The sequence below is a fragment of the Trachemys scripta genome, chromosome 14, assembly GCF_013100865.1.
Source record: "Trachemys scripta elegans isolate TJP31775 chromosome 14, CAS_Tse_1.0, whole genome shotgun sequence".
NCBI lineage: Eukaryota > Metazoa > Chordata > Testudines > Emydidae > Trachemys > Trachemys scripta.
The window spans coordinates 20914221-20970251 of record NC_048311.1 but is presented as its reverse complement, the minus strand read 5'-3'; the positions used below and the strand labels follow the sequence as shown (position 1 = coordinate 20970251).

Below are 56031 nucleotides of genomic sequence, written 5' to 3'. Positions count from 1 at the left end.
GGGAGAGTATTCTACAAACACTAAACCTTGGCATCCTGCTTGGAAGACTCAATCCTGTCCTCCGTCAGGAACTATCCCCACCCTGTAAAGAGTGCAGAGCCTCCAAAACCAATTGCCTGCTTATTTCACGGCATTCATCGCCCACTTAAAACACCCAAAAACTCCTAGTGGATTTAATCTTTTATTTTTGAGATCAAGACCAGACACATTGCTGAAGCCCTCAATTACAATTACTTTATTTAAAAGATTCTAGAGAATTTGACAGTTACCAGAAACTGCTTTCAGACAGATTTACAGGTTTTCAATAGGTTTGTGTGGCCAGTATGGATACTTCTTGTCCAGTCTGGTTTCAGGGAAGATCTCATTCAAGTCCTCCCACATCATCTGATCAAATGGAATCATGGTTCTGAACTTCTCAAGCTTGAAGTTGGAGGAGAGACAAGAAAATGTTAAAGTCAGTTTTCAGAGTAGCAGCCGTGTTAGTCTGTATCCGCAAAAAGAACAGGAGTACTTGTGGCACCTTAGAGACTAACAAATTTATTTGAGCATAAGCTTTCGTGGACTACAGCCCACTTCTTCGGATGCATCCGAAGAAGTGGGTTGTAGTCCACAAAAGCTTATGCTCTAATAAATTTGTTAGTCTCTAAGGTGCCACAAGTACTCCTGTTCTTTTTAAAGTCAGTTGTAAGCAAGAATTCAACATAAACTAGATGTACAATTAGAAATTAAAACAAAGTTTCATACCAAGCTGCCTTAAAGCCTGAAATTCACAGGGTAGAACCCATCAAATCTACCTGTTTCTCACACTGGAGAATTGGGGATTTAGAGGCCTGCACATTTGCAGGCTAAGAGTGCTGCTGAATGAGATCAAAGGATTTGGGGAGCACATTAATCCTAGATTGTTTCCTGCACTGAAGCTGTGACTCTCATCCTATTTCACTTTAGCCATGGAAAGGGAGTCACCATTCTCATCTTACCTCTTCCTTAAAGAGACACTTACCTTTAAACAGCATCTGCTTTAAATAAAACAAGTACAAGCTCATGATGGCTTTAGCCAGAGAATTTGCCAGCCTCAATGACCTGAGTACAACCCCTGGAGTTTATGTTACACCCACCCTCCTGTTTCACATAGAGGAGAGCCCATAGAATAGAAGTCCCACGATGCAATTCTCCATCTTGACCCATGCAGGCTCCAAGAACTCCAACTCCACATTAAAAAGGAGTCAGACCTATTTTGTGCAACTTAGGTGCATCCTTTGGACTGCTGCCTTTGTCTTAAACTTGAAATTAGTGTATTACACCAGAAGAGCAAGCAGAACTGCAATCCAGTTCCAGACTCTAAATCCCCAAGTGTGGTCATGGATAGGTAGAGAGAACCTTTCTTGCTCAAAAGCTGCCTATACGCACAAACCCAGACTTGCAGCTCCTGCACCTCAGCACAAACCCACCAGCAGACTCCAAGTCAGAATTATTCTATACCTCTACAAAGATCAAAGAGAAACCATGTGGCAGGGAAGAGTTTTTAAATACTTACATGCCCAGGAACAGGAAGCTGTATCTTGTCTGTTTGTGTCCTCACAGGCTCAGAAACCTTTAGTGCATTTTACTGTAAATTCAAAAAATAAATTCTAAACATGTTGCCTCTCAATTCTGTTGAACCCCTGCATGCTCCCAGAGCTAGACTAGTGCTCTTTGGCAGTTGGGAATCAGCAGAGAATAGGAAAGCTCTGACCATATACTCTTTCCTCGGGCCACTTCTGCACCTACAGCTGGGAAAACCTATACAGGCTATAAGAGAAAAAACGTTAGCTTTATGCCACTGGAGGATCCCCCTCCTCTAAAATGACCCTTCCTATGGTTAGCTATGCCAGCTTTGGGGCGGTTTTGTGCTAGCAGTGTGATGTAAAGCAGCTGCACACCACAGCACAGGACCTGAGCCAATACCTCCTCATAATCTCTCCTAGCCGTCTGCTAGAGAAAAAGTTCACAGTTCTGTGTCTTGTGCATCAGATATGAGCAGCCTCCACTTGGATTTCAAAACAGGAGCAACATCTAATTGAGGACGAGAATCTCACCTTCTTTTCAAACTCATCCACCATGCCAGCCTTAGCAACTGCAGTCTTGTAATAAACCCAATCAATAGGCGGGGGCTTTTCTGGCAAGGAGGTCAACCTGTACAGGTGGAGCAGAACAGCTGATAGAACAACCCCCAGTAATTTCAGAGAGCTCCCAGGTCCAGTTGTCATGGGATAAGAGGGAAGGTCCTTTCATGGACTGAGAACTGGTTAAAAGACAGGGAACAAAGGGTAGGAATAAATGGTAAATTCTCAGAATGGAGAGGGGTAACTAGTGGTGTTCCAGAAGGGTGAGTCCTAGGACCAATCCTATTCAACTTATTTATAAATGATCTGGACAAAGGGGTAAAAAGTGAGGTGGCAAAATTTGCAGATGATACTAAGGTAGTTAAGACCAAAGCAGACTGTGAAGAACTTCAAAAAGATCTCACAAAACTAAGTGATTGGGCAACAAAATGGCAAATGAAATTTAATGTGGATAAATGTAAAGTAATGCACATTGGAAAAAATAACCCCAACTATACATACACCATGATGGGGGCTAATTTAGCTACAATTAATCAGAAAAAAGATCTTGGAGTCATCATGGATAGTTCTCTGAAGATGTCCACGCAGTGTGCAGCAGCAGTCAAAAAAGCAAACAGGATGTTAGGAATCATTAAAAAGGGGATAGAGAATAAGACGGAGAATATCTTATTGCCCTTATATAAATTCATGGTACGCCCAGGAGCGGCACGAGGCTTTTTGCCGCCATAGCCAGCAGCGCTCCTCCTCAGAGCATTCGGCAGCGGGGGTCCTTCCGCCCCACGTCCTCGGGGCGCTTCGGTGGCGGGTCCCGGAGTGAGTGAAGGGCCCGCCGCTGAAGCACCCCAAAGACGTGGAGCAGAAGGACCCACGCTGCCGAATTGCTGCCGAGGATGGCAAAATGCCACCCCCCAAATCTTACCATGGATTTATATAAGGGCGGTATGCCCACATCTTGAATACTGCATACAGGTGTGGTCTCCTCATCTCAAAAAAGATATACTGGCATTAGAAAAGGTTCAGAGAAGGGCAACTAAAATGATTAGGAGTTTGGAATGGGTCCCATTCTAGGAGAGATTAAAGAGACTAGGACTTTTCAGCTTGGAAAAGAGGAGACTAAGGGGGGATATGATAGAGGTATATAAAATCATGAGTGATGTGGAGAAAGTGAATAAGGAAAAGTTATTTACTTGTTCCAATAATATAAGAACTAGGGGCCACCAAATGAAATTAATGGGCAACAGGTTTAAAACAAATAAAAGGGAAGTTCTTCTTCACACAGCTCACAGTCAACTTATGAAACTCCTTGCCTGAGGAGGTTGTGAAGGCTAGGACTATAACAGGGTTTAAAAGAGAACTGGATAAATTCACGGAGGTTAAGTCCATTAATGGCTATTAGCCAGGATGGGTAAGGAACGGTGTCCCTAGCCCAGTGGTTCCCGATAGCGGCTCCCAGTGGCCGCGGTTTGCTGCTCCAGGCCAATGGGAGATGCTGGAAGCGGCCAAGCCTGTGGACGCAGCAAGTACACAAACGGGCCCACCAGGGGCTTTCCCTGCACAAGCGGCGGAACAAGTTTGGGAACCACTGCCCTAGCCTATGTTTGTCAGAGGATGGAGATGGATGGCAGGAGAGAGATCACTTGATCATTACCTGTTAGGTTCACTCCCTCTGGGGCACCTGGCATTGGCCAGTGTCGGTAGACAGAATACTGGGCTAGATGAATCTTTGATCTGACTCAGTACAACCATTCTTATGTTCTTATGTTCACACAGGGCAACTCTGCAGTACCCATTGCCCCTTCCCCCCCCCCACATCATTAGGCCCCAAGGTAGCAACTATGCTGCTTTTAGTTGACAATATTTTCAGTCTCCTCATTAATGCGGAAATGAGAATAAAGCAGCCACACAAAATTCTGCACGCCTAAATTTGCCTTTTGGAGGTTGGGGTGTGTGTGGATGAATAAGTACAATACTCTCAGTTTTTTCATCATGAATACTGGTAGGAGCAGGCAAGGAGAGTTTGTGAATGGGATGGTTTGTTTTCATTACAGTTTTGCAAGGCTGACAAAAGGTTTAAAAAAAAAAAAAAACACATGGAAACCACTTCAAGCCAGGGGGTGCAGCAGCACCCCTAGTTCCAGCACCTATGCACCAGGCAACCAGAGGCTCTGAAAGCCAATCTGCCCTTTTAGTCACATGGCTCAGGGTTTGTTGTCCACAAAGCTGTTGTGGGGGGGGGGGGGTCGCTATTCAACACATGCACCCCGGGAGGTTTGATTCTGCTGGGTGGGCTTTTGCCAGCATCTCTGCTGGGTGAGGTTGCATCATTCTAGCCCAGCGAATTCATGCCTTGGTTGTTACCACACTGACTCCCGGGTGGGGGATGGGGAATGCACTAGGGGTGGAATTTGGCCCATGGTGTTCTGGTTTATGGTGCTCCTGGGACTCACCCACCTTTCCAGCAGCGCTCAGTTTAACCTCAGCCATGCAGAGGCTGTTTGGCTTGTTTCATCTTTCCAAGGCATCCAGGCCATGGAGGAAGAGCAGAAAAGGCTGGTCCCAGTTCCCCCTGCTTTAGATCAGCCTCTACAGGGGAAGACGCCCGTGGCTGGACACCAAGACTCATCCCAACACTGGCCCACTAAGGGCTGGCCACACAGCGCGGAGAGGGGCTGAGCTGGGGAACCCCCCTCCCCCGGTGACCTGTACCCCTCCTCTGCTGCAGCTGGGTTGAGCGAGGACATTCAGCCTCCAAGATCCAGCTGGGACAGTGAGCTGGACATTCTGGGGGTGGAGTCTCCACCCTTGGGGAGCTCTGCCAGGCTCTAACAGGAGCAGGATCTGGCTCCATGGGTTACAAATGCCGAGGATTGTGGGGGTGGGAGGGGACAATGCTACAGAGGAGCCCTAGAGCCTAACTCCACTGTGGCACTTACACCCCACACACTGTATATTTACATATATACACACATACCCAATTGAACCTCAGACATACAAGCATATGAGCCAGCTGTGTTTGCTAGATAATAAACTAGTGAAGGAGCAGCCGTGTTCAGCATGGAAGGATCTTCCACATCAAACAACAAAGAGAATGCAGAGACAGTCATGGGGACCATGGCAGGCAAGGGAGAGCTTTGCAAAGTCTCACTAACTACCACTGTAGCCTCTACGATACCTAAGAAAGAGCTCCCCTCCACAGGCCTTTTTAGTTTTGGATGGGGTGTGTTTTATAAAAGGGATCTGAGGTCATGACCCTCTGGGGTTCCTAAGCTTTGCATAGCCTGCAAAGCACAGAAGTTAGGGATGCAGAGAATCTGAAGTCAGGAAGATTGAGCTTTAGGGCTGCACCAAGTGAATCAGGTCTGGGCAGTTGTGAAGGCGCCAAGCCTATGGAACCTAAACAATGCAGGGAGCGGACCAGGACCGGGGGTGAAGAATGGACGTCAGGACACAGCTGGCACTTTAAACACAGGGAACTAAGGTGGATAAACTGCCAGCACTAAGAGACCATGTAACTTTCTTACCAGGAAGGTAGTTTGTTAATTTCATACAACTTTAGAGCTAGGTGACAGTGTTACAGCAAGTGATTAGAGTGGGGAAAACACTTATCTTTGCAGCAGTGCCAGCCAACTGAGAAAAAAAAAAAAATCAAACAATCTAAAAGTCATGAAAAATTTCAGTGAAGCAAAAAAGTTTATTTAAGATCAAACAAAACATGTTTAACCCAGAACATTTTGTTCCCAAGCGTTTTCAAAGGGCTACATTCACAAGACAGTCATCCTTAGTTCTTAGGGCACTTACCTGGGATATGGAAGACCAGGGGTCAATTCCTCTGTGGCAGAGTGCAGCGGCAAGGCTGTCCGATAAGCAGCAAGACCCACTTTGGACAAATTTAAAAACAAAAAAGCCTGGATTTATTTTAAATAAATAAATCCAAACAGAAAGGAATACCTTCCATAACATACCTCCAACAGGCCTAGAATCCATCACCAGGTCTTCCCTCCTGTAATTCTCTCACTCTCAATTAGAAGCCAAGGCAATTTATAAAGGGCTTCTCTACCCAGGACCCTTTGCAGGGTAAGGAAGTCCCTCTCCTGTCTCTCTGGGTGATTGACACCCCATCCAGCCAACCAACTCTCTTTCCCCTGCTCCTGGTTTGACAAGAGCTTCACACCATTACATCCTCTGTACTTTCACACCCCATAAATTTTGGGGTGCCCCACTTTTCATAGGTTGTCACCTTTGATCCCCTTCATCTCATTAGTATCTATGTAAACATGTTTCCATGGTAACCTGCGGTAAGAGTAGAACTTTTCATAATGTTACAATCACGTCTTGTGGTCTAGATGGGTACAGGCAGCATATTTTCCTGACTATCACCTATTGGCACATTCTTTACATAATCTTGTAATTTGACTGGCACAGGGTTAGTCCTAGGTCACCTACGTATATCATGCCTCCTTAAGCCTGAGGCCTAGCATGATTAAGCTAAACTCTTACAAGCCTTAGCCTGTAGGCTTTGCATTACAGCCTTGCTTTTCTTTTTTACCCAATACGCACTCATCACTCCTAACTACTTGTCAATCTCACAAGTAGGATAGCATCATAGGAGTGTATCTCTACCTACTGTGACAAAGTTCCTCCTCTACCTTGGTGGGTCCTGCGCTTATTGGCCGATTTTCTTGCCTCAGAGATTCACCATGTGGGTCGGGGAACAGCCCAGAGACCTTCCCCTCTGGTGGAACCCACAGTCCAGGTCAACTCCTCCTGTGTCTGATCAGGAGTTGGGAGGTTTGGGGGAACCTGGACCTGCCCTCTATTCCGGGTTCCAGTCCAGGGCCCTGTGAACTGTAGCTGTCTAGAGTGCCTCCTGGAACAGCTGCGCGACAGCTACAATTCCCTGGGCTACTTCCCCATGACCTCCTCCCAACACCTTCTTTATCCTTACCACAGGACCTTTCTCCTGGTGTCTGATAATGCTTGTACTCCTCAGTCCTCCAGCAGTACGCCTTCTTACTCTCAGCTCCTAGTGCCTCTTGCTCCGAGCTCCGTGCATGTATGCCACAAACTGAAGTGCGGTCCTTTTTAATCTCAGGTGCCCTGATTAGCCAGCCTGTCCTAATTGATTCTAGCAGTTTCTTCTTAATTGGCTCCAGGTGTCCTAATTAGCCTGCCTGCCTTAATTGGTTCCAGCAAGTTCCTGCTTGTTCTGGAACTGCTCCTGTTACCTTACCCAGGGAAAAGGGATCTACTTAATCTGGGACTAATATATCTGCCTTCTAACACTCTCCTGTAGCCATCTGGCCTGACCCCGTCACACTATACATACAACCGAAATCTATTTCTCACACACTGATTACGTATGGACTAACAGAGGAGTTTGCCATGACAATAGATAACACAGTTAAATGATACAATGAACTAATTGGCTACATAATGCATAGGCCAAATCACCCCTAATGTTACTCCATGCACTTAAATGCTTTCGGAGATGAAACTGTATCCTGCTGTTGTCTCTCCAGCTCCTGCCAAAGTCTCCCAGGGGTCAAACACAGTAGACATGTAGAAGTTAGAGGGATTTTTTAATTGAAGAAAGTGACATAAAGGGAAGTGACAAACCCTCACTGGGAATTAGGGCTAGGAAGTTCTAGGGAATGATGTCTAGGTGCTGAAATTGTCTGCTCAACCCACAAAAGGTAAAAGAGCTAAGGGTGAGGTGAATGTGTGAAAGGACTGATGGTTTAGAAAATGGAGAATTTCTACCACAGGGTAACTCACTCCCCCTCTCCTGAGCAGCCTACTTATGGGGACAGGAATGCAGAGAGATAAAAGAGAATCTTAATTGGGCTGTGTAGCCTCAAATGATGCTCTCTCAGGCCAGTAAAAACTCAGAGGGACTCCATTTCCAGTGAAAACCCAGGCAGGTCAGTGGAGTTCGATCAGATTTAAACCAGACACATAAAAATGCACAAGATTTGGCCCTTAAAGGGCTACGGCTTTACAGCATTACACTTTGTGAGGTTGAATCCTTCCTTTTTTCTCTGCATAAGTTTTTTTTTGTTTGTTTGTTTGTTTTTGCATGGGGGCTATGGGATTAGTGGCAAAAGCTGAAAGGAAGCCACTGGCATGAAGACTGAAGTTCTCAACACCAAGGCCTGGTCCACACTAGCGGGGGGAAGGTTGATCTTCAACTTCAGCTACTAGAATAGCATAGATGAAGTCGATGTATCTTAGATCGAATTAAAATTACTTACTTCGCGTCCTCGCAGCGCTGAATCGACGGCCGCAGCTCCCCCGTCAACTTTGCTTCCGCCTCTTGCACTGCTGGAGTTCAGTAGTCAACGGGAGAGCGATCGGGGATCGATTTATCACGTCTACACTACACACAATAAATCGATCGCTACCCACCAATCCGGCAGGTAGTGTAGACGTACCCCAAGAGAAAATCCAAACTTGGGTTTTGGAACATATGGACATTGTATGAAACAGGGAAGCTAGTTCAGGTCACAGAGAGATGAGACTCTACAGCTTACTCATTCTGGGTGTCAGCATCAGCAGATTGACGGGATCAGGAAGATTAACAACAGCGTCAGGAGAAACTTTGCTGTATTCTGGATGGGATGATGTACAACACCACGAGGGCGTTGCCATCCTTTTGAAGAAGGGAGTGGAGCAGTCCCTGCTTGAGTGGAAGTCCATCAGCAGCAGACTTATGAAAGCCAAACTGAAAGGGAAACACAATAATATCGCCCTGAATAAGTGCTATGCTCTGACAAATGACAGTGATGAAGAAGCAAAGAACAAATTCTATATTACATTACAGGCGGAGTTCAAGAGAGTACCACGCCACAACCTATCGTCATGGGAGACTTGAATGCCAAGGTCGATAAGGACAACACAAAGAACATCAGAGCAAATGGGAAGACATGGGTGTGGCACCATGAGTGAAAACGAAGAGAGGCTTGTTGATTTCTGCAATATGAATGACCTAATCATAGGAAGAACCCTATTTCAACATCATGAAATTCACAAGCTGACATGGTGTTCCCTAAACGGCAGAGATAAGAATCAGATTGACCATATAATGATCAATGGCAAATGGGGACGCTCACTGACAGATGTGAAAGTGAAAAGAGGAGAAGATGTTGGCAACGACCACCACCTTGTGTCAGACTCCATCAAGCTAAAATTGAGACATGTGGGTCCACAAAAAAAAAAAAAAAGGATATAGACCAGAGATCGGCGACCTTTGGCACGCGGCCTGCCAAGGTAAGCACCCTGGCGGGCCGGGCCGGTTTGTTTACCTGCCGCGTCCGCAGATTCGGCCAATCGCAGCTCCCACTGGCCGCGGTTCGCCACTCCAGGCCAATGGGGGCTGCGGGAAGAGGCGCGGGCTGAGGGATGTGCTGGCTGCCACTTTTTCAATTATACCTTTCATGACCCATCTTGCATAAAACATATCTTAGTTATGCCATATTCATATCACAACAATATTTCTATGAAGAATACAGGGTGTAACATCACAGGGAGATCAACAAGAACTGGGACAAAGTAACAACAATCTATAAACAGAGCAGTGAAGCCTGGCTAGGCTACAGGCAGAAGAGAAGAAAGGAGTGGATTACACCCAGCACATGGAATGCCATAGAAACCAGATGAGCTCTGAAGAAAAAAGTTTTAGACACAATCCCAGAAGCTAAAGGACAAATACCACGAGCCGGGAGGTCAAAGGATTTGTGAAGGCAGACAAACGACATTATATTGATAATCTGGCAACACAAGCAGAAGATGCAGCTGTGATGCAGCTTATCAGTGGTAAATGACAGAGACCAACAAACACTTTCATCAGGGACAAACAAGGCCACCTACTGACAACAGAAAAAGAACAAGAAATGCGCTGGACAGAGCATTTCAGAGAATTGCTGAACAAGGAGCTACCTAAAGAGGAAACAAACATCCGGGAGGCAGAAGAAGTTCTTGATATCAACGGAGACACCCAGACTAAGGAAGAGATCATTCAAGCCATCAAATCCTTAAACAATGGGAAAGCTCCTGGCAAGGATAACTTGAATGCAGAATTATTCAAGGTAAATCCTGAGTTAGCAGAATCTATCCTGGCCCCTCTATTTACATCAGAAAGGGGGAAAAGTGCCAGATGAGTGGACCAATGGGGTTATAGTGAAGATACCAAAGAAAGGAACTCTCAGCGATTGTAATAACTGGCTTGGTATCACACTTTTATCTATGCCAAGCAAGGTATTGTGTAAGATCATAGTCCAGAGGCAATTGATAGCGCTCTCAGAAAAGAGCGAGCCGGTTTTCGGAAAGGGTGTGGATGCACAGACCAGATCTTCACTCTATGAAACATAAGAGAACAATGCTTAGAATGGCAATGGCATTTACATAAATGGCATTTACATAAACTTCATAGACTTTGAGAAGGCTTTTGATATCATTCACAGGACCAGCCCATGGTGGGCCTATGGAATCCCTCTCTGTATAATCAACCCAATCAAAAGCTTCTATTCCAACTTTACATGCAGTGTTGATCACAGTTTTGAAGTCAAAACAAGAATACGTCAGGGGTGTATCAGGTCTGCAATCCTCTCCAACATTGCCATCGACTGGGTAATGCAGCGTACAACAGAAGATATGCCAAGAGGCATTAAATGGACACCCTTTTCATCCCTTGAAGACCTGGACTTCGCAGATGATCTCATTCTCCTATCACATACCCAACACCATATACAAGAAAAAACAACTTGACTCAACATATTCAGCCAGCACACTGGACTGGAAGTCAACCGTAATAAGACAGATATCATGACCTCTAATATTACCTCACCATCACCAGTACGGATGGAGGATCGTGTTCTCACCAAGACAGAAACATTCACATACTTGGGCAGCACCATCAGCCAGGACAGTGGAACAAGCCAGGACATCCGGAACAAAATCAATAATGCCGGGAACACCTTCAGGAGCTTAAATACAGTTTGGAAATCATCAAAATACAACACCAAAACCAAACTCAAGATTTATCAGAGCTGTGTACTTTCAACACTACTTTATAGTGCAAAATGCTGGAGAATGAGAAAGCGTGACATGTCCAAACTGTCTTCATTCCATACAACCTGCCTCAGAAAAATCCTCCACATCTTTTGGCCCAGAACAATCTCAAACCAAGACCTATTCACACAGTGCAGCCAAGAGGATCTGAGCACCATCATTGCCTGGAGGCGTTGGAGATGGATCGGTCATGTGCTTCGGATGGAAACTGATTACAGCACCAGAATAGCATTAAGATGGACACCTGAAGGAAAGCGAAAACAAGGCTGCCCCCAAAACAACACGGCGAAGAGCTGTGGCTGAAAAACCTGGGACACAATTGGGGAACCATTGACAGACTTCCCAGAAACAGACAAGAGTGGAGGAGCTTTGTTGCTGCCCTAATGCCAGAGACATAATGGGAACATGATGGGATGATGATGGGGTTAAAGCAAATTATTCCTACCAGAGCATTGGCCCCATAACATCAATTTATTAACAATAATTTGACGAGCTGATCCCAAGAGCCAGCCAGCTGAGTGCATTGTGCCATTATCACTGAATTTTTCATAAAAAAAACACGGCTTCAATTACATAAGCTTCCTCCCTACACTGATTAATATCAAATCACCAGTTGCATATCAGCTGATCGCCACTGACAACTAGCTGTAGCATTAGCTGTACCATTTGCTTCATTAGGAAAAGGGGAATGATGTGGGAAGCATTCTTAGCTATTCTCACTTTGTCTATGGCAACAGGTAAGTTAAATTGTAGTAGAACTAGGGGAAAACCAACTGGAATACCCATGAATAATTGATAGTCTCATACATGGATGAGGAAGATTAAGATGGGCACCCTAGTCCTGCCACTGTGAAAGGGGACAAAGATCTGACAGTGGTTTCCTAGAAGCTACAACCTAATGTCTTTTATTCTCTGATGCATTCCCATCCTATAGGCTGGCTGTGTGCTAAGATCCTGCCCAGTATTGCTCTGATAAAAGGAATTTGGATGTAACCAGACTTTCATTTGATTTCCACAGGTGCTGCCCCAGAACAGCACTGTAAGTATGATGACGTTCTTCAGTACCTAAATATCTCCTCTGAAAAGGCACCCCCACTACATACGATACCCAAGGAAAATTGGAAAGAACCGTTGAAAGTGGAGACACAATTTATACTGATTTCCATCCTCTCGGTGGTAAGAAAACAAACCTCTTTATTATTCTGTATAGTAGGAAATATTGTGTAAATTGACAAGTTAAGGCAGCCGATGATCCTAAAGTGAATGAGTGATCCTTCTCTCACTCATACCAGCGCACATCGGGAGTAACCCCAATTACTGTCACTGATGTGAGAGAGTAGAACCCGAACCTTCGGTCTTCTTCTGACCTTCTCCAGACTTCTTGGCTGTGGTTTGAAAGTAGAATCCAGAGCAATGTTTGTTGGAGGTGCCGGGTGTAAAATAGTTTGTCGCACCCGCACAAATGAGAGAGTTGTTTAAAATCGTTTTAGTGATCACATATTGAACAGGTGTCACATTAAAATGAGCTCTAAAAGATCTAAGTCCAGGGCAAAATTCATTTCTATAGCAGCCTCCTATCCACTTTTTAATTAACCTGTTAAGCTGCCCTGTGCTGCCAAGACACTGCAAAGTTGTCCAAGAATACTCAGGAATTTGGCCCTTGATTTGGATTTCATCAGAACTTCTTTCTTTTTGTTTCCTGCACACACACATCACACACAAAAAAGCGCCTCTTACAAGGGAAACACCACCCTCTGCTTAGCCTGGGTGAAGGAAACCCACATTATTATCTGGTGTTACAGCAAAGTGGAGTTGGGGGGAGTGGGGAGAGTGAGTAGAGACTTGTGCAGTTCTTCTTTGTTTTTTCCCTCCTTGTATATCAGGGTCCTGTTTGCCAGAAGCTGGGAATGAGCGGCAGGGGATGGATCACTGGACGATTACCTGTTCTGTTCATTCCCTCTGGGGCACCTGGCACTGGCCCCTGTTGGAAGACAGGATACTGGGCTAGATGGACCTTTGGACTGACCCAGTAGGGCCATTCTTATGATCAGATTCTGTAGACTCTATTTCCCTGAGCCATGGTGCAAATTTTCTCCCATTCTCCTGCTCTGGATCCTCTCCCAGCACAGATTTACATAGGCAGGTGGATTCTATCAGGCAACTCTTTTTTCCAAACATTGAATCTTACAAACTGGAGAGTCGAATGGGAGGATAAGACCAAGAAAAGTACGTTATTGGTCTGCCCTGATTTTCTCATATCTCTGACCCCCATCACGCCATCATTGTAAGAAAAACGCTGAACAGCCTCTAAGTTCTGTACCTATGAAATCATGATAATCACTTTCCCATTTTGTTTCTCTAGACTGAAAAGCTTCAAACTGTCACAGTCTATTTCGTAGTGACCATGGTAAGAGCTTTTTTCTGTAAAATCAAAGCTATTTCCTGTGTGCGGAGAGTCCAGAAATTGTTTCCATTCTGCGATTTCTCTTTCCTCTAGGAGTGGAAAAATATCTTTGTGACTTGGAATCCTCAGGATTTCTGTAACATTTCCAAACTCGTTCTGCCAGTGGATACATTTTGGTCCCCATATATCGTCATTTATGAACAGTAAGACTCTCCTTGGCTGATTTCAACTTACTTCCGTAAGAGGGATAATTACAAGGGACATGATGGTTTCCACTGAGATCAATGGGACTGACTCATCTGAGTGAGGATTACTCACATGAGGAAAGATTTTGCAGGATGAACTGTGCAGGGGAAGAAGGGGTACGAAATAGCTAAGAATCAATTACCTGATCTCATGCTACTGTAGGAAAATATTCATTAAATAAAACTGTGTTTTTTTAGTCCCTGAGGGAGGAGGCACTAGTAGAGCATTGCAGGCTATGGGGAAATTATCGAGAGACAAGGAAGCCAACAAAAAGGAGACAGACTCTAACAGCGTAGCTTAGAGGCTCCTGTCACTGTTTATTCTGGAGGTCCAGGAGATGCCCGCTGTACTGTGATATTTGGTATTGTCCCTAAATGGTTAATTATTAATGATTATTTGTTAAGCAGCAAAAGCGTGCTCAGCTCTGCACAAGACACAAATAAAGACATAGGGCCGGATTCTGCTCTCACTTTACATGGTGGAAATCAGGAGTAATTCAGTTAGAGGGTGGAGGCAGTGAGAGATCAGAATTAGGCCAACAGTCCCTGGTCTAATGGGGCAAGTGGTTCATGTGTCCTTGAATGTCTTTCCTGTCTCATCTAGCACGCTAATGGGGTGCATTACAGGTCTTCGTGTAGATGGGGATTATCAGCCCTTCTCTGTGCTCCAGAGACTTTCTCTGCTTGCTTTCTCTCTTCCTGTCTCTCCTATCTCCTCCCACAGCCTTTTTGTCCTCTCTTGTTTGTTTTAACTCTCTCATCCCTGGTAACTTGCTGTCACTCACACTCTGTCTTCTGTTTCCTGTTGTATGTAGTAAGGTTCACTGACCATTCAAAGTCAGACTAACAGTGAGTTTGCAAAAAAATATTGTCTTCGATCTGCAACAAGCGTTTTGTCATTTTACTCTTCATTGTTGTTGAATCATTGGTTCCTTCAGAGTGGATGAAGAGAAATCTCTCAGCAGGCCCTTTCTGTCCATCACTCACAACGGCATCATTAGCACAACCCAACAGCACCAGGCCACCATAACGTGCAGCTTGGAGATGCACCAGTTTCCATTTGACAGCCAGACGTGCAACTTGAGCATATTCTCAGCTATGTATTCAGGTATGTCCGTTCTTATTCACTTTTACTACAACTAGACTGGATTGGCTGGTGCTGGCCACTGTCCCCAACTAGTCAATGGACTAGACGGATCATAGGTCTGATCTACTATTGACATTTTTATGTTCACTACTCAATACTGTCCACTGTGTTTAAAAAAAAATGGCATAAGGGAAAAACTGAGCTATGGCATGATCTCTCACTATGGAGTCTCCTATATGTTTATCTCTGGAAGAATCCAGGATCTGCCTCTGCAAAGCCTTTACTCCCAGGAGTGGACAGCTTGGTCAAATGACTAGTCCCACAGACTGCAATAGAGATTACTTGTATAAGAGTTTGCAAGATCTAGTCCTTAAAATGTGCATGAGGGTCTAGATACAAAATAGAACTCCAAGGGCTGAAGTTGAGAGGACTACTCACATGACTGACAAAGGGCTGCAGGATGGGACCCAGACTTAAGAGATCTGAGTTCCAGGCTAGAGATCTAGAGTCTGGACTGCTGCATGCTTTCTTATTTTATCTCCACGATGGTAATCGCAGAAACGGAGAGGCAAGCCTTACTTTCAAGCATGATCTTTTATTGTTTGCATAGAACAGGTGTCCATTTAGCTACAACTATTCTAATAATTCAGTTTCACTTGAAAAGTAATTGGCTTCGTTAAACTAAAGGTAGCAAATGTTTCATGACATTCCTAGAGTTTAAAGGCAGAAGGGATCATTAGATCATCTAGTCTGACCTTCTGTCTCTCACAACCCATTAAATGTCACCCAGTTACCCCTGAATTGAGTCCAATAACTTGTGTTTGGCTAAAGCAGCTCTTCAAATCGTAGCTGGCTGACTTTCCGGAAGAGGAAACGCTTTGCTAGGAATGCCAGTATTAAACAGGCCCAGTTCACATCTGGGAGTGAAACATTCCAGGGAAGGGGGGCTAGCCATCTCGGAATCAAGACCTAGATATTTTCCCTAAGAAAATGCTCCATTTGCACAATTGCCACCTTAAGGGTCATCCTTCTGTAGCTAAAGGAATGTGCTTGCAGTAGTGAGTCTGTGCAGAAGAGGCCCAGATAGTAGCTAATCCCAAGTATTTATGGAAGCACAGGAAAGAAACAGCCACTGCCAACTGCTCCTCTAAGTGCTTGATCTAAAGCTCACTGGAGTCAGTGGAAAGACTCCCACTGACTTCATTAGGATTTGGATCAAGGCCATAAGATGGGAGACAGAATTCAACCAAGTATCCAAGACCAATGGAGTTATGATACTACTGTCAGCAGACATCTGTTTCCATTTAAGCAGTGACCTTTGGGCCAGATTCTGATCTCATAGTGGTATAACTCCATTGATTTCAATGACATTATTCCCAGTTTACCCTGGAGTAAGACTCAAGCTCCAAGTACACGACTAGTTCTGTTTCGGGCAAGAGATGTAATTTTCCCACTGGGGAGGGGGGGGGGAATCTTAACCTTCTCTTCCCTCCTTCTGAATACACACCTGGACTATGGTGGCTGATCTAAACTCCCTGCACTGAGAAAGGAACCATCTTTAAACCACTTTCTCTTCACTTTCTTTCCTCAAACAGTAACAGACATTATACTCCTGTCCAAACAGACAACAGAAGAGGCGAATAAACAAAGCCAACTTTATCACCTGACTAATGGAGAATGGAAGTTTATGAACATAAACATCATAGAATACACAGATTCAGTGGACAAAGAAGAGTTTGCTGTGATCATCTATCAGGTATTGCATCATCAGTGTATTTCACACACTATATATTTCATTCATTGATTTATCATAAACACGCCCTTCAGAATATCAGGGCTCAGCTACAAAAACTAAAAACACAACCCAAGCAAAATCTAGTCATCTTTAAAGGACTAAGCCCCACAATTACAAATACACATTCCCTACCAGGCAAAGTGCTTTATAAAATTATAGATATTTTAACGAAAGGTCCAGCAAGATACAGATTATTCGCTTATGTCCAAGAGTTAGTATTGCTGCCTTAGCAATTTTGTGGGAGTTTAAAATCTCAAAACAGAATGATCTGATAAAAATGAAAGTTACAAACCTCTAAATGGAGGTCTCAGAATGTGGCACCTCTGCAGCCTCTGCCTGACCCCTACAATGTAGATCTGTAGAGCTGAATCAAGAAAGAGCACGATCTGCTGCTCATGCCAAGTGCTGTGTTCTGCAAAAAGTTCATGGGGGAAATAGGCAACTCCCATGTCTAAACGAGAGAACTACAGCAGTCTCACAAATCAAGCAGCACATATGTGCCCAAGACAACTCATGGTACCAGTTCCACTGCCACATTTCTAACATCTCTCACCTAACAATGCGGGAGGCAAGGCCAAAAAGAGGGTGGAACCAAAGCCAGATCATGCTTAAGCAAAATGAGCTTTGAGAGTACAGCTCTCATAGGAGCATATGGGGTCAGACACTAATGCTGGCAAGTCGCTGGATTCCTTCATAGCTGATAACAAAAATATATTTTCATGATATAGAACTACACAGTTATCAGTCCAGATCCTCAGTAGGTACAAATTGCTGTAGCTCCACTGACATCACTGGAGCTACACTGATTTATACCAGCTGAGGATGTAGTCTAAGGCGGTTTCATCTTCCTTTGAGGCATCTAGTACAGGCCACTCTGAGACAGCTTACTGCACTAGATGGACCTTTTTGTCCACTCCCATTTCAATGTGTGTGTTTAGGAGAGTAGAAGAAAAAGAAACCAGAGAGGTGAAGGCATATGTATTCAATGGGCACGTGTACATGAATATTGATACAAAGAATACCAGTATTAAAATAGTAAGAGTGCATAGAACATAGTGCTCAACCCAAAATGAGGGTAAAGAGGGTTAGGTGAAGTCACTGGAAGTAGGTGGTAGAAAGAGATGGGCAGGTAAGGAAGAGCTAACAGGACAGGTGGAAGAAGAGTCAGACTGTGAGAGGATGGGAAGTTGGGGTTAGCATACAGGAAATGAAGTAAGGAAAGAAAGTCAGGGACAGGATGAGGGTGAGTGTTTATGGCTGGCACTTGAAGCTTAGGCTGCACTAGAGGGTAGGAAGCCCACTGGGGCCTATTCCCACCTTTGAGTTGATAGTGGTAGCCTGGATTCCAACCACAGTTGGAGAGTTAAGCTGTTATGGGATAAGAGGAAAGGTCCTCTAATGGATTGGTAACTGGTTAAAAGATAGGAAACAAAGGTTAGGAATAAAGGGTCAGTTTTCAGAATGGAGAGAGGTAAATAGTGGTGTCCCCAGGGATCTGCTCTGGGACCAGTACTATTCACCATATTCATCAATGATCTGGAAAAAGGGGTAAACAGTGAGGTGGCAAAATTTGCAGATGATGCAAAACTACTCAAAATAGTTAAGTCGCAAGCAGACTGTGAAGAGCTACAAAAGGATCTCAGAAAACTGGGTGACTTGGCAACAAAACGGCAGATGAATTTCAAGGTTGATAAATGCAAAGTAATGCACATTGGGAAAACATAATCCCAATTATACATATATGGGTCTAATGGGGTCTAAATTAGCTGTTATAACTCAAGAAAGAGATCTTGGAGTCATTGTGGATAGTTCACTGAAAACATCCACTCAATGGGCATCAATAGTTCAAAAAGTGAACAGAATGTTGGGAATCATTAAGCTAGGGATAGATAATAAGACAGAACATATCATATTGCCTCTATATAAATCCATGGTACGCCCACATCTTGAATACTGCATGAAGATGTGGTCGCCCCATCTCAAAAAAAAAATATTGGAATGGGAAAAGGTTCAGAGGATGGGGTGGGGCGGGGGGGGGGAGAATGATTGGGGTATGGAATGGCTTCCATACGGGGAGAGATTAATAAGACTGGGACTTTTCAGCTTGGAAAAGAGACAGCTAAGGAAGGATATGATAGAGGTCTATAAAACCATGACTGGTGCAGAGAAAGTGTTCTTTATTCTCTCTCATAACACAAGAACTAGGGGTTACCTAATGAAATTAATAGACAGCAGGTTTAAAACAAGCAAGAGGAAGTATTTTTTCACACAACACATAGTCAACCTGTGGAACTCCTTGCCAGAGGATGTTGTGAAGGCCAAGACTATAACACAGTAAAAAAAAACCAACTAGATAAGTTAATGGAGGATAGATCCATCACTGGGTATTAGCCGGGATGGGCAGGGATGGTGTCCCTAGCCTCTATTTGCCAGAAGCTGGGAATGCACAATAGGGGATGGATCACTTGAGGATTACCTGTTCTGTTCATTCCCTCCGGGGAACCTGTCATTGGCCACTGTCAGAAGACAGGATACTGGGCTAGATGGACCTTTGGTCTGACCCACTATGGCCGTTCTTATCTTCACAGTTGGAGGCATCAGTCTTATCCCATCAAGACCAGCATTAATCCAGGCCATTCTGTTATTTCATGTTTGCCTTGTTCCCTCCAGATCTCCATGAAAAGACGACCCATTTTATACGTTTTGAACCTTATCTTCCCAACATGCGTGCTCTACTTATTGGATATGGCTATTTTGTTCAGTGCCAGCTCTTATGGGGACAAGATCAGCTTCCAGCTGTCACTCATCATTGGAGAGTCTGTGTTAGCTGTGATTCTTAAGGACATTCTTCCCACTTCTTCCGATGACCCACCCATAATAGGTACTTGTCTTTATTGAGTAAGTCACTTTACATTAGACATACACTGAATGTAAGGAAGAGAGCAGAGTACAAATGTGTCGCTGATTCAAAGATAGTAAGAAGAGGAACACTAGTCACTGCAGTAGAGTTGTAATACCAGAAGTCCCTATGCAGAGCAGTTTATGGACTTGGAGCACTATATTTCTTCTATTAAGCAGAAGCCCACAGTAGATAGAATTATGGATCTAGAAGTAGTAAGGCAGAGAGTTTATCAATCACATCCTCTTCATCTTCTTTTGCAGTGATGTTTTTCATAGGTGTCTTTGTCCTAATGATTATGGGTGTATTGGAGACCTGCCTATTAATGCAGCTGAAAAAGAAACCCCTACACCCTTTACTCAAGGCTATCAAACTGCTGAGATGCCGCAAGCAAGCTAGAACAGCATCCGGAAACCTCCTAAGCAAGCAGGGTTGGTGTTTGGTTACCTACATTTGAATACTCTGTATCCAGTAGCAGGATTCTGGCAGTAGGGAGCCCCTTATCTCTAGAAATCAATCACGTTAGCAGGCTTAGAATCCATGTCCATTGTGTTTCAGGCCACATTTGATCATAAATTCACACACAGTTAAGACACCTACCTCTCAACATCATTATGGTGCATATATTATACTAATGAAATATATGTAGGCAACATATATTATATACATACATATACATACACATACATACACACACACACACACACACACACAAGAGCTGCACCTTTATTATTTATGTAGGCTCAGCTGTAAAGCCAGCCCCACGTAGAGTCCACCAATTCTGGCCAACCCCACAAGTCCCTTGAGCCAGAAAAGTCCCTGAGATTTTCTGATAGAAAGATGTATGAAGTTTAATAAAAACTATCAAGCTAATAAAGTCAAGTTTAGCATCACGCAGGCCTCTGCTCTTGTCCACAATTTCCCCTAATGTATATTTACATTTGGCTGCTGTTCTGCCCATTGTAGGAGATTCGCTGACTGAGATGGCCAGGGGACAAGAGGAGAGGAGAGATTCAAGCCCACTTGGAAAGGGAAATACAGAACTACCCATGCTTATGGAAACAATCAATGCAGAAGGGAAGCAAATTGGGACCCAGGCAGAGGTACAGGAGTGCGAGTCAACTCTGCTAGTTCTGGAGAAGGTGCTTTTCTGCAGTCATTTGCTTTTATCACTACTGTTTAGCATCATCATTATTGTACAATGGAGCAGTTAGATGTGGGTGAATTGCCTTTTCTAATACTTGCTTGCCTCAACCTCCTCCCTAACAAGGTTTTCTTGTTTCTTATGCTTGAATTAAGCCGTGTACTGCATGTCTGAATAACACTGCAAGCTCTGCAGGGCAGGAGCCTTGCTCTTGCATGTGCTTTGTAAAGCAATGTGTACACCTAGGGCATCCCATCAGCAAATAAGTTACCTGAATAAAATACATTCATGGAGCTAGTGTTCCAGCTGACAGGGAATTACTGGAGTATGTATAAGTCATCTGAGCTGTACCTCTCAAAAGTGCTGAACTACACGTGGAGATCTGGGGGGAACAAAGCAAACATGAAATAGAACAATGGACTAGATTAGTGCTGGTCTTGATGGGATGAGACAGGCTCCTCCAACTGTGATTGGAGTCCAGGCTACCACTAACCAGGTCCAATGAGCGTATCATGGGCAGGCTACAGAGAGGTGCTTGAACTTGTAAAACAGGAAAGGGCTGAAAGCTAAACTGGGCTGCTCATTTGTGCAGCTGAACTGTTATCTCAGTCACCTGAACAACCTTGGGTTTAACCTGAACGGCAAGAACAGGGAGAGTATTCTACAAACACTAAACCTTGGCATCCTGCTTGGAAGACTCAATCCTGTCCTCCTTCAGGATTTATCCCCACCCTGTAAAGAGTGCAGAGCTTCCAAAACCAGTTGCCTGCTTATTTGACAGCATTCGTCTCCCACTTAAAAAAAAAAACTCCTAGTGGATTTAATTTAATCTTTTAGTTTTGAGATCAAGACAAGGACACTTTTCTGAAGCCCTGTACAATTACTTTATTTAAAAGATTCTAGAGAATTTGACAGTTACCAGAAACTGCTTTCAGACAGATTTACAGATCTTCAATAGGTTTGTGTGGCCAGTATGGATACTTCTCCTTGTCCAGTTTGGTTTCAGGGAAGACCTCATTCAAGTCCTCAAATGTCATCTGATCAAATGGAATCATGGTTCTGAATTTCTCAAGCTTGAAGTTGGAAGAGAGTCAAGAAAATGTTAACGTCAGATGTAAGCAAGAATTCAAATTAAACTAGATGTACAATTAGAAACTAAAACAAGGGTTCATACCAAGCTGCCTTAAACATGAAATTCACAGGGTAGACCCCATCGAACCTACCTGTTTCTCATACTGGACAATACGGGATTTAGAGGCCTGCACATATTCAGCAGCACTCTTAGCCTGCAAGAGAACAAAGGATTTGGTGAGCACATTAATCCTAGATTGTTTCCTGCAGTGAAGCTGTGACTCTCATCCTATTTCACTTTAGAGGGAATCACCATTCTCATCTTACCTCTTCATTAAAGAGGCACTGACCTTAAAATAGCAGCTGCTTTAAATAAAAACAGGTAAAAGTAATTTCAAGCCCTATACCTGCCCGATTCTCCTTGCAATTTTTGTGGGTTTACAATAACGGTTTGTTTTCTAATGCAAGTTCTCTCTCCCCTGTTGCTATGTGAGATACAAGAGGGAAATTGACTAAGTGCATACTCAGTTTAATCATTTCCCCAAAGTGCTTTCAAAAGCACAAAAGAAACTGAAGAAATAGATAGGTTTTTTTTACTATAATAGAAAGAAGTTAGTTATCTTAAGGGGTTACTTGTAACAACTACTAAGTGATTTTGCTCCCCAAACCTGGAAAGATGGAGAGAGGTTTGAAGTTACCATTCCCTGTTGCACTGATCAGTTAGGAAGTGGATTCCACTCCTCCTTTTTTGAAGAGATTGAAGGGAGAGTCTGAAGTCAGGTAAACTCCCTAAGCCATAGGCTTCAGCCTCTGTGGCTAAGTGTTACAAAAATGTCATGTAAGCCGCTTTGTTCAAACTTGTTTGGAACAGCGGATTTACAAGACTCTAGTGATCTAGAAGTTTTTAGGCAAACACATTCTGTAACAGGAGGCCACAAGGAGCTCGAGGCTGATAAATGCTCTGTCTAAAGACAACATCAATGACCTGAGCACAACCTGTGGAGTTTATGTTACACCCACCCTCCTCTTTCATACAGAGGAGGAACCCATAGAATAGAAGTCCCACTATGCAATGCTCCATCTTGACCCCTGCAGTCTCCAAGAACGCCAACTCCACATTAGAAAGGAGTCAGGCCTATTTGATGCAACTTAGGTGCATCCTCTGGGCTGCTGACGAGATGCCAATATGATCCTCGGTTGATCAGAGTTCGGTTGCCTTTGTCTGAAACTTGAAATTAGTGTATTACACCAGAAGAGCAAGCAGAACTGCAATCCAGTCCCAGACTCTAAATCCCCAAGTGTGGTCATGGATAGGTAGAGAGAACCTTTCTTGCTCAAAAGCTGCCTATACGCACAAACCCAGACTTGCAGCTCCTGCACCTCAGCACAAACCCACCAGCAGACTCCAAGTCAGAATTATTCTATACCTCTACAAAGAACAAGAAACCATGTGGCAGGGAAGTTTTTAAATACTTACAGCTTCCTGTTCCTGGGCATTTATCTGGTTTGTTTGTGTGTCCACAGGCTCAGGAACCTTTAGTGCATTGTACTGTAAATTCAAAAAATAAATTCTAAACATGTTGCCTCTCAATTCCATTAAAAGCCCTGCATGCTCCCAGAGCTAATATTTCCCCAGTAGCCAGACTAGTGCTCTTTGGTCTCCCCAAAAACACTCTCGGACCCTTCTAAGTGAACTGGCTTCTTGCAGTAGGTCACCAATCAACTCAACTTGATGCCAGCTTCACAAATAGCGTTTGTTGGCTCTCATATGTACACAACTTACTCAGCACTACACTGTCACCAGGATGCTGGTAGTCTTGTACAGAGCCAAAACATGGTGCTGTATAGAAGCATTAACTATCTTGTCCCACAAACTAAGTCAAGTTATACAGACGAAAAAGAAGCTCCTGAATTCCTCTAAAGGTCAGTGGGTCCTTGTGGACTGGGCAGAGGGCCAGGAGCCAAGAACTGCTACGTTCTAATTCCAGCTCGGACACCAACCCCCTATGGGATACTGGGCAAGTCACTGGTTATTTGCCCAATGCCGATTTATAAAAAAAAGAAGAAGTTAACATCCATTCATGGGATTAGTCCTATTACCACACCACTTCGGGGAGTTAACAGCGCTTTTTACTTCCTGCCCTTCAATGGCAAGGGTTGAACGGATGTTAACTCTGTGCTCTCTGGGGAAAGACTGTTCCATTTCTCAAGCCATCACACCTCATTCAATAGTTTATTTGCAAAATTTTACTCCAGTAGGCTTCTGAGCCAGGCCTTGGCCACAGCCAAGGAGAACACAGCACAGCTCAGAATGTGATAGAGGTGTACAAAGGTGGCCTTTTTGCTACTGGACCAGCTGCATGCAGGCAAGTATCAGAGCGTACATCACACTGCTCTAAATTACGCAGACTACTAAAAGTCTCAAGAGGCTAATACGGCAGTTGGGAATCAGCAGACAATAGGAAAGCTCTGATCATATACTCTTTCCTCAGGCCACTTCTACACATACAGCTGGGAAAACCTATGCAGGCTGTAAGAGAAAAAGCATTAGCTTAGGATCCCCCTCCTCTAAAATGCCCCCTCCTATGGTTAGCTATGCCAGCTTTTGTGCTAGCAGTATGATGCAAAGCAGCTGCACACCACAGCACAGGATCTGGGCCAATACCTCCTAATAACCTCTCCTAGCAGTCTGCTAAAGGAAAAGTTCACAGTTCTGGGTTTTGTGCATCAGATATGAGCAGACTCCACTTGGATTTCAAAACAGCAGCAACATCTAATTGAGGACGAGAATCTCACCTTTTTTTCAAACTCATCCACCATGCCAGCCTTAGCAACTGCAGTCTTGTAATAAACCCAATCAATAGCGGGGGGCTTCTCTGGCAACGAGGTCAACCTGTACAGGTGGAGCAAAACAGCTGATAGAACAACCCCCAGTAATTCAACAGAGCTCCCAGTTCCACACCGGGCAACTCTGCAGTATCCATTGCCCCACACCCATCATCAGGCCCCAGGGTAGCAACTACACTAATTTTAGTTGCCAATATTTTCACTTGTCATTAACACGGAAATGGCAATATTGCTTTTTTTTTTTTTGGTGGAGGGGCAAGTACGATACTCAGTTTTTTTCATCATGAACATGGTAGGAGCAGGCAAGGAGAGTTTGTGAATGGGGTGGTTAGTTTTAATTACAGTTTTGCAAGGCTGACAAAGGGTTTAAAAAAAAAAAGAAAGATAATAAGCAATGGCATTTTAGCTGTATCTACACTACAGAACCTGTGCTGGCACAGCCCCCAGTGTAGACACAATGTACACAAACCAAAGGTTTTTGTTCAGCGTAGGAACACCACCTCCCTCAGCCATGCTAGCAATGCTGACAAAAGGCCTCTTCTGTCAGCATATCTGTATCTACACTGAGGGTTTTGTCAGCCTAACTATGTCACTAGGGGGTGTATATTTTTCACACGCCCGACCGACATAGCAATGCAGGTATAAATTGTAAGTGAAGGCCAAATCTTAGCTGCATGTCAAACAACATGTGCACCTAGCAATAGCAAATCTAACGTCCAATAGGATTCACTATTGTTTATACCAAGATTTGGCAACAAGTCAAACACTTTTAAAAAGACTTTTTTGATCCGACCAAATGTAACCTCTCTCAGGACTCCCACTAACACTGTAGCCGCTGTAGCACTATGGATAAGATCAAGAGAAAGCAGAATTTGGCTGTTAAAAAAAAAAAAAAAAGCAGGCTTTATCGTGAAGAATTAAGACAATTATTTTAACTTCCTTATGGCAGGCACACAGTTATGAGAATAGCAATTAAAACTATTTTTACATTGGTTTACACATGGACTGCCAGTGCTGAATTGCTCATACCACCGTCTTCTCACCAGAGCAACCTTTTCACACTGAAATATACTCACTTGGCTGAAAGAGCATCGCTGCGTGTTTTCAGGGCATTAAACATAGCTTTCTGATTGGGAGGCACTCTCTCTGCAAATGCCATCCAGTCAATCGCTTTCAGAGTAGCTCTGCGACCTGCCATTTTTGTGTTCTAGAAAACGAAAACAGCAAAGAAACTTAAATTTGAAGAGGAATCTAGAAGAACAGGCAAGTTTATTTTCATCAGTGTAAAAGTCTGGGTATTTCATCAACTGAAACCACTTCAGCTATCTCTTTACTGCAACTGCACTCATTCTATTGACTCCCACCAAGAGTAATGCTCATAACAACACTTCACATTTCTTATGTTGCTGAGAAGAGAGAAGCACTTTTACAAGCAATAACTGAGCACCACAATACTTCGCTTTGCTAGATAAGATATATAGAGTTCATTTCAACAGGACTCAAATGCAGTCATTCCTGGGGTGGAACATGGCAGCACACAGCAACACTATGAAACTATTTAAGACAAAGTAAAGGCTACTTTGCCTAGTTCCTGGAATTACAATAACCAATGTATCTCTAAGGTGCCACAAGTACTCCTGTTTTTTTTGCGGATACAGACTAACACGGCTGCTACTCTGAAACCAATGTGTGGTTACTGAGCCACAGAGTCAGGCTCCAGATATCACCCTGCTCTCGCTACGGGAACGTTGATTGTTATTACTGATCACTACATTGATTTAACAGAATTATCAGACAGATTAAGGGCTGGCAGGGGCCACGACAGACCATCAAGTCCAGCCCCCTCTCACCTGAAAGGCAGCACCACAAAGCCACTTCTAACAGCAAGCGGGGACATCATCGGAGGTTTGACTCCGGGGAGAAAATGCTCCTCGACTCACCCCCCCCCCCCTCCAGGCACGAGTCCCCCATAGCCCGGCACAGCTCAGGGGAGGTGACGGGATCCGAGCACCTGCTGCCCCCGCCCCCGTCCCCAGGCAAGGCCAGTCGGACACACCGCCCTGCTATGCAGAGTGCCCCCACCCCAGACACGCAGCGCCGCCCGCGCCGGGGTCTTCACCCCAACCCCAACCCAAACCACCCGGGTTAGTCTCACCTTCACCGACCGCCACCACCCTGCTGCCAGGCCCCCTCCGGAAACCCGGTCCGACGCCAACCAATCATAGCCCGGTGCCCCCGGAAGGACTCACTCGCACTCTCCGCCCACCCCCTTAGACAACCCGGAAATGATTCTCAGTGGCTCTTTTAACACCAATATAATTTAAAAAAAATCTTCCCCTCTCTTTTACTCTTCATTTCAACCGGAGGCCTCCAAAATTCCGAGTTTTCCAGGGGCATGTCCCCTACTCACTTCCGGTTGCTCCGGAAGTAATATTCCGCTCTTCCTCCGGTGTTGCCTATTTTATTATATTGTATTCCTGTGTTTTTCTTTACCGCCTTGCGCCTGGGGCTCCCCCCTTAACACAGCCATTGGTTTGTGTGCGTCGCGTGAGGATTTTGGTGTGACTGGGAGGTCGCTGGTGACCCGGAAGTCAAGTCCGGCTCTTCCTGGGAGGAGGGGAACAGTTGTGAGGGAAGCGATGGCTGCCGGGCGCCGGACCCAGCTCTCCCCCCAGCGCTGAGCGAGGGTGGCCGCCCTCGCCTGGGACTCCCCACGAAGTCACGGTCCAGGATGGCGGAGCTGATGGCGGCGGGGGATGGGCCGCCCCGGGGCCGTACGCCCAGCCCGGTACTGGGGGGCATCCCGGTTCCTCCCGGGCCGCCGAGCCCCCGCCTGGCCGGGCCTGCCTGTTCCGGAGGGGGGCTGTCCCCGCGTAGCTCCGAGCCGCCCGTCGCGGACAGGCCTGGCTCCGGCTCCAAGTGGGTCCGGCTCAATGTGGGCGGCACATACTTCGTGAGCACCCGGCAGACCCTGTGTCGGGAGCCCAAGTCCTTCCTGTGCCGCCTCTGCTGCCAGGACGGGCCCGAGCTGGGCTCGGACAAGGTGAGGGGCTGCGCGGGGCGGGAAACGGGCGCCATATGAACCCCCGACGCCGTGCAAACTCCTATGGAGACTACAGTCCCGATCGCACCCTCACGGAAGCCTCATCCCTTCCCCCCGCACTGACTAACCTGCCCCCCGCTAGAGATACAGAGCGGTCAGTGTCCCCTCTTCCGCCAGGAAATAGCAGGACTGCAGCGTCCACATACACACTTAAACCGTGTTAGTCATAACTACCGCCCCAGAATAGCTGGGGCAGCGTGTCCCTACAGCCTCTAACGCCCCCCATTCACGGCATGCTCCTCTCCCGCACACACCAATCTAGGCTTTGGGCTACTTCTGCTGGGAGGAGGGGACCCAGTTCAGATCAGACAACTTGAGGGGGTTGAAGCTGTGGGCATTTATTCACCCAGCATAAACACCAACCCTACCCCCTCTCATCCAGATCATGTGCTGTGTGCATAAATCTTTCCTCTGTCTGTCTAGCTCCTTTTATGACAGCAATCTCTTACCCTCCCCTATACTCTTCCACTACAGCTATACCCACATCACAACACTAACTACCAGCTGTGTTTCCCACACCCATGTGTGCTCAACACCCATAAGTGTATCACATACCCCCAAATCCTTTAGGCTGCACCTAAACAATGACTTATTTATGAGGACTAATGAGTTTGGGGAAGTCCTCATCAATTATAAAACACTTGTCCGTTCTCTAGATCTAAGTATTTAGTAACTTTTCTCAGCCTAAGAATATATTTGTCATTTCTCCTTTTCTTTATATTCTTCTGTGGTGTATTAATATATGCTAAAAAGCAACAGAGGGTCCTGTGGCACCTTTAAGACTTGCATTTGAAGAAGTGAGGTTCTTACCCACGAAAGCTTATGCTCCCACTACTTCTGTTAGTCTTAAAGGTGCCACAGGACCCTCTGTTGCTTTTTACAGATTCAGACTAACACAGCTACCCCTCTGATACTTAATATATGCTATTTACTTTGGTCTGCGGCTTTGAGAACTCAGATTTCAACCTCCTACCCCTACTGGGAATTTCACAAATAAATCAATATGTTGGTAACTACAGTCTTTATTTTCTAGAATATTCTTTATATAATTATCACAAAACACTTTACAGAGAAATTAGATACAGAATTAAATAAACACTCCTTCCTCCCAACTACAAGATTAATCAGGAGTTAAAATTCCTACCTGTCAAATAATCTGTTTAAGGTGTTTATAATAGTTCCCATGACCTTAGTATGTCAGTACAGAGTAAGAAGGGGTTCAGAAAAAAAACATTTATTCTGCTGTAAAGCAGACTGCCCCAATCTCAGTAGCACCTAATTTGCTCAATGAGCAAAATAAGCTGAACCATTCTGTGATGTTTAAAAACAGCACTGTGACCTACTTGTAATGATCATGAATGCTTGCTGCGTCAAAGTATTTCTAAAAGGTCTGTGTTGTTCTGTGTCAACACATCAAACTTGGTTCATAGAATCATAGACTATCAGGGTTGGAAGGGACCTCAGGAGGTCATCTAGTCCAACCCCTGCTCAAAGCAGGACCAATCCCCAACTAAATCATGTGTGGGAAAGAAATGTGTTTTCTTTCACCTATTAATTGTTGATAATCTTACCATGTTGTGCACTGTGAAAGGCCCTACATTAGATCTAATTTGTTATTGCAATGTTGATTTTAAGAAGTGAAAAAATAAGGAGGTGCGCTAAGTGTCTGATGCATAGTTTAGAAATCAACATGTTGTCTAGAGGAGATGTAAACCATTAATAATTTGCAATGAGGCCTGGGTTATGTGTGTCTTATTTTTCTTTAATTTCCTCAGAAGCATTATTTTGTTTTCTGATGGAACAAGTCACAGAAACAAAAAGCAGACTGACATAAAGACTGCAGTTTTTGTAGGAGCAATAACATTTGTTCCTGTTGTCACAGTGCTGAGTGAGTGCTACTGTGACCTACATTTTTGTTTATTTTGATTTATAGGAAAAAGCACTTGTCCCTTAAGGTGCCTAGGTTTTGGGTCTGCCTGCATGGATCCAGTTATAGGATTTGGGGCTTAGTTCATAAACAGTCATATTTTTAAAATTTCAATATCAATAAATATTGGAATCACCAAGACAAACACTTTACCTTAACCCTTTAACTCTCCCTCCAACCCTAATTGTTTATTGCTGTCCATTATCACATTGTCTAAATATTGGGCCCACTGCAGCAAATACTCATAAGAGTAGGCCCCATTGACTCCTTTGAGATAGAGTTCACAAGATTATGTTCTAAAGTTTTAATATATTCAGGTCATGGACTATCTTATTTGTCTGTAAAATACTGTAGAAATATTTATTTCTAAACCCCATCAGTAGCATTTGGTGCTTTAGGAGCAGATATTTGTGCTAGTAGTCGCATCTAAGAGATGAATTGGTACATACAGACATGCTGAATCCAGCATGGTATATAAAGATAGAGATTTGAAATAAAGATTTACAAGGACTGTATCTATGGAAATATGATTTAGAGAGAGAAATGAGTAAAATGTAAAATCTGTATCTTAAGTGATAAGCTGAGATTTGGACTATATGCAAGGAAGTTTTGTTCTAAAGATGCATTTTATAGAACAAGAGCCATTTCAATGTAGTTAAATTTTAGAGCTGACGCTAATTTGCATTGGGGAGATTGCCTGATTCCCAAAAGGTCCTTTGGCCTTGGTGTAATTTTCAGATAAATAAAAAGGAGTTTAGGAGTTTGCCATTTATATAAACAGAAGGTTATTAAAAAAAAATTGGAGTTGCCTCTTCTTTTTACATGAAAGAAAACCCAATTCCCGTGATCAGGATGATCTGTTTCATGCTATTGCTCCCACACACCAACTTCTCTGGTTCACTTTAACAGGTACTCATGCTGGATCAGAAGTTGCAGAAAGAAAATTAGTGTAGACAGACTCACTTGCCACATTCCGATCTTCCTCACCCCAAACACTACTCAACATTGCAAACATGGGCCTGTCTACGCTACAGAAATTTTCCAAAGTTTTCTCATCATTGTTAACACCAATACAGCTTCAGGAGGGGTTAGTAATTTTAGGAGTCCCAGTGTAGAGAGGCATCTAGCTTGACTCCCATGTGTGTTTCACAGGATGAGACAGGGGCATATCTCATCGACAGGGATCCCACTTATTTTGGTCCGATCCTGAACTACCTCCGACATGGAAAACTCATAATAAACAAGGAGCTGGCAGAAGAAGGTAAGAAACATTTATTGCAGAGCAAACAACTGTAAACGCCCCATTGGCATGGTTTGACTTGCCAGTCATTATTTAGAGCTAGTCTGGGTGTGGAGGCTTCCTAATGCATTAACATGGTGCCTTGTGTCAGCTCCATTTCGCAATAATGCAGTTTTCTTTTAGATTCCCACAAAGACGTTCTTGAATAATATGAAGCAGATATATACTGGAAGCAGAGACCTCTAGATCATAATGCAGGCTATCCTTGCTATGCTCAACTCCTTGGCTTTGAACAGCAAATTGTACTTTTTGAGAGAGGAAACATTGTCTAAGAATGATCTCCTGTTCTCTTTTCAAAAACTGCAGTCCTGTATATCCAGAGACATAAATGGCTTTTTTGTAATATGCTGAGATGATGAAATAGATTGATCTGAGATGGCTAAACCTATTTTGCCAAAAGCCTCCAATAAAAGAGCAGAATTTCCCTATTACAGCCTGGTGGGTTTCTATAATCCTAGAGAAGGGGGAGTATGCCTCTGTTAGATGATATATGCTTTCACATAAGGAGGCTATGACCATCTGAGTAGAGCATTTTCTTAGACTCAGATCAATACCACTATCCATTCCGTATCCATTTATTGTACCACATACAGGCTTAGATTGCAAATATAAAGTTAACTACAAATTGATATGATGCACTGCATCCTTTTGATAAAATTGTCCTTATTCTGTTTTCTGTTGACTAACAGAATTTCTTCCTCTGCTTTTGGATTTTTGTAGGGGTACTGGAAGAAGCCGAGTTTTACAATATTGCATCCCTGGTGCGTCTTGTGAAGGAGCGGATACGGGACAATGAGAACAGAACCTCTCAAGTAATGCATCTTAAAACTTAAGTAGAAAAACTCAGTCATTTATAAAGGTGTGACAGAGGGACAGTGTGCTGCAGGGTGAGACACGTGACAGCAGACTTGGTGTCTAGTCTCTCAAGTAGTTGGATGTCCCTACTTTCTGGTGGATGCGAGCACGCATCCTTCATGGTTACTGGCACAGGCTCTCAAATCTACTCCCCGATATTTGCAGGTAGAGGTCAGGAGCAATTGAATTGAAGGGGGCTGGAAATGGGGTCAGTTGAAACAAGGCTTGAAAATGAGGACTCAGACAATAGCTGGGACTTTGAGATCCAAAAAGCAGATTAGCTAGCTGACCTACTAAAAGATCTTATGAGTACATGGGTCATGCATCCCATTTAGAGAATGGGAGTTGCTTTAATATGTTTTATTAAATTGGCAATGAATAAAAGTGCAGTGATACTATTTTGGCAGAAAACATTAGGTTGCATAAACAGTTTGTGTGAGTGCCCAGTGTAGTCTATTTCCCTTTCTTTGGTGTGGGACGTTACTAGAATTGTGGGTCGCGCTTTCCCTGAAGTCAACCCTAAGAAAGGGAACTTGGGTGATTTTCTCTCCCATTATATTTACAAAATGAGATCTACGGACATGCTTTTCTTGTCCTTCCCAGACAATTTTAATATTTCCATCAAATATACACCATCTCAGAACAGCATCTTCTCTCAGTATTTCTTTATTGCAATTCTTTTTGCTGCTGCTGAACTGTTTAATTTTTAGACTCAATACTAGACGAGTAAAATTTTCAAAACACCTGGAGGACTTAAGCTCCTATCATTTACGTGCTTTTGACAGTGTCACCCCAAAATCCTCACTACCCTCACCAGGAAAAAAAAAATTCAACTATATAATGTAGACTAGTTTGGGAAAGTCTATGCAACTCAGTCTTCCTCGTCTATTATAATCCTCAAGGCACAAAGTAGATCAGGTTTCCCTACAAGAAGACACTAAAGCCTCAGCTGTATTTCTTTGTCTGAAAGCAAACACTGCTAAGCCAACTCCCTCTCCTGATTTTAAAATTCCTGCTTTTTGTTTTTTTCTCCCCTTGGTGCTTTAGGGACCCGTGAAACATGTGTACAGAGTCCTGCAATGCCAAGAGGAAGAGCTCACACAGATGGTGTCCACTATGTCCGATGGATGGAAATTTGAACAGGTACTGTTGCCAATGATTGCCATTCCTATATCCAAAGAAACGGATCCCCCTGTGGGAACAGCATATGGAATGAGTTTAGATTTCTGTTTAACTACCCCTCTCACGACTCCTTCCTGCTGGCGGTGGGGAGTCTGTATCCAGAATCAGTCCACCTTATATGGAATAACTGGCAGGGGAACAACAGTAGCTTACTGAACCCATAACCAGAAATAAATAATGTTCCCTTGAGATTTTTTGTATCCTTGTTGGACTCTTAAGAAATTCTTCTCTCCTCCCACATTTTCCTGGTCCCACTGTGGAGCTTTTATCCAAGGAGAATGATGGGATCCAGGAGAAGTGAAAACTACTTTCTTCAGAGCCCAGCAGCACAACCCCTTCACAGAGAAGTGTTGAGTGACATGAGAAATACCTTGCCCTGCAAGTGTGAAAGATGCTACATTTACAACACAAGTTTGCTTGGCCATGTTTCAGGGGAGTTGCCGGGGGCATAAATCAGCCCCAACTTTGGTATCAGAAATCACAAACCGTTCTCTTGTGTGGATATACAAAGAACTTAAGCCACCAAGCTGGTCTATATATCATGACAGTTCCTGAACTGTAGCTGAGATATTTCATTGCAAACAGATATTGCAGATCTATGAGGACCCCAAATGGCTCATAGGACTAATAGGATAGAGCCTTCACTTCTAGATCTATTCAAATCCAGCCCAGCTTAGTAGTGACCAAAAGCTGTGACTGTCTGCTAGCTGTGCAGTCACCAATCTGATATCAGTGTGATGGTTCAGTGTCCATTTTCCAATGGACAAGTGTCCATATCCAGGGGCGGCTCCAGGCACCAACGCAGCAAGCGTGTGCCTGGGGCGCGGCCTATCGGTCCCTGTGAGGGTGGCAGTCAGACAGCCTTCGGCAGCATGCCTGCGGGAGGTCCACCGGTCCTGCGGCGGGGACACCAAAGGCGTAGCACCGGTGGACCTCCCGCAGGCATGCCGCCGAATCAGCATGACCAGCAGACCGCCCGTGGGCACGCTGCCGAAAGCCGCCTGACTGCCGTGCTTGGGGCGGCAAAACACAGAGCCGCCCCATCCATATCACATTTGACACTATTTACTCTTTGTTAGCAGTCTTAACACAGACACCAAGGATTGACCAGGGTGAGGAATTAAATTCCCCTGTCATCCCAACAGGTTCTCTTTATGGCTGTATCTATGCTATGAGCTAGGGCTGCGATTCCTTGGCTCAATGAGAGCTAGTGCAAGTATAAATAGCAGTGTAGCTGAGGTAGGGAAGATAGCTGCTAAATATCTTTCCTAGTTAACATGGATTCTGTGTATCCACAGTGACTTATGGTCTGAAGTGCAGCTGTTTATGTTCATTGTAGTTTAGACAGTCAAGTAGTAAAATACAAAAGGGAAAACAGTCCATTGACATCCTAAAACCAAGTCTTTTGTCCTCAGTAGTGAATCAATGCAACAATTAAAGCTCATTCATTGTACAAGCCATTTCCATTATTACAGCTTGGCTAATCCTCCTTCAGACCCACAAAACAATGGATATTATTATACTCAGGGGACAGGGAGCCGCATCTATCCCTTGTTATAGGTGTGAGGTTCTCTTTTCTAAAATCCTTTGTGCAGAACTAGTGTGTCCATTAAAATACACACAAGATTCATACTGTTTTTCTTCAGGATGTAAAATCCAAGGCTAGTCTGAAGAGCAGGGCTGAGAAATACAAATTACCGCTATGCTGTTTACTCCCGGCTCTCACTTTAATGTAATCATTATAAAAGAATTGGGCTAGTTTGCCAGATGTCCTTTAGTTGTTGGAATATGCTGTCCTACCTTTGTGACAAATAAATTGCCTGTCCAGTGTTTCTGCATCAAAAAGTCAGAAGCTGTATTCCTAGAATTTCGTTAAACAAGTGTATCGTCTGGACTGAGTGACTCCTTCTGTAGAGCCCACATTGCCTGGCATATCCATTCTCTGAAGTATTTGGCTAAGGTTTAACATTTTGTATTGCAAAATGTGATCAATATTTTCAGTGTTTTCATTAATTGGAAAATGCATCACAACTTTCCCTGTTACCCTTTCAGTTAATGTTCCCTGAGTTCAGCCACCACCAGGGGGCTCTGTAGCACGTCCAGTCATGGACCAAGAATATGCATACTATTTGACAGGAAAGCTTATAACACAAGTTAATACCCCAGAGATTTTTGTCCTGTTGAAACTTTAGGTCTGACTGGGTTCAACCAGCCACACACAAAGCGATAACAAGGACAGAGCAAAGTCCATTGGCTATTGCTGCATTAATCCTTACATCCTCTTGGTTATTTTCCTGTTCTTCAGCTAATCAGCATTGGATCTTCCTATAACTATGGAAATGAGGACCAGGCAGAATTCCTCTGTGTCGTCTCAAGGGAGCTCAATAACTCTACCAATGGCATTGTCATCGAACCTAGTGAGAAGGCAAAGGTGAGGAGCCTGGTTAAGAGAGTGGTCTTCAAATGTCCCCGTACACAGAAAAGAAATTCCTCTATGCTCGAATGATGCCATGAGGTTGATAGTAGTGATTCCTTGCACACGCTTATTCTCTTTCACTCTTCCCTCCGCCCCCACATCCTCCAATGAGATTTGCAGTTTTACTAGATGACATTACAGCAAATCTATCCAGTTCTAAAGCTCTTCGTACATTTCACATTGAGCCATAGATATACGGGAAAGAGATTAACTTTTTTTAAAATATGTAAAAAGGAGGGAAGAAGGGGTTAGCACAACTAGGAAGAGTGAAGCAGATCACATTTCCTAGCTGACAGCCATTGCAGGGAGTAAAGGAGGTTGGTTGTTTGTTTTCCTTTGATCAACCTTTGATCAGGATCTGAAAAATATGAAACTATCCTTCTGAACTTCCTATGTGCAACTGACCTGACTCTAGAAGAGGCTTTATCATCTCTTATCTCCAGTTTTTCTAAAGGTTCTGAGGGAGGCTCATAGGTTTAGTGGTCTTGAGTATAGACCTTGGAACTAGTCACTCCACTCCTAGCTCTGCCATACACGCTCTGTGGCCTTGGGCAGGTCATAGAACCCAGCTGTAAAATGGTTATAATGCTTACCTCACAAGAGGTGACTAGAATTAGTGTCTTAACATTTGTGAAGTACAATATTATACTTCTTTTAAATCCTTCTACAGTTCATGCTGTTGAATCTGAGTGGGTGAGGTATCTGGGTAGAAAAATGGAAAGAATTGCATTATGGACCAAGACTGTGCATCTTTAAACATGCACAGATCACACAGCCTCAAACAATAAATGTTATGACCAAAAGCCAAGTGTTTTTAGCACAGGCCTGTCTTTTCCAAGGAAATCAGTCATTCATAAAAGTTATATAAAAACCAACTCCTGAAGATTCTTTGTACATTCCCCTCCTCCATCAATTTTTCCTTCCCCTATTGACACAAATAGCATTTTTTGAAACATGAGAACTAATATCCAAATTTGTCCAAGTTCAACCTTTATTTTACCGGTCCTTCTCTTTTCAGATTCTTCAGGAGCGAGGATCCCGGATGTGATCCACGTGTCTGGTTCTGTTATACTCCGAGATGTCAAAAGGGCAATCTAGCTGGGCAGAGCGTTTCTTCGCAGTTCAGCCTTGCTCTTGTACAGTAACCGAGCTAACGCAAAGCAAAGCTGAGCCTGTCCTGCCAACAGAGAATAATTCTGGTCAAAACCAAAGGCTTCCCCCTAATCCCAGGAAACAAAGGAAAGAAGAGACTCTTCCAGTCGGATAGTCCCTTTTTCAAATGTTGTTTTTGTTTTCTTGGCCGGCGCTGTATTGAATTTTTTCCAACAATGGCTGGGCCGGATTCCCAGTCAGAGCCTTTGGGAGGGTTGCTCAGGTCCATGAGCCCGTGTAGTCAGCCCAACCTCCAGTGGGATGGAGTAGGTGAAAGAGGATTTGTATTAGAGCTGTGCCATTGTGTGTGCCCAGGTTTATCAAGTAGAAAACTTGGAGATACCCTGCAGCGTTCCTCCCCACCCGTTGGCCCCACACAAATCAGATGAAAAGGGTTTAGAAATGAGTGACAAAAACAAGAACTGTCTTTTTTTATACTGAAACTTTTTTCATTCTTGCTTTGTATTTGTTACTTGTCAGGTTCCTGAGAGCCGAGTTCGATACAAAATAATCCTAGTGGGGAGAGCAGTTGTGTTTCTGTCTAATGTGGGCCTTGGGAGGGGTCTACTGCTGGCACTATTATATATGGGCTCTTGGCATATACCAAAGCCCATTGCTCTTCGTGCATTTTTAAAAATCGACATTGGCCCATGCTAGTGACAGAGTAAATGGTTCTGTCCTTTATTCTCTCCAGGTTGGATGAGAGTGGTGACAGGGATCCTGTCCCACTTCCCCTCCAGGCCCTTGCCACAGCTCTATCTTAGCCTGGCATGATGTTATTTGATTTACCCAGGTTAGGGACTTGTTGCTGCCACGTTCAGCTTTGCCTTGTTTGTCTCCAGCAGCATGGACTCCCTTGATCTCCTGCTGTCTTCTCCCAGCAGGAGGAGTTAGGGGAGGCTTTATTTTGTACTGTAGCAAGCAGGTAGGTTTGTTTTAAATCCATCAGATAGTTTGGGGAGGAGAGCCCCTATTTACATATGGCAATTCCACATCTGCAGCCTGCTCATTACCCCACCTTCAGTAGGTCAGCCCGAAGTACCAAGGGGCATTGCAGAGACTTTGGGGGGCTTGGTGAAAGTTGCCAAAGTGTTGTAATGTTTCTTGTCCAAAGTGACGTGTCGACTTTTGTGACTTTTTTTGGAATGCCTTGAATGGACGTGCAAATGTTCGTTTGTGCCTCTTTCTTTAATTCTAATCTTAGCCAAACTGGACTCACTGGTCCCTTCAATGAATTGGTGCCATCCCTAAGCAGTGACATGTCCCTACTATCTGGTAAATGGAATTTCGTAGGAGTTTGCTGCATGTTTTTCCCTTCGTCCTGGCTTTGTCCTTTGTAGCCCAGTGCCCTGGCACCTGGGCTTTTGAGTCGAGTCCCAAACTGCCATTGAACCAAAGTTCCAGGTACACTGGAATTCACTGGCATTGGCAAGGCCCTAGTGGACGGTCCTGGAGTAGGCCATGAGAACAGAATTCCTTGTTTGGAATGATATGTGGGATTCCCCCTGAAGGAATTGGGCTCACTGTGGTCTTGTCCGTGTTTTGTGCATAGGGAAGTTCCCCATCCTGTCTCCTTGTTGACGTGGGGCAGAGGGCAGCGACCAGTGGTTTCTGAGGGTATGGATGACCTTTTCAATGAACAAGGTGCAGTAAAGAAATTCAGAGGGATACCCCCCACACACACACACACTCTCCAGTCCAGCTTTTCCCCACACTGCTGTCAGCATACCTCCTCCAGTTGGGTCTTCACCTCTTTCTCAGGAAGGAGGGTTGATTATCTTGTAGTAGCTAGTCTTGATAACAGACTGTGCCAAATGTCTGAACTCACATTGTGTCAGTTTTGGGCTGCTGAAATTCAGTTGGTGTGGCACCACACTCAATAATCCAGCTTTCGTACTCCCCCAATCTTCCCTGTCTGTCATGTGATGAAATGGTGTGGGTGTGATTGGACTGGATGCCTTGGCTGGGCCCAAACAACACTGTGATGTGTACATATAGCTCTTATCTATGGGTATCTTGTAGCCCCAGCCATTGTCAGTTTGTGGTCACAACTGAGAAATAAAAAAAAATGCATATATGCAGTTTAGCATCATAAAAGCCACATATCACACTAGCCTTCACATCACCATCTATCTTTTCCCCCCCGGGGAGAAAGGGAAGTTGGGAATTAGTCAAGAAAGATCAGAGTAACGATAACAGGAGTAACTTAGCTGCCCTGTCAGACACAGTCAATACAAGCCCAACTGACTTGCTGTTCAGGCTGGTGGGCACGAAGCAGTGCTAGGTTTGCTTGGAGGGCGATGTTTTAATCTAGTACAATTTGAGTTGACAGAAGGATACCTCATTGCCTTTTTTGGGTCATCAAAAACACCATGCCTCATGAAGCCCATTTGAGGAGTGCCTGCTGTCAGAATAGCAGTTTGAAAAATACTACCGCCCTACCTTCTCCCCACCAGAGGGAACGGGCTCCAGTAAAACAAACCAGAAGAAGAACCTGGTAGTTACAACAGGCTGAGACCAGTTCAGTGTGTCCTGTATAAATTGCAATGGATTGAACATTTCTGCCAGATACCAGACTATAAAAGTTAAATCCTGTTCTCTCCCCAACTTCCCCCTCCAATGAGAATTGTTGGAGCTGGTCAGTGGATTTAATGCCCCACTGGAACCCAATTGCCATTTCTTCTTCTTAAAATCCAATAGAATGAGTTATCTTGTAGAAAATTATTCCTGTCATTTGCATCCTCACTGGATCTCAAGTTCTTTGGTGATAAGAAGGGTCTGTTCTAGTCTTCCAGAAGGCTATGGACTCCTGTAGGTATAAAGACTTGCAGTCCATCAATAGCAGGATACTTTCCCAGATCACCTAGCTGGGAGTTTCTCCTCTTTGCTCTCTGTGATAGGTCACCTTTAGCCCTGTGAAAGTCTGAAGAAGAACTGGTCTCGCTTGGTCTCCACATTCCATACTAGCTGCATCACTGCACTGCTGGAGATGGGCCTTTTCGTTCCATTTCCTTTAGCTCAGTCGCAACTATCTTCTCAAACTAAAACATGGGGTGTGTGGGGGGGGGGGGGGGAAGTCACATCAAATCAGTCCTGTTGACCCTAGAGGGCAGTATATTTTGGTGAGTGGGAGGGGGGAAGCAGTGGTAGGAGGTCTGATAGATAGCTGTGGGGTTTTGTATCTCTTGGGAAGGTTCACTTTAAAGCATTAGCACTGGGAACTGAGAGCAAGTTTTATCTAAGTTTCCCAGCGGCCTAAATTGTTCCATTATGGGGAGACTGGAATTAACCTTCTCTGAAAGTGTCTTTGTTTCTGCACATTTTTAAATCAATCTTCTCAGGGGTGACTGAGTGGTCTGAGGGGAAGTGTGGGGGGGTGAGCCACAGGGGTGGGGGCACAGCTCCTCAGACCTCTGCAGCTTGGCCATGGGCTCCTCACCCTCAGGTTTTGCCTGCAAACCCAGAGGTTTTGTACAGTTTGTCACATGTCAGTGCCCTTTGCTACTGTTTTTCTTTGTTTATTAAATGTGTTTGAATAATGATTCAGATGCTGTGATTAATTTTTTTTTCAATAAAGATTCTGAACTGGGTTGGAAGTTTGAACTAATGTCCTGTGTCGTGCTGCTTTGTTTGTATTGACTTTTCAACTGGGCTGTCGTCTTTTCATATAACTTTTTGAACACCTGTTTTACTCCACTGCCTACCACACACTTGGAAGGAAGGATGCTTTGGTGTAAACTCACAGTACACAGCTGTAAAGATTACAAGGTAAAAAGCAAAGGGGAAGAATGATAAAGCCCTCAAACACCACCACCTCTGTACATCACGATAGCACAAAAGACAGAAAACACTTTCTTCCCCCCATGAAGTGATGATCTGCAAGTGTCCATTTGGAAAGAGATTTTACTGTTAAACACTGCCGTACAAATGGTTTTCATTATTTCTAGAAGCTATTTTAAACAGTTATTACATTACCCCAATCATAATGCACCCAGCATTTTCCTTATTTGTCTCTTAAGCAAGATTGATGGATTAGCAGAGATTCAATTTGTTTCCTGTTTACAGGGATTAATTTTCAGAAAGGCTTGAAACACAGCGGCACCAACAGATGGACAATTGGAGGGGGGAAAGAACAGGGAAAGAACTAAATAAGTTTAAAAAAATTCAGTCTGCCTGTAATAACCCTGAAAGCCAGTGTGCGTTTGTGTCTCAGGTTTCCAAGCAGAAACTGCCTCTCAGAAAAGAAATGTCTAAATTTTGGAGCCAAGTCGTTGCTGCCTCCTACATCTGTTCCTGGTGCTGCTCGGCCTCCCTGCTTAGCACGAATACCTCTGCTCTGGAGACAGCCTACCTCCAAGAGCAAGGTCACTACCCCCTTTTTTCCTTTTATGGCTTTTGCTTCAGGAGATCAGCATGTGGGAGTTTGGGGCCATCTTAAAACTTCTGTCTATTGTCGTCCTTGTGCTGGGATCTCAAAGTACTAAATGTAAAATAAGCCTCCCATCAGTACCAGAATGGAGAAGTGATTTGCTCAAGATCACACAGAGAATCCGCAAAGCTGGGAAAAGAAACTACCCTGTTTCCCCGAAAATAAGACATCCTCCGAAAATAAGGCCTACTTACAGTTTTGCCTCTCGTTGTAATATAAGGCATCCCCCCGATAATAAGACCTCCCCGATAATAAGGCATCCACCGATAATAAGGCATTTTTCATTTCTGAAAAATAAGACATCCCCTGAAAATAAGACCTAGCGCATCTTTGGGAGCAAAAATTAATATAAGACACTGTCTTATTTTCGGGGAAACAGGGTAGGAACAAGGAACTGCTAGGCTTCTGCTCTAACCACAAAACTATATTCCTTCTTAGGGTCCATTTCTGAGCATTTGTGTAATCTGCCACCAACTCTGTTCCTGCAGCTGGCAAAGCCTTGACCACAGTAGGGACTCTCCCAGAGTTTGCCTCCACTGGTGCATGTTTGGAGCCTTAGTGGGAGGACGACTGCTGGAGTTTTGAACACTTACCTAACTGTCTAATCATTATAACATTAGCTGCATCTATCAGGTCATCTGTGTTGGGGTTCTGATTAAGAAGATCTCTTTAATCTAGATATCTTAAATTATTTAGATTATGGTCCAGGAGCTGTTGGTGAACTGAACTCAAAAGCTTTTCCCAAGCCCCTGACCTGTCTCAGAAGGTGATAGAGCACAGCTAGCAATAGTTTCAGGTTCAAAATGCCAACTGCTTTGGCAGAATAGGAAGTCAGGTTGTGTTAGGGTGACCAGACAGCAAATGTGAAAAATCAGGATGGGGGGGTAATAGGAGCCTATATAAGAGAAAGACCCCAAAATCAGGACATCTGGTCACCCTAGGTTGTGTCTGCATTGTGACAAAGTTCCTCCTCTATCTTGGTGGGTCCTGCACTTATTGGCAGATTTTCTTGCCTCGGAGATTCACCATGTGGGTTGGGGAACAGCCCAGAGACCTTCCCCTCTGAAAGAACCCACAGTCCAGGTCAATTGGGAGGTTTTGGGGTGGGGGAACCTGGGATCACCCTCTACTCCAGGTTCCAGACCAGGGCCCTGTGGACGGCAGCTGTCTATAGTGCCTCCTGTAACAGCTGCATGACCACTACAACTCCCTGGGCTACTTCCCCATGGCCTCCTCCAAACACCTTCCTTATTCTCACCACAGGACCTTCCTCCTGGTGTCTGATAACACTTGTGCTCCTCAGTCCTCCAGCAGCACACCCTCTCACTCTCAGCTCCTTGCGCCTCTTGCTCCCAGCTCCTCACACTCACACCACAAACTGAAGTGAACTCCTTTTAAAACCCAGATGCCCTGATTAGCCTGCCTTAATTGATTCTAGCAACTTCTTAATTGGCTCCAGGTGCCCTATTAGCCTGCCTGTCTTAATTGGTTCTAGCAGGTTCCTGATTACTCTAGTACAGCCCCTGCTCTGGTCACTCAGGGAACAGAAAACTACTCATCCAGTGACCAGTATATTTGCCCTCTACCAGACTCCTGTACCCCACTGGTCTGGGTCTGTCACAGCATGTACATTCATTGTATGCAGTGTTGCTGTGTCGGTCCCAGGATGAGAGAGACAAGGTGAGGGAAGTAATATCTTTCGTTGGACCAACTTCTGTTGGTGAGAGAGACAAGCTTTCCAGCTCCCTGCAGAAGAGCTCTGTGTAGCTGAAAAGCTGGTCTCTCTCACCAACAGAAGTTGCCCCAATAAAAGATGTCACCTCACCCACCTTGTCTCTGTACGTTCATTCACATTCACAACAAAGCAAGTCCTGTAAGCAGTAATTCAAAATAGGAAGTCCATTTATAACTGAACCTCAGTTGCTCAGCTTTTATTCTCTTAACTTGCACCTATAAAACTGTCCAAGCTTTTACAGATTCTGACTTGTGAGAGTACAGTATCAAAAAACTAGTTCAGAATCTTTGTCAACCAGGTAGATGGTTTTCCACAACTAACAGTTTAATACTGCTGCATCTGACTGAAAATACATGGTCACTAGGCGGGTTGCTGTGGAGACCACAACTCGGTGGAATCTGGGGATGCAATCTGTCCCTTGTAATATTAACTATTCTCAAACCGAGCTATTCCAAATATTTATCTCTGTGTTTTCAAGTCATTTCTTTGCTTCCCCCCAGAAGCCATATTACAAGATCTATTGTGAGCTACTTTTTACCATGAGATCAAAGTGAACCCATGTGTAAAAAAATACTGCTCTTACTACTACATACATACAGCTCTTACTATTTCTGCATGGGTATAGGCTACAAAGTTCAGTTCTGAAGTTTCCTAACATTCAGGAGTGTTCAGATCCAGTGCAGTAGGGGAGGTAGAACATAAGAGCGGCCATACTGAGTCAGACCAAAGGTCCATCTAGCCCAGTATCCTGTCTTCAGACAGTGGCCAATGCCAGGGGCCCCAGAGGGAATGAACAGAACAGATAATCATCAAGTGATCCATCTTGTTGCCCATTCCCAGCTTCTGGCAAACAGGCTAGGGACACCATCCCTGCCCATCCTGGCTAATAGCCATTTATGGACCTATCCTCCAAGAACATATCTAGTTCTTTTTTGAACCCTGGAGGAGGGAGTATAGTTGGGTTGCAGGTTTGCAACATAGCTGGCCTCCAGTTAAAAGCGCTTGAGCAAAGCTCCAGACCGTAACAAGCAGAACTCGTCAGAAAGGAACACTGCCACTTTTCTGTGCCTGCTGCCAGTCTAGCGTGTCCACTCCCTGTGCAGCTCCTCTGAGGTTCATTCTAGCTCCCTTCTTCTAAGGAAACAGCAAAGTACAATTCAGCCTCTCCAGTGGATCACACTGTCTGATGGCATCATAATTGGAATGTTCAGTGAAACTCAAGTTTGGTTTATGATGTCATGCAGAAGACTTAGCTGTCCCATGAAGGGCTGCCTACTGGAAGGGAGTCCCCAGGGGGAGCTGCTAAAGGGCCAGGGAGAACAAAAACCAACCAGTGACTTGGCATTGGAAGCGGTGCCAGGCTCTGAGTGGCAACTGTCACGGAATATCCTTTGGTACTGCCATGTAACCACTTCCTCATTGGCATAGGGAGGCATGAGTGACCTCAGATCCAAATAGATCAGGTGAGTATGGGGCATTTGCCAGAGTCTGGCTCATATGCCCACACTGCGATAAAAAAATCCACGACACTAAGTCTCAGAGCCCAGGACAGCTGATGCAGGCTCAGGGGGTTCAGCAATGTTGACTTTCAGGTTTGGGTTGGAGCCTGGGCTCCGAGACCCTCCCCCCTCACATGGTCTCAAAGCCCGGGCGCCAGCCCGAACGTCTACATTGCTATTTTACAGCCCCCCAGCCTGAGCCCTGCGAGCCTGCATTAGCTGTCCCAGGCCAGCTGCAGTGTAGATCTACTCTCAGTGACTGAGAAAGTCACTCGACTGTTCTGTGCCTGAGACCTTTAAATGAAAGGGACTAGAGAAGGGCCACATGGTTTTAAAAACACACACACACACACACACACACACGTGTACGTGTGGGGGTGCAAAATAACTGAAATGAAAGGGGGAAGGATAGCTCAGTGGTTTGAGCATTGGCCTGCTAAACCCAGGGTTGTGAGCTCAATCCTTGAGGGGGCCACTTAGGGATCTGGGGCAAAACCAATACTTGGTCCTGCTAGTAAAGGCAGGGGGCTGGACTCAATGACCTTTCAAGGTCCCTTCCAGTTCTAGGAGATAGGATATCTCCAATTTAACCTAGCAGATAAAGGAATAACGAGATCCAGAGGCTGGAAGCTGCAGCTACACACATTCGCACTGGAAATAAGGTGCACATTTTTAACAATAAGAGAAATGAACTATTGGAACAACTTACCTACAGGGGTGCTGAGAGCCATTGAACCAAACTGTAAACCCCAGTATATGATGGAAACTACTTCCAGCCAGGGGGTGTGGCAGAACCCCCAGCACCTATTACCTAGGGATGTTATGAATTCTCCATCAATTGAGGTCTACCAGTCTAGACTGGATGGCTTCTAACTGATATGCCCGAGTTCCACCAGAAGTTCTGACCTCCTGCAACATCCAGGCCACACTAGAGAATCAGAATGGTCCCTTCTTGCCTTAAAAAAAATCTATTAATGATTTCTCACATGAGAATATCTAGCTTAATAAAAATGTTACAAATCTATTAATCGCTTTCCACAGAGGGTCTTGAAAGGTGAGTACAATGGAGTAAACCTGTGTCTGTTTCATGTTTCCCAGAGCTCAAAATACCAGGATCTGTGAGGCAGCATCCCAGCTGAGGCTTCTGTCACCATGAGCAACACAAATTTTTTTTTCCTTGAGGACAACATCGTGTGCCCGATCTGCCTGGAGGTGTTCACAGACCCAGTCACCACTGCCTGTGGACACAACTTTTGCATGGACTGCTTGCAGGATTACTGGGACCATCAAGCTGTGATTGGGGAGTGTCCCTACTGTCCACAGTGCCGAGAACCCTTCAGCTCACGGCCTCGACTCCGCAAAAATATAAGCCTTGGCGAAATAGCAGAAAAGTTCACCCGGGAGGAGGCTCAGGCGACAGCCAAGCGTCCCCTGGCAGATCCCAATGATATCCCTTGCGATCTCTGCTCCTCTAAGAAAGTGAAGTCCATCAAGTCCTGCCTGCAGTGCATGGCCTCCTTGTGCGAAAACCATACCCAGTTGCACTACGAAGACAAAACCTTCAGGAACCACCAGCTGCTGGAACCCATGGGTGACCTGAAAGCCAGACTATGCCAGAAGCACCACAAGCTGCAGGAGCTGTACTGTAGGACGGAGGGTGGGTTAGTTTGCTACACCTGCATCCGAGAGGAGCACAAGAACCATGATGCAATCCCACTACAGGAGGAGAGAGCCAGGAAAGTGGTAAGTATGGAAGTCTCTCTTCCTCTGAGCCCAGACTAAGGGCGGGGCGGTTAATAAGGAAGAGGAGTGGGGCCCTCTAGAAAAGCAGATATCTAGGTCTAAAATAAAGATCTGCCTACGCTGCATAAAAAGCATGGCAAGGAACCATTCTTTGGAACCCCTTGTGCTTGCAACACCTGTGCAAAGATTTGCACTCACACAAACCAGTCATCCCAGGCCTCTGGTCATAATAATTAGTTACAACACCTGTGTCTGCTAAAGATCTGATGTCTGGCTGAACCAGTACGAATGGGAAACTGTCCTGGTTCAGAGAGTTCTAACACCAGGCTACAGTGTAGTACTTCACTTTTGAAAATTACCCAGAAGCCCTTGTTTTCAGTCACAGTGCTGAGCATTATGGGATAGGTGTTTCAGGAATCCCCCAGAATGCACTGGTACAACCTCTGTTGTAAAGTGCCCCGTGTGCGCAATGCGCCAAAATAATCAAACACATCACCATGCAGATGTGTAACCATCGCAAGGACAACCAATCCTGCAATAGTTTCTTCACTCACAGCCTGATACAACACCCACTGGAATCAATGGGATGACTATGGGTGCAATCATCAGCTATCAACGGTGCTATGCTGATTTTCCACATCGGAGCGTCTGGTCCATTGATTTCAATGAGAATTAGATCAAGTCTTTAGTGGAGAAACACCCTCTGTATAGTCAATTCCCAGTATCCTTCCAGGGCAAGCAATTCGAGGGATATTAAAGTAGATGGCTCTCTTGAGAGAGCAAGTAAATTTGTACCTGACTCCAGAGCAGCTTGTCTAAAATACCTGCAACAGGTTGCTAACTGAGTGGATCTGTCCCGTGATTTAAAATAATCTGGGATGCAGAACAGGAGACCTAAAATATTCCCTAGGAAAAAACTGATCTAATCAGTCCATGCCTCTGTCTACCAGGGAGCATGTATGCCCGGCAACGCAAAGATTTTCAAAGGCACTGAAAGTCAATGGGAATTGGGCATCTACATGCCCTTGAACAACTCCCCATAAGCTCCAGTCTCCAGCAGTGGCCACACCTGATGCGTCAGAAGAAGGCAAAACCTCTCTTTAGTGGACCTGGCCAACCGGGCAAAGACACACAGGGATGGAGGCTGCAGAATGCCTTCCTGGCTTCAGCAAGGAGTTCAGCTGACATGCTGAAGCATGAGATTTGAACACACACATCTTGTCATGAAACAAAAGCAACCACTCATATCAGACTCCTGACAGCCATTGCCTTCTCTGCGGAGATCTGATAGTGCTGGAGGGAAGGGGTCTTAGAACGGATGCCCACGTAGCCCTGTTATGGGCACCAGGAAGAGCCCATAGAATAGATAAGAGAGCTTTTGCTCAAACATGTGGCAGAAACAGATTGTAACTCAGGATAGTCTGCCTTTGCTCTTTTATATCTGTATTGTGGGCCAAGATCCTCAGCTGGTGTAAATTAGCACAGCTCCACTGACATCAGGGAAGCTCTGCTGACTTGCAGCAGATGAGGAGCTGGTCCTGAGCGCGTAGCAATAAATAGCCCAGTATCCCCCGAGGTGCAGGAATTCCTCTGTCAGGTCTGTTTCTGGTTGTTTAGAAGTCAATCCGTGCGGAAACAGACAGAATGAAACTACTGAAGCCAAAGCAGGGCCATTTGTTGATCTGCTCCTTTGGAATAACGTTAATTTGCAGTGGATCTGTCATTTATACTAGCGTCCAAGGAGAGGCTTGGCTAATGCGCCAGTTGGAACATTGGGTTTTTGAGAATCTGCATTTCATCAGGTTTGTAATCAGCAGGGAGTTGAGCCGAGAAATTGCCAGGTGCTTTTCTGCAGTCATGCTCCCCAGGGCTGTGAGCTTGTTAGAGCTCAGACTAAGAAGGGTGAAGCCTGGGCAATATGTTCAGTAAGAGATGTTCCCTGCCTTCAAGAAGAGCACCTTTTGAATTCAAGGCCCTAGAGGGGGGTGTAGTGGTCTGCGCAGAAGGAGCTTTTTGCAGGACGAGGCCATGTTCTGAATTTATGGAACATTTATTATACAATTACCTGTTAATCACACTTGGATGGGAGACCACCCAGGAAACCCAGGCTGCTACCAGAGGCTGTGAAGCTGGCATTCCTTCAAGGTTACTACTGAACCACCTCAGGAAGGTGTGTGGGTGTAGGACTATGTTGTTGAAAGTGCCGCCTCTCTGATGAGATGTAAATTCAGGGATCCCTTGTGGTCATGAAAGGCCTCATTTCATAAGAGTTAGGGACATTACCCCTGTGTCCTGACTAGGTTTTTTCTTTGACCAGTTACATTCACCCAATCTAAATACCCTCTCCAGTTTCAAGTGGACATGGTCATTTTCACTTTCCTACCTGACCTGTTGTGCAGTGTTAGCTGTGCACTGTTAAACGCTGTCCCATTCCACTCCAAAAGGCACTTAAGCGATTCTTCAAGCTGGCCAGAAAATGGGCTTCCCCAGGAAATTTCAACTTTTCAGTGGAAAAAAATATCAACATCTAAAATATTTCAATTTGGAAATGCTGCTGCAATGCTTCATGGGAGTTGTAGTCTGGTTGCTTCATGTCCGTATTCTCTTCTATGGGCCAGGCTCCCCAACCAGACTAAATTTCCCTTAATGCATCACAGCCTCCCCAATGTTGAGGAGGAGGCAGTACATCATGGAAGTCCCGGGACCACAAGTGCATAATGGCAGCATGAGGCACCTACACAACCTCTCCCTTAAGGCACTGCTGGGGCATATCTGAATCAAAATATTTAAGTTTTCAAGCATTGATTTTTTTTTTTCCATTGAAAAACCCTTTTTTTCCCCATGGAAAGCTGGCAATTTTTTTAGTCAAAAACCGAGTTTGATGGAAGATTTTTGACCAGCCCTACTGATTCCTGCTTCTAAAATGCTTTGAAATGGAAGCACTATGCAAATGGAAAATAGGTATTAATAGATTTATGCTGCTTTCCATTAGTTGAGGGTCTGGCCCATTAGCTGGATATTTTTGTTAATGATTAGCAGATAACTCACTGACAATACGGATATGTAAATTATCTTCTTTAGGTTTCAGATTGAACACTCCCTTGATGAATGGGGGTAGCTGACAACTCAGAACTATTGTTATAGGCAGTCTCAGGTTCAGGACAACACTGCATCAGGTTACCAAGTCTTCCCAACCATCGGAACTTGATTTTTTCAAGTCAAAGCTGAGATTCGGGAGCACAATTCTTCAGTGAGCAGTGGCTTCTGCAGAGAATTTTGCATTTGTGTAGTCATGAAATGCTACACGTAGGGTGATACTATATTTACAGTGAATGTAAATATGTTCATTCTTCCTTTCCCAGGTGGAGGCCAAGAGAGTACAAGCCAATGTGGAAAACCAGATCCTGATGATGGCATCAGACAGTCACAAACACAAAGGGAGGGTGATCTATCTCACGGTAAAACTGCTGTTTCCACTCTGAATACATTAGATTCAACATGAACCAAATTATTTCCCAAACATCAAACGGTCAAAGGGTCTTTAATATGGTGGATCTTGAAACAAGCGCCACTGTATCACATGAGACCCAAAGATGGGGGAAGGGGGTCTTTACCCTCAGATGTACCTAGTATTAGAGTCTCTCCCTGTAACTGATCAAGCAAAGAGACCCTCAACTCAATGGCATTTGTGTACATTACCGAAAATATTGAACGATTTTCCAAGGAAGGAACAAAGTTACTCCTTTTTATTATTGTTCATTTGTATCACCGTAGCCCCAACGGTGACCCACAATCCGCTGTGCTAGGGGCTCTACAAACACAACCAAAAGACAGTCCCTGTCCCAAGGAGCTTACAAGGTAGGATCCTAAAGGGGGTCAGATTCTCATCCCTTAACATGCTGAGGAGGCAGTGGGAGCGATCCCCTTGCAGAGTGAGCTATCCTTGTAGGGCAGACACATTTTCCTCTTGTTATCCTATTTACTGAGCCAATGGCCCAGAACCTGCTTGGAGAGAGTGAGGGAGGCACTTTTGGGGAGTGCGTCAGCATGTCAGGTCTTGAATCCATGTGAGTAACAAAGATCAGTGACTGCAGTGTGTGTGTGTGTGTCCTCCCCACCCAGAAAGTGGTCAAGAACTCAAGAGACGAGGTGAACCAAAGCTTTGCGGAGATTATAAAGGAGATCAAACTAATGCAGGTGAAGGTGCTGGAGTTTTTGGACAAGGAGGAGAGAGCAGCCCTTGTCCAGCTGGGGAATTCCATTCAGCAAAAGCAAGGGAAGCTTGCTGACCTCAACAAGCAGAACCTCTGGCTGACAGACCTCCTTGACAATGCAAGTGACCAACAGTTCCTGCAGGTAGAGTTCACCCCTCCACCCTGTGACCACAGTAAACTGCCCCCACCAGCATGGCCCGGTTGTCCTTGCGTAAGAGATCTGCCCCATGCTTAGCATCCACATCAACCACTGCTCCCTGCAGTTTACTTCTTGCCTGTAGCTGAAGTAGAGTAGTGGTGAATTTCCTATACCCACTTTTGGTGAGTAGAGGCTATGACTGGAGTAGCTGAGAAGGGCCTCACGGGCCGCTTTTCTGGATCATTCCTTACAGCACCTTCTGCTGGGAGAGGCTGGGGTGTGAGTCCCAGTTTGAGGATCCCGCACATGGTAGCTTGACGAGAACTGACATGCTAATAAAGTCCCACCACCCTGAGCATAAGCCTGGTACTCAGAAAGCCCATCCCTGCCACTCACGTTGCCCCAGCAATGAGAGCTAGCGCAAGTATGTCTGAGCTGAGAATCACACCCCCACCTCCAGGTGCAGACCTACCCTCAGATTAGAGTAGCTGTGAACACCCTGTAGTTTACTATTGCACCGATTTTTATTGATCATTTTCACTTTATCAGCCAAGGAAACAGAACCATGTGGAGGAGTATCATAAGGGGAAATATTATGGTATGCAACCGTTATTCATCACAAACTAACATTAGTTACAGTATCCTCTCTGCCCTCAGATGGATGTGAAGGGGTAAAATTAACTTCAAATGCAGAAGATCGTCTATTTGCATTTGCTTTATTTTAGCTAAAGGCTGGCAGATTATTATACTTAGAGTCTTTAAATCAAGACTGGATAGCTTTCTAGAAGAGATGCTGCTGCTCAAACAGAAGGTGGGGCATTAGGCGGAAATTACTGGGAGAGGTTCTATGGCCTGTGTTATGCAAGAGGTCAGACTAGATACCAGAGAGTCCTCTTCTGACCTTAATCTGTGAATCTATTATTAGTTGTATTAGACGAGCACCTAGATGGGAGTCACCGTACACCACCTAGCACCCCAGACACATAGAACGTGACAGCCCCTGCCACAGAAAACTTACAGGCCAAATAGTCAAGGAGTTATCCCCATTTTACAGATGGGAAACCAAGGCATGGAGAGTGTAAATGACTTGCCCAAATTCACACAGAGTCTGCAGCACAGCAGAGATTGAACCCAAAACTCTGGAGTCCAACGATGCAAAATACTGAATTCATTACTAAACATGTTTAAGATTGGCAGGTTCTGGTCTGGCCAAGAGAAAGACAGGTAACCAATACAAAACATCAAGTCAGACACCACCAGGTTTTTGCAGAGCTACTGGGATGAAGGTAGGAACAAGAGAAACACACTAAACATATTTTACTGCAGGCTTTATATGGAAATCAACAGATGGGAATCTTCTAATAGGAACATCGTGCACCAAAAAACTAAGCCATATCATGCTGGGTAAACCAACATCTGCCTGGTTCTTAATTTAATAGGGTACAAAGTAGGGGCAGTGTTTTCCCCACAATTCCATGTGGAGGTTTGGAACCCTCCTACAATCAAAGCAACACGACCGTAACCACCTTGCAAATGAATGAATTCCAAAGAGCCAGCCCCGTGGCTAGGGTAAACAACAACAACCCCCACTGAAGCTAACAGAGCCAGGCCAAATTTCCCAAATCAAGAGAGGCTTAAAACGCATTTTGTTTTTAAGAAAACCTCTTTAGCTTTAGAAATAAATCGGACAGTGAGATAGTAACAAATTGGACCATCACAGTAGCCACATCGAGCTGTTAATGTTCTTTCTTACATGTGCTACTAATCCTTGCTTTAAGCGCAACTGTTTGTTTTTTCCAGACTGCATGCTTATGTTCTGAGGCAGCAGGGAACTTTTCTTAACACCAAAAACAAGTCAATGTTTCAGTGAAATCCAAGAGGATTTACTTGAATAACAAAGACTCCAGCAAAATGGAGGAAAGGATCTTGTCTGGCAGTTCGAGTGGCTGTAATTCTGTGATTTCATCCAAACAAGTCCTTCAGAAAGGGGCAATTCCACCCTGTTCCATGGCCTGTGCACTACTTAAACCCTATTTTGAGGGCATAAGGGGAACGTAAGTGGTGCATTGGCTGCAGAATAGGGTATCTGCACTGAGGCAAATGTCACCCAGTCCCGGGGGTGCTGAGAGCTATTGAACCAAACTGTACACCCTGTATCTGATGGAAACCACTTAAAGCCAGGGGGTCCTCTTGACATGTACCCCTTCATACATACATCCTGGATCCTTCCTCAGAGCTGATTGGTGGGAGCGCTGAGTTAGAAAAATTCATTATGGGCCAGATTCCAGTACGCTTACCCCAGTTTCCTTACTCTCCAAGAAGTCCCTTTCACTCTGTGGAGTCCATGGAAGGAAGGGGATCAGGATCTCGCCCTGGGGCCTGGTTTCAATGAATGCTGAGGAGGTTTTAAACAAAACAAAACAAAAAAGTTTCTGCCCTGCTAGGAATTCCCAAAGCTCAAGAAGTTGGGAGCCTGCACCGAACCCATCGTCAGTCTGAAGTGCGAGGAGAGCTCAAGTTTTGTCAGCCTTAAACAGACTCTGGGTGACCTGAAGGCTCAGCTATCGATGGTTGGCCTCTGCTTCATCAATAAAATCCTCACGAAAGGTGAGTGAGCTTCTTCCATTGAGATCTGAATGTTTTCCCCCTAAAGGGGGGATTTTCTGTGCAATGCATCCCCACGTTCCAGTTCCTTTGGATGGCTAGGAAAGCATCCTGCTTACTGATCTCCCAGCACACAGTCCTGGCTGTGGGATAAACATTTTTAGTGGCTGAAATGGGGAATACCCTGCCCCCACCAGGTTTTTCAATGGGGAATTCTGTTTTGCCATTGACTATAGATCAGGATGGACATGGTCAGGACTCCAAAATATCCCCTGCCTCTCCAATCTAGGGTGGTCACCATTTCCTCCCTTGAACTCCTCCTTCTCCTCCTCTCAAGAATGGCTGTGAACTTATATCTGGCTGGTCTAGACAATAGGTCAGTTGGCTCCCTCGATGCTGCTTTGCAGAGCATTCAGAGATAGCACCTATGCATCTAGCACCACCAGCCTTCTGTTGGGAGCCCAAATAGAGGCTCTTTATGGAACAAGAGACTGGAAGATACATCTGATCAATAGTCTTTTGAATTGCTTAGCTACCTAGTCACCTACTGGCTTTGAGCAACTTTGTTCCCCATAATTTCATGTATCCAGTTTCAGGGGTACTAACCTCCAACTTCCATCACAGGGTTTTATTGAGGAGACTCCAAGCCTGTGAAGTCTCATCTCTGAGCTCTTGTTCCTACACTAAGTCCTATGGTCTCCCCTAGCTCACTTTCCCATTCAGTGCTCATGCTTTTGCCTGCAGAATGTGCTATCAGCCACCAGCATCTTCCCATTAACTTCTACATTGGGGCACTAGAAAGGGGGCTGGAGTCCAGGATGGGGGCTCCCTCCTTTAGCTCCAGTCAGAATGCACTGTCCCTCCAGTTCAGTCACAAGGACCAAATCCTCGACTGCTGTAAGTCAGAAGAACTCCATTCACTTCAATAGGTCTCTGACAATTTCCACCACTACCTCTACATACCATCCTCTAGTGGCTAGCAGCTAACCTGGGGGTAGTTGGTGTTTTCTCCAGCCTGGCCAGCCCTAGCTTTATCGATGCTTTGCTGGTATTCACTCCTATTTATGCTTTACTGTTTCTAGTTCCCGTACCTGAAATGCGCAAACAGAAACTAACCTTTGACTGTTCCCAGCCACCACACTTGAGACTCATTTAAAAAAGGAACCCCAGTGCTTAAAGTGTGAATCTCATTTCAGATAGCCAGCTGTGTATAAATCCTGCTGACTATGCCACAATGGCATTTTGGGGTGCAACCAGACTGGCAAGGGATTGGGTCACCCCTGCCCTGCAACTTTAGAGGCTCTTAATGCTTTACTTCTGTAGCTCCCACCTGGGCTGCAGGTAACACCCTGAGCGTCTGTGTGTGGCTGCAGCTAGCCAGCCTCTCTTTAGTCACATGTTGGCTTCCACCAGGCTTATTTACCACTTGCAGGGGGACTCCACCACACTCCCAATCTCAGCCCTTCCCCAGAAATGTGTATTTTGTTCTGCACTGTCCAAGTCCTCTCCTGGGCAGTTCAGATAAAGGTTGGTTGTCCCTGTAAGGGACTAATATACAACTTGCTCCTTTCAAATGGAGTTACCCACACTGGATTAAAGAACAAAAACGTTTCTTTAACTACAGCGAGGAAGATTTTGAGTACAAGTAATAAGGCATTAAAGGCAAAAATGGTTACAAGAAACAGATAAAACGCTTCCTAGTACTAAACAGACTAGACGTGGTTCAAGGTGAAGTTCTTACCACAGGTTCCCAGCATCATTGCTTACCAAATATTGGTCAGGATTTGCCCCCAAAGTCTGTTTCTTTTGTATTCTTAGGTTGAAAAGAGATGGATAGGGAAAGAACTCGCGGTATTTTTGCCCCTCACTTTTAGAGTTCAGTCACCCTTTGAAATGCATTTCCCTGAGTGTGACCCCTAGAGAAAGTTCTTTCCAGCTGAGCAAGGAGACATGGAGTCGGGGGGAGGAATGGGTGGGGGAAGTTCATGCAGTTCCTTCTGTCCCCTCTGTTTGCTGAGATTAAGATTTTCTTTGTGATCTTCCTTTTTCCTCACTGTCTGAGGACTGTATACAGCATACATGCAAACTGAGGTAAATACACACCCCTGTGGTTAAGACCCACTTGACCAGTTTTATCTAATCAGGGCTAAGTGAGTTTGAACATATGCTTTAACATTATACAGGGTGGATTTCATACCTTTACACACAACGTTGCTACATACATTTCACCATGAGGTTATCAAGCATTGAGTTATTAGTTTTCAAATGATACCTCAAGGCATATTTTGTGCAAAGATTATTACAGTAGTGTGTAGGATATGAATACAGGGGTGCAGTCAGTCAGGGTCAGACACAATAGGGATGGATTAATTTCACAAGGTTTCAGTTTGAATACACATCCAAAATCAGGTACTTTGTCCAAGCTCCTACTGCTAGAAATCTCAGGAGAACAAACTTAAACGGTTTCTGACCAGGCTTGGAAATACTGTAAGAACAGATTCTCTTGTGGTATTTCAGGGTTTCTAGGTCCAGCTCTGGTCAGGAACACACACATGCAGAGACGTGTGAAAATGGGCCAGTTATCTTAACTGAACATTTTCCAACCTGTAGAACACTTCACTTTGGGAGAGGAATAAATGTCCCAAGTGAAAGGTGGTGGCGGCTTTTTACACCCACCCCACCCATCTGATCCAAAGCTCACACATCCCCCTGCGCTTCCCAAGCAGCATAAACCTCTGCTGTGTCTCTTTCATCTTACAGGAATAACAATGCAACTCTATGAGGTGATACCAGCAGATATGGACAGGAAGAGCCTCCTGAAATGTAGGTATTGGTACCACGTTTGACCTTTTTTCCCCCCAGTCTTCTTTTTCTGGCTTCTGGGCAGGGCCGGCTCTAGGCACCAGGCACCCAAGCACATGCTTGGGGCGGCACCTGGTAAGGGGCGGCGGGGGGAGCGCGGCGCGGCATTCCATGGGGGGGGCACTCTGGCGGCGCGGCGCTGGGGGGGGGG

At 44.8% G+C, this 56031-nt stretch overlaps 5 protein-coding genes across 6 annotated transcripts in view; 3 read left to right on the top strand and 2 right to left on the bottom strand.

Annotated features, from left to right (window-relative positions):
• Positions 1 to 225: 225 nt before the first annotated feature.
• Positions 226 to 2307, bottom strand: LOC117887624 (ATP synthase subunit d, mitochondrial-like). The gene is made up of 2 exons (XM_034790269.1): positions 2010 to 2307; positions 226 to 420 (listed from the first exon to the last, which is right to left on the bottom strand). The coding sequence occupies exons 1-2, from the start codon at positions 2244 to 2246 to the stop codon at positions 292 to 294; spliced, it is 366 nt and encodes a 121-aa protein (XP_034646160.1). The 5' UTR covers positions 2247 to 2307; the 3' UTR covers positions 226 to 291.
• Positions 2308 to 11895: 9588 nt separating this feature from the next.
• On the top strand, positions 11896 to 20994 carry LOC117887623 (5-hydroxytryptamine receptor 3A-like). Its single transcript, XM_034790268.1, has 9 exons — positions 11896 to 11905; positions 12166 to 12344; positions 13531 to 13575; positions 13666 to 13775; positions 14756 to 14925; positions 16500 to 16660; positions 19370 to 19580; positions 19862 to 20029; positions 20565 to 20994. The coding sequence occupies exons 1-9, from the start codon at positions 11896 to 11898 to the stop codon at positions 20810 to 20812; spliced, it is 1302 nt and encodes a 433-aa protein (XP_034646159.1). The 3' UTR covers positions 20813 to 20994.
• A 613-nt stretch (positions 20995 to 21607) lies between these two features.
• Positions 21608 to 26965, bottom strand: ATP5PD (ATP synthase peripheral stalk subunit d). 2 transcript variants are annotated; one of them, XM_034789644.1, is made up of 6 exons: positions 26816 to 26965; positions 25737 to 25867; positions 24610 to 24706; positions 23291 to 23362; positions 21966 to 22028; positions 21608 to 21815 (listed from the first exon to the last, which is right to left on the bottom strand). In XM_034789644.1, exons 2-6 carry the CDS (start codon positions 25856 to 25858, stop codon positions 21684 to 21686), a joined length of 486 nt encoding a protein of 161 aa, XP_034645535.1. In that variant the 5' UTR covers positions 25859 to 25867; positions 26816 to 26965; the 3' UTR covers positions 21608 to 21683. The 2 variants fall into 2 exon arrangements, with proteins under 2 accessions (XP_034645535.1, XP_034645536.1); XM_034789645.1 differs by lacking the exon at positions 26816 to 26965 and adding an exon at positions 26511 to 26658.
• A 199-nt stretch (positions 26966 to 27164) lies between these two features.
• KCTD2 (potassium channel tetramerization domain containing 2) lies at positions 27165 to 40262 on the top strand. Its single transcript, XM_034789643.1, has 6 exons — positions 27165 to 27703; positions 30843 to 30951; positions 31711 to 31802; positions 32893 to 32988; positions 35333 to 35458; positions 36522 to 40262. The coding sequence occupies exons 1-6, from the start codon at positions 27392 to 27394 to the stop codon at positions 36549 to 36551; spliced, it is 765 nt and encodes a 254-aa protein (XP_034645534.1). The 5' UTR covers positions 27165 to 27391; the 3' UTR covers positions 36552 to 40262.
• Positions 40263 to 45470: 5208 nt separating this feature from the next.
• LOC117887622 (E3 ubiquitin/ISG15 ligase TRIM25-like) overlaps positions 45471 to 56031 on the top strand; it is a 17315-nt gene continuing 6754 nt past the window's right edge. Inside the window, exons 1-5 of the mRNA XM_034790267.1 lie at positions 45471 to 46061; positions 49424 to 49519; positions 50184 to 50417; positions 52859 to 53021; positions 55779 to 55841. Of these exons, the coding sequence (XP_034646158.1) occupies positions 45471 to 46061; positions 49424 to 49519; positions 50184 to 50417; positions 52859 to 53021; positions 55779 to 55841 (1147 nt within the window). The remainder of the gene's footprint in view (positions 46062 to 49423; positions 49520 to 50183; positions 50418 to 52858; positions 53022 to 55778; positions 55842 to 56031) is intronic.

What these genes read in the sequence shown, in the direction of transcription:
- LOC117887624 (XM_034790269.1), bottom strand. Translation starts at nt 2,246, where the DNA reads ATGACAACTGGACCTGGGAGCTCTCTGAAATTACTGGGGGTTGTTCTA. An exon ending in AAGTGGAGGCTGCTCATATC is followed by an intron (nt 421 to 2,009) that starts TGATGCACAAGA and finishes TCCAACTTCAAG; the next exon opens with CTTGAGAAGTTCAGAACCAT.
- LOC117887623 (XM_034790268.1), top strand. An exon ending in TCTATTTCGTAGTGACCATG is followed by an intron (nt 13,576 to 13,665) that starts GTAAGAGCTTTT and finishes TCTTTCCTCTAG; the next exon opens with GAGTGGAAAAATATCTTTGT. An exon ending in AAACCTCCTAAGCAAGCAGG is followed by an intron (nt 20,030 to 20,564) that starts GTTGGTGTTTGG and finishes TGCCCATTGTAG; the next exon opens with GAGATTCGCTGACTGAGATG.
- ATP5PD (XM_034789644.1), bottom strand. Translation starts at nt 25,858, where the DNA reads ATGGCAGGTCGCAGAGCTACTCTGAAAGCGATTGACTGGATGGCATTT. An exon ending in AGCGATGCTCTTTCAGCCAA is followed by an intron (nt 24,707 to 25,736) that starts GTGAGTATATTT and finishes CCACCTGTACAG; the next exon opens with GTTGACCTCGTTGCCAGAGA. An exon ending in ATGCCCAGGAACAGGAAGCT is followed by an intron (nt 22,029 to 23,290) that starts GTAAGTATTTAA and finishes GTTCTCTTGCAG; the next exon opens with GCTAAGAGTGCTGCTGAATA.
- KCTD2 (XM_034789643.1), top strand. Translation starts at nt 27,392, where the DNA reads ATGGCGGAGCTGATGGCGGCGGGGGATGGGCCGCCCCGGGGCCGTACG. An exon ending in ATGGATGGAAATTTGAACAG is followed by an intron (nt 32,989 to 35,332) that starts GTACTGTTGCCA and finishes CCTGTTCTTCAG; the next exon opens with CTAATCAGCATTGGATCTTC. An exon ending in AACCTAGTGAGAAGGCAAAG is followed by an intron (nt 35,459 to 36,521) that starts GTGAGGAGCCTG and finishes TTCTCTTTTCAG; the next exon opens with ATTCTTCAGGAGCGAGGATC.